At 50.2% G+C, this 70,553-nt stretch overlaps 1 protein-coding gene across 2 annotated transcripts; it reads left to right on the top strand.

The window, feature by feature from the left end:
- Positions 1-14,438: 14,438 nt before the first annotated feature.
- TBX3 (T-box transcription factor 3) lies at positions 14,439-28,899 on the top strand. Of its 2 annotated transcripts, XM_016157505.2 has the most exons (9): positions 14,439-15,309; positions 15,712-16,150; positions 17,781-18,048; positions 18,996-19,055; positions 19,323-19,469; positions 21,440-21,516; positions 22,613-22,770; positions 24,256-24,932; positions 26,740-28,899. In XM_016157505.2, exons 2-9 carry the CDS (start codon positions 15,762-15,764, stop codon positions 27,202-27,204), a joined length of 2,241 nt encoding a protein of 746 aa, XP_016012991.2. In that variant the 5' UTR covers positions 14,439-15,309; positions 15,712-15,761; the 3' UTR covers positions 27,205-28,899. The 2 variants fall into 2 exon arrangements, with proteins under 2 accessions (XP_016012991.2, XP_016012992.2); XM_016157506.2 differs by lacking the exon at positions 18,996-19,055 and having other exon boundaries at positions 14,441-16,150.
- Positions 28,900-70,553: the final 41,654 nt, after the last annotated feature.

Genomic DNA, 70,553 nt, shown 5'->3' with positions numbered 1-70,553 from the left:
AGGCAGGCGCAGAGCAGGCGCCCCATCATTGCTCGGGTGCTGCAGGTCGGCCTTAATTCTAAGTCTCCCTCGTGTGGGGACACAGGTCACCAGTTGCCAAACCTTTTTCAAGCTGTCTATTATCTCAGAGGCTTCTCCTAACGGCGGCCAGGAGCCCAGATCCAAGGTGACCCAAGGGTAAAGGGTTTGGCATCTAGGATCAAGCAGGAGACCTCAGTGCCCAAGCCACTGCCCATTCCTTCCCCCCCCCCCATCGCCCCCCCCCCCCGTCTCCCTAAGTCAGGGATTCTCGCCATCGCTGTCCCCAAAACACCCAGCCCCAGATCCTGCCAGGCTGAGATTGGGCTTAGACAGAGACCTCCGGGCAGAAACCTTGGAGAAAGACCGACGCAGGAGGGAGAGCGGGAGAAGCGCCGGCGGGTAGGAAACCCGAGCAAAGTTCAGGGAGCCAGAGACAACTGGAGACGGGGCGATGGCCAGGACCCAAAAGGGAAAAGAGAAACAAAAATGGAAAGAGACGAGGAAAGCCAGAGGCCGCGGGAGCGCGCGAGCCCGCTCGTGCGCAGGGAGCTGGCGCGCGACCGCGCGGGAGGTGCCCAAGCTGCACTCCCCGCCACGCCCCACCCGGCCCCAGGGGAGCGCCTCGGCGCCCAATCCGGCGTGCACAAAACCCGCGCCCCAGGGGCCTTTGCCAGTCCACTAGGGCTTGGTTCATTTCTTGACTAATTAACTGGAAGCTACGTCGCCCCTTCTTTCAGGGCCCAATTAATTCGCCGCGGGCGGTGGAGCGGGGGCCTTGTGGCCCAGGCGCCTGCCTGGAGCCCCTTTGTGGAGGGCTGTCTGGACCACATTGATTCTACACACACACACACACACACACACACACACACTCCCCTTCCTGCCTTTGTACGCCCCCCTCCCGCCAAAGTCTTGAAAACTCTGTACTTCTAGAGTTTATGAAGGTTCGATCGGCCCTCACCCCTGACCGCCACCAATTGCATGAACTTCCAGAAGGAAGGCACCCATGGACCAAGGCAGTTTCCACATCTGTCTGGGAAAGGGTTAAATGCAATTTCTGCCCCGTAAATGAAACAGATCGCTACTGTGTAGCGTGCGGGGGCGCGCGCGCGCGCACGCGGGACCTACTGCCTTGTTGTTAAAAGCCAGACAATGAGTTATACAACCCCTGCGTTGAATCCCAGCCCCTCCAGAGGCTAACTCGCTGTGGGAGCTCGGGGGAGTCTGTGGACTTCTCTGCAGGACTCCGTTTCCTCATCTGGAACCTGGAGATCCCTGAAGAAGGCGCCTGGCTCCTCGGGTTGTTCTAGTTGCTGAGCTGATGTGTGGGAAAGCTCTTAGAACACTATCATCCTAGTGAGTATTCCACACATGTTCTCTTCAATAAATAACATGTCCTGACAAACCCACTTCTCAAATGAAAACGTGCAGCGCAATGATCTGGGTTGTTTGATCCAAGGCTGAGACGCCCCAGAAGGAAGTCCGCTAGTGAGCGCGCGAGCGCTGGGTGGCCCGGGTGCGCGCGTAGAGCGCTCTCTCGGCCTGGGTACCCAGCGGCTCCCGCGGGGTGGCACTGGAGGCTTCTTGGGCCACCTACCTCCTTCCTCCGTCCAGTTCAGTAAGGACAGCGGTGAGCGGGAAACCCTAAAGCCCGAAAGCTTTCGAGTGGAACCCAGCGCGCGGTAAGGACGGCGATGTCCCAGCGGCCGTCAAGCACCGCATCGATTGGGTTGACCTCACGGTGGGTCAGCTTGTCTCCCTCATGGATCAACTGAATGCAGTCTAGGACAGAAATACAGACAGGAGGAAATCACGGCTGCCTTTGTAAGGCTGGCGGCAAGTGGCCCCGCTACTGCTCGCCGCTGTGCGAGGACGCGCGAGTAACCCACGCAGGTCCTACTCCCACGCAGCGCGTCGGGACGACCGGCTCTCATCCCACTCCCCTTTGTTCGATCACTGATTCCTTCATTAGTTCTGTTCTTTTTTTTTTTTTTTTTAACAAACAAACGAAAATACAAGAATTAGTTTATTCAATCATCAAACGTTCGATGACCACCCTGCTGTGTCGGGCTGCGCTGGGCATTGGGGTACTAATGAGGGGAGGGGTCTGTACAGAAACTTAAAACTCTGGTAAGGATTGTAGAGGCCTCTTCGCTGTCACTTGTGAGCAGTGCGACTTGGGCGAGAACTCCCTGGCTACCTGTCCCAGTCTCCAGTCTGTGAAGAGAGGCCGCGTTGCCCGGGTCCCAGGCAAGGTGTGCGCGCTAAATGAAAGAAGCGGATGGGAGAGTCTGTAGTTAGACCTTCACCCCAGCCCCAGGTTCCGGTCTGAGGAAGTCCTTTGCGCAACGTTGGTGAAGTGCAGACTTCGGCTCCCGCCTCCTCCCGCCCCGGCACCCCTTCGGCCCATCACTCGCTGGCCGGGTCAATAGGGCCATCGGGAGTCCCAGACGCCTCGCCTCCCCGACCTCTTCCCAGTGCCCAGAAGAGCTGGGGCTGGACTGAGCTCGGCCTTCCTGCCCTGAGACCTCGACCTTAAGCGCTCTCCCACCCCACCCTCGCGGGACCTCGATGTTCCTCGTCTTTAAAATGGGAGCTATATCCGTTTAAAAAGGAACCGCAGCGAAGGACGCTCCGCTCCGCATCAAGCCCATGAGGACCTGTCTCCCGTTTGCCTAGCGCCGCCAGCACACAGCAGAGTACCTGGGCAGAGAAGCCCCTCTATCGATATTTTTGGAATGACCTTGTGAACTTTTCTAGGCATGATACCAAACTTCTTTCCTCACTGCCATCTTTTCACTGTCTCCTTTTACACAGACTCTGTTTTTTTCTTTTTGTGGGGGGGGGGGAGGCAGCTCATAAGTTTAATGCCTTTTTTTTTTTTAATGTATTTTGGAAACAGTCATTTGTTTCCAAAATGCATGGAGAATCCAATCCCCTTTAAGTCTCCTTTTCTCTTCCTTTCTTTGTTGACTTTCCTTCTTGTACTGAAAGATTATTTATGGAGCACCCACCAATGACCAAGCCCTGCGTCAGAGTTGGAAATAGGAGTCCCATCTCCCCGAAGCTTACAAATTAGAGCTGTAATATTAAACTAAATGCCTGTGCAGATCCCCGTAGCCTATTAACTTCTTCGGTCATGGTTGATATTTTTTTCCCTTCTAGCTTTCTCAGTAACTTCAGACAAGGGCGCAAAGTCTAATGCAGCCTGGTAGGTACATAGTAAGTGCTCAATAAGTATTGGATGAATTTTTATTCTTCCCAATACTGTTACCCACAGTTCCTCCTTTGGCTGGGGGACAGCCGGTGGGCGAGAGGTCTTAAGTGCCTTCACAGAGACACTTCCAATGAGGACTCAGGTAGTTCTGGCAATGAGCAGTACCTAGACCCCAGGGCACCCTAGCTGCCCAGGAGATCGGAGTGCACCCCAACCCTGGGATTCCCAATTCCAGGTACAATTCAACGTGGGAAGGCCAGTCGCTCTGATCTGACTGAGAATCCCTGGGCGTGGGATATTGCAGGAGGAGCCGGGATCTGCCGACCTTGTTTCCTTTTCTGTCTCTGCATCTACCTGGATGTCGTCCTTCCAAACCACTCCACACCCCCCACACTCCTCTCTCTCTCTCACGAGCTAGGGCAGGTGGCACCTAAGAAAATGAGGAGCCCCTTCGCCCCTAGGACCCTCTTCCCCCACATCCAGCCTCTCTGGGTCCAACTTCCTGATTTGGGGGACTGTGGGTGAATCTCTCTCCCTCCCCAGCCTCCAGGAAGAGCTTGGGCCTCCTGGTGCATCCGGAACTGCCCCTGCGGAAGCTCCAAACCGAGGTCCCCACTCGGCGCGCTGGCGGAGGTTCGCTCAGGCCCTGCGGGGCGCACGGAGGAAGACTGCCCGCCTGCCACGTCTCCCCCAGCGCCATCCAGCGGCGAGACGCCAAGGCCACCCTCCGTAGGGGTTCCTCGCGAGCCTCCCCAGCAGCGAGATGCGGAGGTTCCTAAGTGAGAAACGGCTCCTTCTTCCTTCCACTCCCCGAATTTAGGGCACCTCTATTTCCCAAGCCCTTCTACAAATTCCCCGCATTGCTAAAAGCTAATTCGGGTTCACCCAGCATTCAACTCTCGCCCTTTTATTTATGACCAACATATGCGCTGGACAGGGAATTTTTTTTTTTTAAGGAGATAAAAAGAAGAAAAGAAAAAACTAGGAGGGGAAAAATAGTGTTTGCGCCACCACTGCCTGGAAATTTTCCTGCGGCGGCGCCGGGTTTCGTCCGGGGCTGAGTGACGCTTGCTCTCTCTTCCATGCGGGCATGTTAGGTCCTGTCTCACTCCTGATTCTACACCTATGACCTTATCCTAGCTGCAGTCAGGCGCCTTGACTCCCTGCCGCTGCATGCAACCCAGACTAGAACACCTCCTCCCCTGAGATTCCGGGTGGGTGTTGACCCCTGTGATGGGTCTCCCCAGTGGCCACTTGCGCGCACCGAAGCCTATACGCGGAAGGAGAAGAACACCATTTTTCATACACCCGGAATGTTATCGTTAATTTTTTTTAAAGTGCCTGCGTACACACATATTACATATATTATTGAGCAAATCTGAAAACACCAAACAACAGTTTTTGGGAGGGGGGGGCCAAGTGAGCCATATTCTCCAATTCCCTGGTAATTTGTAACAGACAGACTTTATTGCTGCAACAGAAAGTGACTAACCGTGTAGCTGCGAAGAAAATTTAGCTGTCTCGTCTCTATTGATCAAATGCGGAATCTGCCCGTGGGGTGTGATTGCAATGCATTTTTAAATGAGATTTCATTTCATATTTTGGGCTCCGTGGAATGTCCATATGTACACACTCACACCCACACAAAACATTTTAGAAACATCTATGCATATTCTATTATGTTTAAATATTACAATGGAATACAGCCTTCAAGTTGGACTCATACACCACTCAGCAAGCTCTCTAAACATCAGAGAGAACTAAATTGAAGTTCTAGACACGGTGGTGGCCCTGCTCTCAGAGGCTCGTCGCTCCTCCAGAATCAGCTTGGGGCAATCATCTGATATCCCAACTTAAGAAAATTTCCTTTGTCCTTACTTCACCCTCGCCCAGTCTCTAACACTAAAATACTTCAGCATAATTCAACTCAAATATCCCTGTTGTATAGAAATCTGTCCCATTCCTCTCCCCTCCCCCCAAAATGAATTTATAACCCACACTCAAAAGGCCTCTCATTGACTTCGACAATTCTGGAGTTCTAAACAGAGAAACGCGATGGGGGAGGCTGTCCTGGTTATTCGCGGTATTAATACGCGGATGTACGAGTGAGTGCAACATCACATTTTAACGTGTGGAATAGAAAAATCCTAACTCGGCCGCACCCTTCCTCCCTGCTCTCCTTTTTTCAAAAGTGGGTGGGGGGGGGAGCAAGGGGGTTGACATGAAGTTGCTTGGAAGAGGGAGGGAAGCAAGGCATTATTTACACCTGCAAACTTTGGATGGCTGTATTCGGCCCCAATTGACTTAATTGTAAATCTTTTCCGCATGGCCCAAACTTCTGGACCCCGTGTCTGGGTTTAATAACGCGCCCGGGCACCCCAGCAGGGCCAGGCTGAAAAGAGAGAATCCACCGCCCCACCCCCACTCAGCTCAAAGGTAATTAGAGCGCCCTCTCACACACACACACACACACACACACACACACACACACACACACGCATGCACGCACGCACAACTTCTCTAACTCGAGGTACCAGAAGACCAGACTTAGACATGTGGGGGACTCATATTTTACCGCATGAAGACAAGAGGAGCCATTTCAAAAGCAAATGTACGCTCCAAGTCAGAAGCGGGAGGGAGCGCCCCCTCCCCACCCCTGGCCCCCTGCGCGTTGGGTTTGTAGGGGGGCGAGTGGGAAAGAGAGGCGTCTACACTCCGAGCCAGAGACAGCCTCAAATTTCCTCGGCTGGCAGTGTAGGGCTGACCTGTTTATAGAACTTGCTGCTAAGAAAACATGTAAAAACACACCCCAGCGGTGGGAGAGGAGAACGCGCCCTCCACCCCACCCTCTCTCTGCACGAGAAAATTCTCTCCCGGCTCAGCCCGATTCCCTCTGAGCCTTGTTTTTCTCCCAGGAGGCTGAGTCCTCGAAATCGTGTTTTCCATCCCTGAGAGGCAGGGAGTGCTGCCTGTCTCTTTTTTATTTTAGCAACCCCCACCCACCCACCCAACACAGACCTCACCCGTTCTTAAAGTCTTTATTGTCCACCCCGGACTTGTCCTTTGCAAGTGGAGTGGAGGGGGGCGGTAGGAGTCAATGCTACAGAGAGCCCATCGGCCGTTGCGCGTGGGGAGGGTCGGCGAGGGGTTCCCAGCTCACTCCCTTGTCATCTTAGTTTTCGTTCCCTAAGGGAGCCGGCCGGCCGGCGCGCTTGCCTCATTCCCACCGGGGAGCCCGCCTCGCTCCGCCCCGGGAGCTCCAGAGGGAAGGCAGGTAACCAGCGCAGGGAGCCACTGCCCCGCGGCTCGCGGGTTCCAGGGCCCGGAGGCACCTTGTCGCCACCGAGAGGGCCGGGGCGGGCCGGCCTGTCCGAGCCCCTTTGGCTCGCCCGCGGGGCCGGTGCGGCGTTGTGGGCGAGATCGGCGCCCGGGTCCCCGTCCACCCCCCACCCGGGCTGCGGAGTGTAATCCGAGGCAGCGAGCGTCTTCTCCGGTTCCGCGCTGGGCGAGGCCCGGAGCCGCACCGAGGCACGTCCAGCTTCCGTATTTGGAATCGGGGTAAGGGGGTGGGGGCGGGAGGCGGCGGGAGGTGAAGCCCCAGCGGGGCCGAAACCATCCCCAAAGGGCTTTTTGGGACGCCCTGGGCCGTCAGTGTCTCCCTCCCCTTCCGGGAGCACCAAGTTTTTTCCCTTTTCCAGGAGAAGGGAGAAAAAGTAAGCGCAAGTTCCTAGACCGGGAAGGCCGCTCCTCTCTGCCCGCCCGAGGATTTTTAGGATTTGGCTTAAGAGATAAAATGAACTGAGGCCCGAACGCCAGCGAACGCAACTCTTAGGAAAAGCATTTTTTTATAATTGATCTCTCTTTCTCTGCCTCCCTCTCTCTTCCTCTAAAACACAAATAAAATTTTAAAAAGAAAGCCAAGGGAAACTTGTCCAGCGCTCATGTATTCGGACCCCAAGCTTGGAGAGTCTTACAGGCTTCTGGGATGGCTAAGGCCACAACTTTTGTCCCAGCCTTTAACAGAGGTGGGGGGACAGAGAGCGGGCCCTCCAGCTCGCCGGGATAAACCCCTGGAGAGTCTACAAGATTCAGGGAGCATTCGTTGTGTGTTATATAGAGGCAGAGATGGTTGGGTTGGGAGCAAGGCTGAAAGTCACGATTGTTGAGGCCTCAGGTGTCTTTTACTGACTGAGGTGGAGGCGGAGGCTATGGAGGCTGTCGGGTAATTAAGACTGACAAAGGTGTAGCTTCCTCCTCCCCTCATCTGAATGGCCCTGGTACAGCATCTGTGGTCACAGAGGGCAGAGGGGGAGGAAGAAGAGCATCTGCCCGGTTCCAAATTGTGAGAGGAGAATGTGCTTTGGCGCGGGGCTGCGGCTCAGTGACAGGCCAGGCCTGGAGTCAGGATCCCGACTCCAGGACCCACGTATCCAGGCCTTGTCAGGTTTTCGCGTCTCCTACCTGCCAGGCACGCCAGAGATGCAGGTGAAATCACCCCGCCACCACCACCTTATGTCCTAGAACCACAAAAGGTTATTTCCCCCCCCCCATAGGCTTATACGAGGGAGAAGAAATTTTATCAGGTTTTAACACAACAGCAGAACCTGGAGACGTATATGATCGCGCTTCTCCATTGCTGGACACCCCATGCCCACAGAGGTCAGGCAAGTCCCTCCAAAGCCGCTGCTCCCTCGGCAACAGCTACAGCTCTTGGGGGCATCTCCGAATGGGAAAGAATCACTAGGTGTGTTATCTTCTTCCCTCTCTGTCTTTGCCCTGCTGGTCTGGGGACACAATGAAAACATTACCTGGAGGAACACAGGCAGGCTGGCTGGCTGTCAAGGAGTAGCGCTGGCTACAGGAAGAACGTGGGGAGGAGCAGAAACTCACACACACAGCTCCTGTGCCCAGCGCCCCTCTCATTCATCTCCTGCTTTCCCTCTCCGCCTTCGCCCTCTCTCATGGAAACCCAGTACGGGAAATAGTAATGGATATCGTGCTCAAATTGAGAAAACATGTCTGTGGCTACGAGGGGACAGTTAGTTCAGCAGATTTGGAGGAGCCGATCTTTCTTTGCCCTGTCAACCTTCTTGACAGTAGCAGCCATTTAATTTGTCATGCCCTCTCCTTTACCGAGCTCCCAGTTCCCTCTGTCCTGGCTGCTCTCACAGGGTGAGACCCTACTGTCCCCATGTCTCCGGCACCGGACGACAAGACCAGTGATAATGAAAGAAAAGCAAAAGCTGAAAACCACAGAAGGATCGTGTCCTGCTTAACTGAGACGCTCAGTCTGCAGGTGGAGATTGGAGAGTGTATCAGTATATTTTCCCTCCATCCTTTTGAAAGTATTGTGTCCCCTGTGGAGAGCGGATCGTGAGCTGTCAAGGTCCTTACAGTCTGCGAGGACAACCAAGGATTACCTCGCCTCCCCTAACTCCTTCTGAAAACAAGATAGTACAAATGTAGCCGCAGGAAGACATACAAGCTGAAGGCCATGATAAGATGTGGCTTCAGAGAAGCAGAAGAAACAGTGTTGCCATGCCTAAAGGAAACTGCTCATGCCAACTGTTGTATGGTGTTGTATAAAAGCAAATTGCAAAAATAAAACTGCTCCATTGCCCCATCATCAGTGGACAGTGGACCTCCTGGTCCCAGCTTTCTGTCCTCTTTCTTTTCTTCATCTCCCACCGTTCCCACTCAGGTATATTCTCCAGAGCTGTGATGGACGTGGTGAGATTTACCACTTGCTGGACGCGGCAGTCCCCTAAGCCACCGTCCCAGAAAACAGATTCCTGGCACAAACTGCAGAGCAGCCATTTACACCCTTACCTTTCTCAACTGAAAATCTGGAAAGAGGATGTTGAATAAAGAAAGGTACTGGGTGGTCAAAAGTGCCTGAGGCTCAAGTCAGCTCTGGCCTGAGTCTTGCTGATTTGGGGTCAGATAAGATGAGAGAAAAAGAATTCCCGATTTCCCAGCCTCTTCCTCGTGAATTCATTACTGCTGGACTAAGAAATGTCCATGGCCGTTGTCTTTTCTTTTTTTCTTTCTTTTTGTTTTTAAGTAACTGGGTAAAACACACAAAGAGAGCATTGAAAATGTAGATTGGTTTGAAATTAGGAAACCACAATTAGTTCCTTTTCCTGAGAGAGAGTGAAAAAGGGGGAGGGGGGAAACCCCTTCACAGATGTATAAAAAGCACGCTAGCCAGACGCCCACACACTCCATCCTGCCCTCTCCCTTCTCCTTCCCCTTCCAACTTATCTAAATCACTAGCCGTGTACATTTTGCAGAGCGATCAGCGTTGACGAAAGGTAGGTGCTAACAAGAGTAATGCGGAAGGTGAAATCTTTTCATTTTGCCTCTGCCAAAAACATATTTACATTAATAGGAGGTATGATAAGCATGGATTAAGTGTATAACGAATGATGCTCTGGAAACGGCATAAACCAACTGGCGCCAAAGTGAGCCTCTGTACTAAAAATACTGCTTCCCCGAGCTAGACAACTTTGACAATCTTCTCTCTCTCACATGCTTCAGACTCTCGCACTGAATTGCCCTGATCAATAATTTAGAGGGCTGTCAGAGGACAGGGAAATGTGCCTTACAGGAAAGCCCTGTGTTTCTGGGGCAAGACAGAGGGTAGGAGCTGGGGCTTTGGGGTCCAACATGCTGCCCCTCACTCAGATCTTGCCTTGGAAAGGAGGGAGGGAGAGAGGGAGGGAGGGAGGAAAAGAGAGAGAGAGAGAGAGAGCGTGTGCAGCATTGGAACAGGGGTGAGAGCCAGCTCTGGTGAAAAGGGTGACTTTGGGGATACCAAAAGGAGAAGGTGACACTTCTAATGTAGACAAATGGGCCCCTGTCTCCCCAGGACACCTTATCTTCCTAGACAAGGGTGTAAGGGGAAAGTGTTTGCTCAAACCCCAGTTAAAGACATCTCTAGCCTGTTATGGTAACTGGAAAAAATGAGAGAGTGGGAAATACAGAGGCCATTCAGAAATACAGGAGGGCAGAAGAGATTCAGAGAGGGTCAAGAACCAGAGGAAATAGAAAAGATGAAGAGGGAGAAAAGGCTGGGAGACAGAGAGAGAGAGAGAGAGAGAGAGAGAGAGGTGGGCACCCTGTTTGGTCCAACCAAGAGGCCCGTGCCTGCCTCTGGATGGAAGAAAAATGGGAAATTGACCCTCCCTCAAAGAAACTGACCCTGCAGCCTTCCGATCTGAGAGGAACTAAGCTCTTAAACAAGGGGGTGGTGGTGGTGGTGGTGGTGGCAGTGAATGCTAAACTCCAAGACATAAATCCGAGCCTTCCAATTTTGCTCGGAATTCGGAATTCCTCCATTTGCATTCAGAACTGCACGTGAGAGTCGGGGTTTGGGTAGCACAGGAGTGCCCTTGTGGGGAGGGGGGTGCTAGCTGCGATTTGCTGTAGGAACCTCGGCCAGCAAGCTAGGTACTCCCAAGGGAGCTGCTTCCCTGGGATCCTTGATAAGAAAGTCACGTCTCCAGATGTGGAAAATTGAGCAGACACCTAGTCAGTTTCACAGCTTGTCAATATCAAAAGAGCCGGAATCCTGCGCTGGGAGGCATTGGACAGAAACAGTGGCCATCTCTGCACTGGGGGGGGGGGGGCGGTCCTGGGGAGGGGGTGAAAGGGGTACCAGAAAAGCTCCTCCCCAGGAAAAGTTTAGGTATTGACAGACACACACACCCCCTAGAAAACTTCTTAATTAGGCCTCAGACCCTAGAGAAACAAGGATGTCCTTCTGTCAACAGAGTTCCCAATGTAGCGACACCTCGGACTGAAAAAAGCTCCGTGGCAAACAGGGGCGAAAGTTTAAGAGGGAATAAGCGTGTAATAGTCCCTCACCAGACCTCACACATGCTAGAGGGAATATTTACAGCAAACTTGCCAAAGTAAACGACCCCGCCTACCCACCATCCTCCCCCCCTCCCCTTTTTGTAAACTTAAGATAAACACCCTCGGTCACAAAAGGGTCGGTTTGTCCTCTATATAGTTTGAAGCAAGCGGTGCCGGTAGAGAAAAGTGGGATCGGGCAGATAATTCCTGGGCGCTTCGCGAGCAAGACCAGCTTCTCTGCCCCATCCGTGGCCAGAGCTGAGGGTAGTTGATCTGGTTTCCTGTGTGTACGTAGGACATTTATTCTGCGACTTCTCTGCCTCTTTCCCACTCATACTACTCCTTCGCATTAAACACTGCAGGCATCAACAGATAGGGAAAGGTTATTATTATTAAAAACCCGGCCTACGAATAAGCGAACAGTCTTTTTTTTTGCAAAAGGCGGAAGAATATTTGGGGGACACCGGAAGTTCCGTGAGTCCTCTTGGATCCAAATTTGTCCCCCTTCTCCCATCCTTAAAAAGCCACTTCTCAGACTCTGCAGAGGGGCAGGCTCATTCACTGTTTCCCGTAGGTCTTTTGTTGAGCTATGAGGCCGGGAGAGAGCTAGAAGATCGAGGGATTCTGCAAAGAAAAAAAAAAAAAAAAAAAAAAGGACCGCGTAGGGCCCGAGGCTGGAGCCTAAAACCCAGGCCCGGGGGCGCCACCCTTGTGGGCCCCCCCCCCCACGGCGGCCAGGCCTGGCACAAGTCCTTGGAACACGCTAGCCAATGTTTAACCCGAATGCGGTGGCCACCAGAACGCTTTTGTTTGTTTGCAAATTAATCACCCAGCGCAAGGCCGGCGCCAGAGTGGGTTTATCACCCACCGGGAGGGGGGCGCGGCGGTCCCGCAGAGACAAAGCGGAGTTCACACCTTCTCGCTTTTGATCCCAAGTCGCCGAGGCCTCCCAGCATAATACGAGCCTCCTGGGGCCGAGTCTGGGAGGTCAGTCATAATTGGCGGAAGTTTGCAGACCATTAGCAAGATGCCGACATTTTTCGATTCAGAATCCCGCAAACTTTCCTCTGCTCCCTACCCTTCCTCGCCTGCTACAGTGGGAGTGGGGGGTCAGGAATGGCGACCGGGGTGACCCCTGGGTTAAGTTAGAGTTATGGGCACAAACAGGCCATCGAGGGAGGGGCAGCAATGACGATCAGTCCACGGCCGGGCCAAAGGCAAGCCGAGATGGTTACAAGAGAAATCAGCAAGCTCCCCCGCCCCCCTCCCCACGTCCAAAACAGAAGTGAGGCCAGAATGCGGGCCGTGGACCAAGCGAAATGTCTCCCTCCTGTGCGTCTGGACGCTTGAGGCACCCAGCGAGTGAGGAGGGGGTCGGTCACATCGTGGTCGCAGAACCACTCTCCTTCTATGCCGAGTGGCAGGGCAGCGATTGGCCCCCGCGTGGAGGCAAAACCCATCGCGGGGTTTTGGGACTGGCTCGTGAAATCTCAGAGAAGCTGCCCCAGGCCCTGGCGGCGGGCGATACGGTGGAGGGAGTGGATTTTCACCTCCCGAGACTTGTGAAACCCAGCAGTGATCTCAGTGGTCAGTGCTAGGAGGTGGAAGGCCTGTGCGCAAGGGACGCGGAGGACGCTTTGCGAGCCAGCGCCCCGGGCCTGGCCGCTTCTTTCTTTTCTCTAACTCTTTCTCTCTTCTTAAACACCGGCAGAGAGAGAGGCCGAGGGGTCGCCAGAGAAAGACAGGCCGAAAGGAAAAGCAAGGGGGCGAGATGGGGAGCCAGACTGAGTTCGCAGAAGCACTCCATTCTCTCTGTGACTTCAGGGAATTCTCGGCGCTGGCGCCAAGCGCTCTTAACCATGTGCGTCAAAAATGCGAGGCTGGAGAAGCCTGTCGCCTCAAAAGTTCCGCCGCTATCTCGGCGCGGTCGCCCCACAAAGGAATCGCATTTTCGCTAGGGGATTAGGGGGGTACACAAGGCAAAATGGAAGAGAGGCGCGCGCATTTCTTAACCCCCTAGGCCCCGAAGTCAGCCCTTTCTGAGTTCCCTTTTCACCCGAGGAAGCTCTCAACTCAGGGAGGGTAAAGGAACCGCGTTCCCAAGATACCCTTCCATCTAAGCAGGGATGGCTCAAATTCATGACCGCCCCCAAGCGATAAATGTGGTTTAGGGAGCCCTCCGACAGGGGGTAGGGACCTGCGATCACAGTTATCAATTTGGCTGCCTTCCTCCCCTGCACGCCCACACTGTACCTGAACTGGAACCAGTCTCTTCGCCTCGGGAGCGGGGGCGTTTCACGGTTTTACACCCCGCCTCCCCCCTCCCCCCACCCCGTGACTACTGGCGGGGATGGAGAAAGAATTGAGGCACGGAGAGATAAGTGAGAAGCCCGGAGAAGATACGAGGCCGGCGCACCTCCCCCTCCCAGCTCGCCCACCCCTGACCCTCGGCCCCGGCTCAGGGCTGGCCTCCGAGGTGCGGGCAGGGGCTTGGCGGTGACAGGCCCAGAACCTAGTCCCACGCGCCGCTCTCATTTTGTCCAGAGCACCAGTCTCCCCTCCACACTTACACACTCATTCGGGTGGAATACGGGGACCCGGAATCCAGATGGAAGATCGGATCTAAAAGGTCTGCTGAATGCATTTCACACAATCCCCAGTCCGCCTCCCGGAGCGAGCGCAGACAGGACCCGCCGCGCAGGCTGTGTACGTGTTTGCATGTACGTGTTTTTCCGCGGGTGGCTCGGTCCCAGTGTGCCAGCGCGTGTTCGCGTACAGATGTGCTGGGGGTGTTTGGGTCTCCGCACCCAGGCTCGGGCGGGGTACGGTGAAGAGGAAGCCCCGCACGCGTGTGCTGAGATCTGGCCGCATCGTCCGTGTGTGCTCGTGAGCCCGCGAGCCCAGATGCAGGGGAGACCCGCACCGAGAGACACCCGAGCTCGGGAGCGGTGGAACCGCAGCCGGGCGGAGCTTGGCTCCACGTGGGGCTGGAGAGCGTGCAAGCCTGGAGTCTAGGCGCTCGCCTCCCGGTGGCTGCCGCTGGCTTTTGTTGCGCCCAGCGGCCGAATGGCAGCTCGCAGGAGGCTCAGCAGTCCGCCTGGCTCGCCGGGGGCTGGTTAGTAAGAGGGCGAGCGGGAGAGAGAAACGGCCGCGGCGGCGGGGAGGCGAGCCGAGCGCGCGAGAGGCGAGCGCCCCTGCCCGGCGCCGGGCGCCCGGCGCGCGCTCCGCCTTCCCGGCCCCGCTCGCCAGCTCCCTCCTCCCTCCCCTTCCTCCCTGGCCCTGCCTCCTCCCTCGATCCCGGGCTTGGATGACTGAGGCATTTCAGACGTGGGCTGAGCAAGAGCGAGTGAGCGAGTTCTGGGGCTGCGGCGATCTCTCGATAAGCCACCTAGAGGCGACTCAGTGCGCGCGCTCCCCAGTGGCGCCCGCCCTCCTGATCATGTTGACATATTCACAGGACAGGCAGTAGTATCGGTGCGGCGCTGCGACGTTACAGTTTCCGACACCTTCTTTTTATAACTCGACTCTATCCCCCAGCACTCGACCTGTGAAAACCACGCCTATGCAGCAACACAATTGGTCCGAAAGCGTCAAAGAGCCAATCAAGAGGCCTCCGGCTCCCTGCAGCCCACAGCAGAGCCCGACCTTCTAGAGCCGCCGAGCAGACGCCCGGGGAATTCTAGAGGCGGAGGAGGGTGGCGAGGAGCTCTCGCCGGCTGGCTCGCGCCCTCCCTCTGCTCGCGCTCCCTCTCCCGCTCCGTCTCTCTCGTCCCCTCTCCCTCCGTTTCCTTCCTCCCCCCCCCACCCTCCACCTCCTCACCCTCCATCCTCCCTGCCCGGCGCGTCTGGACGCAGATTTAGGAAGCGAATTCGCTCACGTTTTGGGACACGGAAGACGGGCGCGGGAGAAGAGCGGAGCACGGCCAGATTCGGATCGAAACCCAGACACCCTCCCGAGGCTCGGAGCGGAGGGAGGCGGCGGCGGCGGCGGCGGACGGAAGCCAGTGTGCAGCTCAAGTTTTGATAGCGCTGGGTAGAAGAGAGCTTAAATCAGAGGTTGTTGGTTTTTTTTTTTTTTTAAAGGAGACTTTTTTTTTTTTTTTTTTCCGCTCTCGCCGGCGGTTAAAGCCAGGTCCAGCGCAACTGCAGGCGCCACCAGCGAGAAAGAGGGAGAGAGGAGAGGTAGGGAGGCGGAGGAAGGAGAAGGAGAAAAGGTAAAAACTCTCCTAGGAGAACCGTTCGCATTCGCAACAAAGAACCGGGGGCTGGGGCGCGGTTCCCGGGACCCAGCGGCGGAGTGTCTGTTTGGAGCCGAGCGGCAGGGCTCGGGCGCGAGTCGAGAGCCTGTTCGCTCGCCGTCGCCTCTGAAAGCGACTTGCAGCAGCGGCTTTTTAAAAACGCAAGGCGCAAGGACAGTCACCCCAGCGACTATGTCTCCCGATTGCTCGCCTTGCCCTCTTTAAAAGCAGCGTTCTCCTCCCCGAAAGACACTTACCCCCTCCCTTTGCGGTGCTTGAGTTGTGATTTTTTTTTCTGCCTTTTTTCTTTTTCTTTCTTTCTTTTTTTTTTCCTTTTAACTATGTGCTGCTGTTAAAAACAAAAACAAAACTAAACAGCAGCTGCGGACTTGTCCCGGGCTGGAGCCCAGCGCGCCCGCCTGGAGTGGATGAGCTTCTCCATGAGAGATCCGGTCATTCCTGGGACAAGCATGGCCTACCATCCGTTCCTACCTCACCGGGCGCCGGACTTCGCCATGAGCGCGGTGCTGGGTCACCAGCCGCCCTTCTTCCCCGCGCTGACTCTGCCTCCCAACGGGGCCGCGGCTCTCTCGCTGCCGGGTGCTCTGGCCAAGCCGATCATGGATCAACTGGTGGGGGCGGCAGAGACTGGCATCCCTTTCTCGTCCCTCGGGCCCCAGGCGCATCTGAGGCCTCTGAAGACCATGGAGCCCGAAGAAGAGGTGGAGGATGACCCCAAGGTGCACCTCGAGGCCAAAGAACTTTGGGATCAGTTTCACAAGCGGGGTACCGAGATGGTCATTACTAAGTCGGGAAGGTAAGCGAGCAGTGGGGTCCCTCCCCCAAACTATCGAGGGGTTTTCCCTCCCTTTCTGCCTCTCCTCCCAGGACAGTCGGTTTGTCAGTAAATTTGGCTTAGAGGAAAACTTTAGTCTCCCCGGCCTGTCCTTCTGGCAGGAAATTTCAGCTTACCTGGGTGTTTGCAGGCGGCAGTTTTTCCTGCCTAAGTCTGCATCCTGCGTTTCCTACCGATAGAATTTTTTCGGTGAATCCCAGGCAGCTCCGCAGTGAGGAAGAAAACTAACCCATTGCAGGAGATTCACCGTTTGGACCTTTCTGAAACATCCTTATGGCTTTGTTGATGTTTCGTTTTTTGTCTGTTTCTTTTTTGTGCTCAGAGAGAAAAACTTAAAGCCCCTTTCTTTTGTGTGGTCAGGAGAGGCCTGACACCAGTTCCCAGGGCTCTTTCCTGCCCTTCAGCCTAGCGTCTGGGTCTGGAGGGGGCCTGAGCCTGCGGCTGCCAGAGAAACAGAAGGGCACCGGGGTTTGTTTGTCCACACTGCTTCACGTGTCTGCAATTCCAGGGAGAGTTCAGCAGGCGATTTTGGGAAAATTAAGATTGTGTTTGCAGACCCAAGGAGCCAGCGGGGAGACCTAGACCCATGCTTCTGTGTCTGTGTGTGAATATTATCAACTACGTTTTACGTAACGTGTAGAGATCTTTGCCTGGCTGAAAACTGCCTGTCACTTAAAAAAATATATCAATATATATATTTTATGGCATTGAAATCTATCAAGGCATGAAGTTGAAAGAATAAAAACAAAGTGCCTTTCTGGATGTCTTCAGCTTTCTGTGTCTTTCCTAGCGAAATGAGGCCAAAGTTGAACAGAAAAATTCTCAAACCCAGGAGACATTTAGCCAGCTTCACAGCGAAGTGCCTCTCTTTTAAGCCCAGAGTATAGAATGCCAACACTTCTGGGAAATAAACAGCAATTTGGTGGCACAATCTTGCAGTTTTGAACTGGCCAGAGCAGCCCTGGGAATGTGGTTAGCAACTCCTAGGCAGATTGGTTATCAGGCCCCGGAGGCCGCCCCAATCCACAAAATTCGTTTTAAGAACTCACTGAAGTCCAGTTTCGTTTCGCCGGCCGCGGGATCGCAGTTCTGAAGCAGCGGTATAACTTGATGTTTGTTTCCTTGATAAGCTGAACATTTTCTCTTCGACGGCTGGTGGAAAATTCTAGCCTTAACTGATCTCACTTCTAAAATCCTGCCCCCCCCCCACCCCAAGCTGTTTAGAACTAGATACCCACAAGAAAAGGCATGGATGAGAATTTATAAGAAAGGGCAATCTCTAAAATCACACAAGAGAGAAGACTATATAAAGAAATCGTGAGACACTGTAGAGAGAACACAGTGCCACAATTCACTTGTTTTGAATCTTGGGACATTTAAGGATAGAGAAATTGAGCCTATTTAATACTCTGTTGTAGAAGAAAATAATTTTGGACCCAGCTGCTCTACTCTGAAACATATAAGCTCATCCATCATAATAGAACATTTTACATTTAATTTAAATATTGTAGGATAGAGAATCAAACCCCAGATTCTAAAGACTTCTTTCTTTCTTTCTTTCTTTTTTCTTTTCCCTTCTCTCTTATTGCAGGCGCATGTTTCCCCCATTTAAAGTAAGGTGTTCTGGGCTGGATAAAAAAGCCAAATATATTTTGTTGATGGACATTATCGCTGCCGATGACTGTCGATATAAATTTCACAATTCTCGGTGGATGGTGGCGGGTAAGGCTGACCCTGAAATGCCAAAGAGAATGTATATTCACCCAGACAGTCCTGCTACCGGGGAACAGTGGATGTCCAAAGTTGTCACTTTCCACAAACTGAAACTCACCAACAACATTTCGGACAAACACGGATTTGTAAGTTTCATCGCTCCCTTCAGTAAAATGTTGTGTTTCTTCACTCTAGCAAAGGCAATGCTTTCCCTCATGCCATGTAAAATCGTGAGTTTCTCTGCTCAGACTTCTCCCCACGGTGAACCGCATAGGGAACTTGTTGGATCTACTACAGAGTCCGAGAGGAGTCAGGGGTGTTTTAATTTGGAGAATGAAGGCCTGGTGTTCTAAAAGAGACGAGATCAAAAAACCTTACCGGTTTCTTTTCCAGGGCAATGCCCGGTCTTGGGAATACCCTGACCTGACGATGAAGTTAAAAACCAATTGTTAAGATAAGAAAAAAATCAGTTTTAAAGTTATGCGTTCATGAAGGGTTTGTTTTCAGATAGCCTATTTCTATTTTGAAACCGGCCATGTTAACTTGTGGGAGAGTTTTCAGGTTCGAAGCCTTGACTCCATCCGTTAAAGGGTGTGAATCCATTTTCAGAAAGATTGCTTTCTTTTACTAAAAAAGAATCGGGCTTAGGCGAAAGTCAGGTTTACTAATAATGAGACAGATCTCTGGTTTAAAAATCGTGTGTGTGTGGGGAGCGTGTGTGTGTGTGTGTGTGTGTGTGTGTATTCAGTGGGAGCATACTTAGAAACTTTCAGAAGGCTTGGATTGCTTGTAAAAGTCAAGCAAAAGACCTTTTGCCCCCGGCCCCTACCCCTCCCCAACATTTCAATAAAATAAACAGTGATAAGCGAGGAATAAGCAGAAAGATTAGGCCCAGGAAGCCGAGAATGGCGCGGAAATATCTTCAGCGGGCAGGAATTACATTTGAAGCCCTTGATTTGATTAAGGCGTAAATATTCCCCTCTAGAGTTCAGCCTTTCAGGGCTTTAAGTGGAGTGGGCGCGTCAATTAGTGGGCGCTTAAAGGACTGAATCATTTTGTAAATTAAAATGCATGTTTTTCTCTATCTTTTAAGACTTTGGCCTTCCCAAGTGATCACGCAACGTGGCAGGGGAATTATAGTTTTGGTACTCAGGTAGGCTAGGGTTCAAGGTTCAAACGAACCTTAGATGGTGAGGGTGGTGGGGGACCCTTTGGACACCGATGAGCAATTTGGATTCTCCAGAAGATAACATCTGTGGGGTGAAACCTACCCAAAGAAGCGCCCCCAGGAGGTGGGCTAGGTACAACCTTGGTGCCCTCCGGTGGGGTAGCTGTCAGCCTGGCAGGGGTCCTAAGATCCTCTTTGTCCCGCTAAGTCCTTTTTTTTTTTGATGTGTGTCTCTCCTCCCTGTCGCTGCAGACTATACTGAACTCCATGCATAAATACCAGCCCCGGTTTCACATTGTCAGAGCCAATGACATCCTGAAACTTCCTTATAGTACATTTCGGACATACTTGTTCCCCGAAACTGAATTCATTGCCGTGACAGCATACCAGAATGATAAGGTAACCGAAGATGCTTTTCTTTTCAATGGTGGGATGCTTCCTGCTCTTGAAGCTGCTTTGGGTGAGGATGAGGAAAATCACGAGAGCATGTGGGATGGAGGTCTCGAGTTTTCTTTTGTGATTGAACCGTCTGTGGCGTTTTTGGGGAGAAGGGGTGTTGGCACACCGTGGAGGCGGAAGAAGAAAGAAGAAACAAGAAAGGAAGAAGGTCGAACTAACGTTGCCAGTGAGAAGCTCCTAAAGCCGCTGTCGCTGATGCCACCCGCCCCACCCCCACCCCCACCCTGGGCTTGCGCCTCTTCGTCTCAGGGTTCATCCTCTTCCCCTTGAGGGGGGTGGGGGGAAGAATCAAGAAATCAGGTTCGAAAAGATGCGCTCCAATTTTAGGGCAAAAGCCACTGGGGATGCTGGGAGGAGAATCCCAGTCGAGACCAGGGTTTCTCCTCTAGCCGAAAATCCTGAGTAGCTGGTCTGGTTTTTATTACCTTTTATGTTGCTATGTTTTTTATGGTGTGTGTGTGTGTGTGTGTGTGTGTGTGTGTGTGTGTGTGGTTGGAAAAACCTACTCTGATCACGGGGTCACGCTAATTGAGTTGTCTGAGGCTTTTGAGAGGAGGTGACCAAAGTCACCACTTCATCTGAAGTTTTTTTTTTTTTTTCCTCTCCCTTGGGCCTGAGGCCGGGGATTAGGAGTGTCCCCAAATGGAACAGGCAGGCAGCACCTGGTATGTAAAGTTATGGTGGCCTGAAGGTCATGGGCGCATAGCACAGAGAATACAAAATGACTTGCTGCTATTCACCAGTCGCCAGCTCAGCTGTTAGCAGGCCGTTATGGGGGTGGGGCATCTGAGGACCCCTTCTGAACCCTGGACCTCAGTGAGAGTCCGGGTAGCCGGGTAGCCGGCCAACACCCTGCATTTTGGATTCACTATCACTATAGGTGGGTCCTCTGTGGCCAGCTGATGGGGGTGGGTGATTTAGATATGTCTCCTTAGTCACATCTCCCTGCAAGTCTTGCACACAGGAACTTATTTCGAGAATCCCGCCAAGGGGCCTTTTTCTAGCTCTAGGGAACTCTGTATATATTATTTTTTCCCCTCAAAGAGAAGGGATTTGAAAAATTACATATTATGGCATTTTCCCCCTAGTGTGTAGAATGCATCTGCCTCTAGACCCAGAATCCCGTGAATCTTGAGTTGTTGGTGTAATAATAAATCGTAGCATTTTTGATCAGACAAAGAGGCCATGGGCCTTCTCCACCTAATGGCAGTGGCAGGGGATATAAATGAAAACAAATGTTTCCAGTGGTCATTTAGTCCTTTTAAATCTGTAATTGTCAATATTGTAATTCCTCAACCCGCCCCCCCCCACCCCGTCACCGTCAAAAAAAAAATCAGACTCACTCTAGCTAGCACAAGGGGAGCAAAACCCCATAAATCATTTTGTTAAAATTCACAGAAAAGGTTGAAGTGTATGGGGTGTGCGTGTGTGTGTGTGTGTGTGTGTGTGTGTGTGTGTGTGTGTGTTTGGGGGCAGGAAATATGTCACAACATATTTACGATTAATTGTACTGTCTAAAAAAGTCGAAATGAAAGCATACTTTTAAGATCTACAGGTTGTCCCTTTTGACAATTCTGACAACTTTGCCAAGCTGTTGGCTTGGGGAGAACGAGGCTTTTCCCAGGCCAGGGTCATTTCAGCTCAGACGACCTCGTTGGCCTGCCATGGGCGAGGCAAGTTAATGGTAGAGTTTCCTTGGATTCTTTTCTTCTTTTTTTTTTTATTTAATCTCGGACCCTCCAAAATTCTGCTATTGTCTCCTCTTCTTTTCTCTTTAACCTGGCATAGCTGAATGATGTCTCCTATTGGCAGTCAGATTTGTAATAAACTATGGAGTTGGGGGAAACACCCCCGGAACATTCTAGAAAAGGAGGCCAATGGGTCTTTCTTGCTTGTGTCTCCTCCTCTAGATAACTCAGTTAAAAATAGACAACAACCCTTTTGCAAAAGGTTTCCGGGACACTGGAAATGGCAGGAGAGAAAAAAGGTGAGCTGAGACCGTTACTTATTTCTCAGATAATTTAGAAAAATCACTCCCGCAGGTCCCAAATCTCAACCGTTAGAAGTGGGATGCTGGCACTTAATACCGAGATGGAGAGGGGAGGGTGGGCAATCATTCACTCCTTACCTGTTACTTTGAAGGAAATTAACTAGGCCACACCATAGTTCTCTGGAAGAAAAGCATCAGGAGTAATCGTTTACATATAGATGCCCATTAATTCCTAATTAATTGCAGTCCGTCCTGGGCAGGTCCCAGGAAAAGACTAAGCCATTCACAGAATGCTTTGGAATTCTTGCGATCTCCTCCTGCACATACCACTAGAAAGAAGTGAGGCCCCTGGAGAAATTCGTGGCTCCCTCCTTCTCGGGCACATGTATCATTTTGCATTAAGCAGACAGCTGGGTAGTATGACAGAGGCGCTCCCCTCCCCCACCCTCTGTCAAGGAATGTCCAAAATCTAGAAAATCAACGCAAATTTTCCACCTATCTCAGGGGGTGGGGGAGAGTGGTTGGACATTAAAAAATAATTTTTAACATCCGAATAGATTATTATTATTTTTTTTTACTCCAATTAATACGTGTTGGTGAACCGATTACAGAGAAGTGCACGGTGGAAGAATCACTTCTCTCTAATCTCAGCCGTCAGATGGGGAGTTCGTAAGCTGTTTATGTTCGCCGAGTTGGGTCCCCATTCTCCTCCCTCTTGTCAGGCTGGCTGCTCAGCTGTCTCTAGCCAGCTCCCTGTTGTTTTTTGCTTTTAAACAAGATTTCACAGCTCAAGTCCATGCCCTTTCGTTAATGAAACTCTGATCTTAACCAAACGCAACCTAAGCCGCCTTCCTGCCTCCCCTGGTGCCACACTCTTAGAGGGTCAAGAACAATGTGTGGGTCTGTGTGGCAGCCCCGCCCCCCCCCCTCCACACCATCTCCCTGGGCAAGAAGGTGGCAGAGCTAGGGCTGTCCATGGGCAGCAAGCAGGGCGAGGGGTGAGGTGTGTGTGCCTCTTTGGAGAGCTGAGACGTACAAAGTGGGGGAAGCGTGTGTTGCATTCTGTAATGCTGGCCGTGGGCTTCTGCCGCAGGAAACAGCTCACCCTGCAGTCCATGAGGGTGTTTGATGACAGACACAAAAAGGAGAATGGCACCTCCGATGAGTCCTCGAGCGAACAGGCAGCCTTCAGCTGCTTCGCTCAGTCCTCGTCCCCAGCTGTCTCCACTGTTGGGACATCCAACCTGAAAGGTAAGCCTGGTCACCTTCAATGTCTGGACTCCAGGACTTGGAGGCCTGGGAGAGTTGGGGGCCCGGGTCACCCACCAGGAGACTTGCCCTACAAAAGCTGCAGACTCTTTTAGAAGTCCTGTAAACAGAAGCCAACATTCAAAAAGACTGATCAGGTCTGTCCCTTTTCCTAAGCTAGTATAAGGAGAGCTCAGAACCCCTTCCCCCTCAGACCTTAGTTTGGGTGGGGGTATGGTAGTGTTTGGCTGTTTGCAATAGCTCCTCTTGGTGAGGGCAGCTTAGAAAGTGTGCCTGGAGCACTCTCTCTTGCCCTCTCTCTCTCTCTCTCCCCCCCCCCCATGCATGCACACGCACACATTGTCCCCAATCAAGTGACTACTGATTTTTTTGCCATCTTTGACCTCAAAGGTAAAACGTGTTGGGCTGGGGGAGGCTAGGGATTCTCTGGCACTTGGAACATGGAAGGTGGCCGAGACACATCCAGTTAGAGACCAGCAGCCTGTGAAAGGAAAGGGGGCTCTGGGGATGTGACTTGGGAGGGGAGGAGGGAGGCCTGGGAGGGCACAAGATGGTTCCAATCCCCAGTTGGTTTCCTGTGTTAAAAAAGCAAAGAACTATTTATTCAGAAAGACACACACACACACACACTCTCGCAACAGGAAGAAACCTGTTTTTTTACATTTAATAGAAATGAAAATCCTTTATGTCTTCAATCCATCTAAGCTTTAAACACAAAATAAGATCCCCTTTTCTTTCTTTCTTTCTTTTTTTTTTTTTTTTCTGGTAGGACAGCTACAGAGGGTGTGGTGAGAGCAAAAAGAATCTGTGATTGTTCTGGGGACAGGGAGGTGGCTGCTCATCACCCATCTGCCCCTGCAGGGACCAGGCCAAACAGGCTGGGTGCAGTGCGCATGTTGGGGTCGGGAGTGTGCATTTCTGCCACTTTCAATTCAGATATCAGGGCCCTTTCCCTACAAATCCTCATGAAAGGATACATGAATTTGTGGAAGGTGTAGCCCTGCATCATTCACTGAATAAAAGACCCGGATGGTAACTAGGTGGCCCCGCAGCGCGTTTTAGTAAGTTAGTTTGTGTGTTTTAAAAGAGCAAATTTGCAATTGAACGGGCAAAGGTGAACAAAGGCACAGTCTGGCGGAGTAGGATCTCAATCCACGCTTGTAAAAAATAGCTAAATTCATTACCTATTCGGGGGATGTCTGTGGAAGGAGGGTTTCCATCTATCTAAATACTTAAAATTCATTATTGGCTCGTTGGCTCTTTCTACTGAAGTTGTGAGGTAGCCTGAACTCCCATTGTGCAGATGATAAAACTGAGGCCCCGAGAAGTTAAGGGACTTACTGGGTGTTACCCAGCTAGTAAGTGGCGAGCGGATTTTCAAACTGGGGAACCGTCCCTCCACTGGTGCAGATTGGCGCTTCCTCCTCACTTTGGAACCCCCACCCCCCGCCCCCTCTCCTGTGGTAGATCTGTGTCCCAGCGAAGGTGAGAGCGACGCGGAGGCCGAGAGCAAAGAGGAGCACGGCCCGGAGGGCTGCGACGCGGCCAAGATCTCCACCACCACGTCGGAGGAGCCGAGCCGCGACAAGGGCAGCCCCGCGCTCAAGGCGCACGGCTTTGCGGCCGAGCCCGGCGGCCGGCCCCGGGACAGCGGGCGGATGGATAAGGCGTCGCCCGACTCGCGTCACAGCCCGGCCACCATCTCGTCCAGCACCCGCGGCCTGGGCGCGGAGGAGCGCCGGAGCCCGGGCCGGGAGGGCGCGGCCACGTCCAAGGCCGAGGAGGCGCGCGCGCTGCCGGGCAAGGAGTCCTTCGCGCCGCTCACCGTGCAGACCGACGTGGCCGCCGCGCACCTGGGCCAGGGCCCCCTGCCCGGCCTCGGCTTCGCCCCTGGCCTGGCCGGCCAGCAGTTCTTCAATGGGCACCCTCTCTTCCTGCACCCGGGCCAGTTCGCCATGGGGGGCGCCTTCTCCAGCATGGCCGCCGGCATGGGGCCCCTGCTGGCCACCGTGTCCGGAGCCTCCACCGGCGTCTCAGGCCTGGATTCCACGGCCATGGCCTCGGCCGCAGCGGCGCAGGGACTGTCTGGGGCGTCCGCGGCCACTCTGCCTTTCCATCTCCAGCAGCACGTCCTGGCCTCCCAGGTATTTATCACCTTTCCTCCTGCCTCCCCTCTCCAGCCCCTTCCTCCAGTCGCCACTCTATTTGATAACCAGACCCTCACGCCATCCCCCAGCCTAGTAGCTTCAAATGATAATACTACTACTAAGCATTGCTAGGTGTAAGGCTTATCTGATTCATTCATCATAACCCATACACTCCCCAATATCTTAATTTTTTTTTTTCTGAGCTAAAGGCTGTTTATAGCGGAGTAGGTAGGTAGTAGTAATAACTATACACAGCTCTATGTTGTGTCAAGCATTCTTCTAAGTACCTGATCTATTCTGACTTCAGTGGTATAGATGAGGCCCAGAGATGTTGAGTAACTTATCCAAGGGCACACAGCTGGTAGATGGGGAAACTAAGACTCTACCCCAGGACCTCGGACTGCAGGGTCTGTAATTTTCTCTTTAGAGCTGAAATGTCTGCTAAATGTCTTATCGCCAGCCACAATTAAACAAGAAGGAGACTGAGGTATCCCCTGATGGGAACTGAGTCTTGCATCTTCCGGGCCTTTCCTCCCAATTCAAAGCTTTCCCCTGCCCCCACTCCACCTCAAGCAGGCTGGCCTGTTCCCTCAAGGGTTAACGGTTTGTGCGCACACACGGGAAATGTCAGAGGGCAGGCAGCCTGGCAGCCTCTGCAGGGTTCTGAGCTGTGAAGGGGCATGGGGCTGTCGGGGAGAAGTCTCAGGCCACTTGGAAATGCTCTGAACCAGGACAAACGTTTTGTGGGGTTTTTTATGCACCCTGTCCTTTGCCTTTTGTTTTCTGTGGGCACATTCATCTCCTTTCCCTGAGCCCAGGGGCAGGCTTGGCCTCTCCCTCTGGGGGGAGGAGGGACCTCAGAAATGGGTTGGTGTCTGGCCTTTCTCGATTTCTGCCATCTCCTCTAATAGTCCCTCCTGGAGACCCTGTCACAGGTGGGCAGGTGGTAGGCGGGCAAGGGGCTTACCTGTGCAAACTAGTACTTAATGGTACCTCGAGGCGCAAGGGACAGATAACTGGCCCGGGTCAGGGGCCCTGGGTTTTAAATTCTGCTCCTGCCACTTGCTAGCTGAATGGCTTCTTGTGCCCCTGAGGCCTATCTCAGTTTCTCTACCTGTAACACCAGCATATCAGGCTAGGTGACTTCTTTGTTTATAGCAAACCCCTTACCCCTACCCCCCCCCCTTTCCCAATTTCCTTTTGCTTAAGATCTTCCCTGGATTTTTTTCATTTGCCAAACTCGTAGGAGGGATAGGAAGGCTTGGTGGTGGTGGGGGGGGGGCAGGGACTAAGAATGAAAAATAATCATGTCTAATCATGTATGTCCTCTGGTTTTCACTCAGCTACCATTGTGGGGTAGACGGACCCCTGTAGCCCCATTTAACAGATGTAACAACTGAGCCCGATGGGAGAATGTCTAAGAGTCCTATTGGCCGGACGCCCTGTGTACCATATTGAAGGCATTAGCTCATTTAATATCCACAAAGTTCCCCAATAGTATATGAATTATTTAATATTTCCTTTTTTTTTTTTTTAAATTTAATCTAAGAAAGCTGAGGCACAGGGAGTGAAGTGGCTAGGCCTAGGGTGACACAGCTAAGATTTAGACCTAGAGAAATAAGTCTAAGTGTCCTCCTCCCCTCCTCCCAAAGCTGTCCCCTCCCCAGGAGAGAGAACAATGACGTGCCCAAGGTCTCAAGGTGGCAGAGGGAACGGAAATAGATAAGGTCGGCTTTCCCCCGCCCTTCGGCCCTTCAGCCCCGTCCTGGCTGACTCACAGCATGCGTTTCTTTTCCCTCCCCAGGGCCTGGCCATGTCACCTTTCGGAAGCCTCTTCCCTTACCCTTACACGTACATGGCCGCGGCGGCGGCTGCCTCCTCTGCAGCGGCCTCGAGCTCCGTGCACCGCCACCCCTTCCTCAACCTGAACACCATGCGCCCGCGGCTGCGCTACAGCCCCTACTCCATCCCCCTGCCGGTCCCCGACAGCAGCAGCCTGCTCACCACCGCCCTGCCGTCCATGGCGGCGGCCGCGGGGCCCCTGGACGCCAAAGCCGCCGCCCTGGCCGCCGCCAGCCCGGCCTCGGTGGCGGTGGACTCGGGCTCGGAACTGAACAGCCGGTCCTCCACCCTCTCCTCCAGCTCCGTGTCCCTGTCTCCCAAACTCTGCCCGGAGAAAGAGGCGGCCACCAGCGAACTGCAGAGCATCCAGCGGTTGGTCAGCGGTTTGGAAGCCAAGCCCGACAGGTCCCGCAGCGCCTCCCCCTAAAAACCCGTCCCCAGAAAAAACGTCTCTTCATTCCAGTCCAGTCACGTCTGCAGTGCACTTTGTTGGATGTAAAATATAAGCCCCGGGCGTGTAGTGGGGTGAGCCCTGCTTCGTGCAGTCCTGTCTGGGAAGGGGTGCCGGACTCCCACAAGAGAATGTGCCAGAAACAGGCCCTGTCTCCTTGGCGTGCTTTCTATATCCGGGATCTGGCTCACATTCTGGGGGCTCAGAAACGTCTGTTGCGCTGAGCTGGGGCGGGTGGGAGTTAAAACAGGTCTGTCCAGAGCACACACACCTCCAGCGAGGCTGGCCTGGGAGCCTGCGAAGAAAAAGGTAGCCAGACCCGCTGGGAGGGGGAGGTGTGGAAAGGCTTCTCCACCCCGCCCCCGCCCCCAGTGCGGATTTATATATTTTTTTTCCTTCACCGTGTCAAGTGGAAACAATAACAAATAAAAATTTAAAAAAGAAAAAAAAAACGGGGCAAATGAATACATTAACATGATTCTGTTTGTGAAGATTAAAAACTTTATAGTGACTTGCGTATCAGTTCTAAATAAATTACTGAGCAGCAAATTTTTTTCGTTGTGGGGAGGGGGGGAGTTGCTGCCAGCCTTGTTTAGTCTCTATTAAGGAAATCTGTGTCTTTTTAATATTCTTGTGATGTTTTAAGGGCCGCTATAGGTCTCTTCCTGCATGTTCCACAGTGATATATTTGTGGTTTTTCATTTTGAATGCTTGCTTTTAGAGAGAGAAGAACATGACCTCACACCTTTTCCCCAGGTCTCATCGGTGTACTCCAAGCGGGAGGATTTAAAGGGAAGGGGTGGGGAAGCCACACACACCAAAAAATGAGTTTATTTTATCTAAGCTCTGTAGCCGGATTCATCTCTGGTGGTTCTGTCTCTTTTCTGTATATGCAATAACAAGGTTTAAAAAAATAATAATAAAGAAGAAGCGAGACTATTAGCAAAGTATTTATGTAATTATTTGATAACTCTTGTAAATAAGTGGAATATGAATGCTCGGGAAATTAAACTTTAATTTATTGACACTGTATATAGCTCTATGTAAATAGGATTGCAGCTATCAGGTTGTGTGTTCTGGTTTTTCCTGTAGTCAGTTTTATTTCAAGGTCACGGGATCGCTTTTAAAATTAGAAGGGAAAAAAAAAAACACACTTTCTGCACCAACACTAACACACTTTTCAAGAGTTGTCTGCAAAAAAAAAAAATATTTTTTCTTTTTTAATGTCCAAGAGTAAGGAAAATGCTAATGCCTATTTTACCCAAAATTGGGGAGGTGGGGCCACTTCTCAGCTCCATCTTAAATTCCTCAAACTATATATAACACCCTAAGAGTGGTTCTGAGGTTTCTTGGGGGGAGGGGTGGAAGGGTAGGGAGTACAGAGGTTGTGGTTGGATTTTCTAATTTTTCTTTCGTATTTGTATTTGCTAGTCTCTGATTTCTTCAAAACGAGGTGGAATTGACTACTGTCTTCAATATCGATAGTGTTTTGAATTGGTGCCTATAGAGATATATACTCACAGTTCAAAGTCAGGTGCTGAGAGATGGTTTAAGACAAAAGCTCATGAAGGTATATTTTGTGTTATAATTGTTGATGAGTTCTTTGGTTTTCTGTATTCCCCCCCCCTTTAAAACATCATTGAAATTTCAATAAATTTTTATTGAAATATCTTTGGGCCTCGGCGTCGTGCTTTCTTTTGGCGAACTTTGCTGTGAGTGGAGTCGTTCCTTGCTTCCTCTGTCCCCTTCCCTTCCCCTTTAAGTAATTAAAGCCGCCCCCGCTGAACCAAAATGAGATGTCACTCAAGTTACAAAGCTAAAAACAAAAGTCCCTTACTCGGCAAAGGGAACCAGCCGCTTCAATCTGAAATTACTTTTCCTTTAAATTAGGGAGCAAAACGAGAGACGGAAGGGGGCTGATTAGAACGGGATAGAATAGCAATTTCAGATACTTCAGTTTTAATGGAAAAAGAATGCTCCCCTCCCTAAGTCGGTGTTTCCCACACGAATCCAACCCAAAACTACATTGGAGGATTGCGAACGTTTTTCGGTTTCGCCTCGCTCTCCATTTCCACCTCAATCTGAGCAAGCCAAGGCAAAAATACCCTTGCACCAGTGTGCAAAAAAAAAAAAAAAGCAGAATCTCCTCCGGGCCAGCCCATCTGGCAAGACAGCAGCCCCAGGTTTGTAGGGGAAGTAGATGAGATTGGACATCCGTCCCCCTGGCAGTCCCCTAGGAGGCCCCACCCCGAAGTTGTGGGTGCCAAGTGAGGCCAGCACCCCGCAAAGTTGGCCGTGTCCTGCTTACGAGGGAAAGGTGGCCTCAGGGTGCATTGGTAACACCGTCCAAGGGGAAAGTCACCCAGGAGGCTGACACCCTTCTCCAGTTCTCCCTTCCAGCCAGCCTCCAGGCTGTTTGGGGAGTTGCCTTTTGAAGTTCAATTTATCTTTGAAACATTCAATAAAAAATAGTGAGGCAGGGACAATCTTTTGGTCTCCTAGCCTCCCCCACACCCCAGCTTCCCCATGGAGGGGTGGGTGGGTGTGTGTGTGTGTGTGTGTGTGTGTGTGTGTGTTGTGTGTTGAGGAGGGCATGGGAAGGTTTTTGAAGCTTTTCTTGCCCTGGAGGCCATGACGTGAGGACCCAGCGGAGCCTGCCTGGCGGCTGCCCTCCCCCTCCCTGGAGCCCGCCAGCCCGGCCCCAAGTCCCTGTCACCTTCCAGCCTCTTGAATGGCCGGCGAGGAAGACTCCCTCCCTTCCCTTATCTTGTACTTGGAAGGGGCTCGAAGTTGAGATCTTTTTTTTTTTGGGGGGGGGGCGGTGGGGTAGAGGCAAAGCCCCTTCCATCTCCAGCCAGGCAGTGGGGATCCCCACAGCCTCACCTGCGCTGTCTCCTGGGGTGGGAGGGAAAACAATCAGGATGCATGCGTGTGCTTGTGCGTGTGTGTGTGTGTGTGCGTGTGAGTGTGTGTGTGTGTGTGTGTGTGTGTGTGTGTGAATTGGGGAGAGCTGACAGGGCCTGGGGACCTTTAGGGCGTCAGCTCCCTGGAGGTCCTGGAGATTTCGAGGGCGCGCGTGGGTTCTCGGCTCCGCGACTGCACGCAGTGCTGCGCCCCTGGAAGGTGCCAGTCGGCGGGCTGCGCCCAGGGCGCTCTCTGGAGTTGGAGGAGCAAGCAGCCTCGGCCTCAAAGAGAGAAGGAATGCTTTTCTTTCTCGGTCGAGATTTGCAGATTTGCTCACCTCCTCTGCAACGCCCCCCTCTCTTCCCCCTCCGGTTCTCGGACAGTGCTCAGACGTGTGTCCAGCCTCTCCACAGCCTGCTCTTTTTTTTTTTTTTTTAATCTCCTGTGTATCTTATTTGTATATAGTGATGTTAATGAGTAACTCTTGTGGCGCTGATGGACGGGGGGTGAATGGCTCACAATCTCTCTGGATTTCGTTGCCTATTACTCACCTGGCGCCGGTCGCAATCTCGCCGCGGGCTTTATGGTGGCGGCTGCCGCCGCGGAGGCCACTCAGGGCCGGCGCCTTCGCCTTTTTTCCGGGCTTCGAGTGCCACCTATCTGTCTGGCCCACGACTGCGCCTCGGTGGCCGCCGCTTGCTCGGCACCCCAGCGCCAACCGGGTCCCGGAACCTGAGCGCGTCCCCTTTGCCCCTTCTCATCCTCGCTACCCGTCCCCCCACCCGCCCCCCGCAGCCTGCGCACCCTTCCTCCACCCCGCCCCCACCCCATCTTCGGAAGAAGCGGCCGTCCTCTCTTTCCTGAATATCACTTTCACTCCTGTTGGGGCCTCAGATGAGAAAAACAGTCCTTCCCGCCTCTGGGTTTCCTAAGAGCCAAAGGGAAATTCAAGGAGGAGACCCTCTCTTCTAATTTTCCCGCCAAGTACCGCGCCGCTTGGTCTAGAATCTCCAGCAGTTCCCCCCACCCTGCGGGCGCGGGGGGGTGGGGTGGGGTGGGGGGGTTGACCTGAGTTCAGGCCGGGTAGAAAGGATCGCCCCCCTCCCCAAAATGCACAAACAAAATTCTACCCTGGATGCAACTTCCCTTCGCCTCGACGCTCCCTCTTTCTCACTCTCTAGCTCTGGATTTATTAATTATTATTATTATTATTTTCGCTTTTTCCCGCTGGCCGCGTCTACAGGGACAAAGGCCACTGCTCGCGGGAGCAGCAGTCCGTTAAGGGGTCCGCTACAGCAGTCTGCAGGACCAAGTGACCTGGTGATTTGTAGATTTAAGGTGACAATTGCGGGTGCCTGCCTGAGCTCCCCGGCCCCCGCCGCGCGGGAAGGTCGGGCTCCCAGCCGGGCTGCGCCCTGGCGTCTGAGACAGGCGGCGGGGGAGGGGCGGGGTGGCCTTTTGCTGCGCTTTGAGCCGCGGGTGAAGGCGTCCGGGTTCCTGCTGACCTCCCGGCGCTAATTGCAGGGGCCGAAGGGCGCGCTCCGGCAGAGGCAGGGGTCACGACCCTGAGTCCCCCCCACTCCCGGGTCTCGGCCATGAGAAAGAGCGGGGTGTGTGCACGCTGGCGTGCGTCCGTGAGTGTGGGTAGAGCCTCCTTCTGGATCCGCGCTGTCCTGGAACCCACCCTTTCTTCTTTGTGGGGAAAGTTCCCGGCGCGTAGGCCCTTAAAAAAATTCCATCCAAAAAAAAAAAAGAAAGAAAGAAAGAAACCCTTGCTGTGACCTTTCCCCTAAGCCAGCAGACAGGCAGCCGCCTTCGGGCGCTGCAAGTGGCTTGAAACGCTTCGTGTCCGCGCGCTTTCTGCCTCGCTGGTTTCCAAATTTGACCTCAAGGCACCCAGCCAAGAGAGTGGCTGTTCGGGTGTAGACGCGAGCCTGTGAGCCACAACCTGGGTTCTTCTATTGATAGTTGTGGATGTTTGTCCCTCTGGGTAGCTTTCCCCGTGTCTCTGTTCAGGGGACAGGTACCACAGGTGTTAGGGGTAGACGTGTGTGTGCGCGTGTGTGTGTGTGTGTGTGCGCGCCCGCGTGCGCGCGTGCACTTGTGCGTGCTCCATCTGTAGACGTCTCTTCCAATTTGCATTTAGAAGTTCATGCGCAAGACAGTTCCGGATGTAGATGCATTTGGTTGTTTTATAATCAAGATGCGTATAATCAAGAAGTATATATGTTGCAGATGTTGGCGTTCAAAGTACACGTAACAACAATAATAAAAATAGCCGGCATGTAAGGGCCATGTGCACGTGCCAGTGGCGCGGTTAAGCGCCCCACAAAAGCGATCTTTAATCCTCACGATTAACCCTTTAAGGTGTATGCGACTTCCATCCCTGATTAACGAAGGAGGAGACTGAGGCACAGGACAGTTAAGTCCCTTATGCAAGATCACCCGAGAAACTGGAGCCAGAATTCCAACCAAAGTGGGTTCCGGAATCCACTTTAATCACGATTCCTAATTCAGGTGTGGGTGCAGGTACCTGTAGTGCCCGTGTCCCGGATGTAGAGAAATCTAGGGGCGTGTTCCGGATTTTGGTGTGTCTGTCTCTCACGCGCTTTTCCTATGAGAACATTTTAATTTCTTCAGGCATCTGCCGTGCAGTGTGAAAGAACGGCTTTTATTCCGGGGTCCCATTCCCCGGCCCTCTCTCCCTAGGGTCCCGACGGACCCTCAGGCTCCGGGGGAGGGGGGCCTTTGTTCTCAGACTGATGAGGCGAGAGGTGGGCTGGGGACAAAAGCCCCCAGCTCCCGAGTTCTCCTCCAGACCGGTGTCGCTGTCGCGAGGGAGAGGGGATTTCAATAGCTCCAGCGTGAGCCAGGCCGGGCCGAGCGACCGGATTAACTGCAGAGTTTCCCTCCACCGGCGCTGTGGGCGTCTTGGGCTCGCTCTCTGCTGGCCTCGGAGGCTCCCGCTGCGTCCCTAGCATTGGCTGGGCTCCATCTGCCCAGGCGCGAAGGCCGGAGACTATACAGGTGGGGACTCTTCCTGGCCCAAGGACCCATTCTCTCTTTTCGGGTTCCACCCTGTCCAGCTTCCGGGAACCGAAGCAAAGTTAGATTTTCCTGTCCTCTTACTCTCAGGTCTTTGGCCCCAGCCGGGAGCCCAGGGCTTGGTTGGTGGGGAGACAGATTCTACCCAGAAGTGGGAGAAAGGATGCAGAGGGCGCAGCCCCACGTAGCGAAAGAGGTTCCTGTTTACGCTACAGGGCGCCCAGGCTCGCGGGCATGCGCAGCCGCAGGCCCCGTGCCCCTACAGAGTCCCGGCCCGGGCCTGCCTGCAGGCTGCACAGAGCTCCGGCAGGAGCAGGGGACCCCTCTTCTCTGAGCCCAGGACGCATGGTGCTGTCTGCACCGCGCTGGGATGAAGTCAGGCGGCCTTTGAGTCTTGGGTCTTGCAGCTCAAATGCAGTCCCTGGAATTGGGGACTGTGTGTTTTTTTTGGGGGGGGGGAGCTTAGTGAGGGGTCACTGGTACCTTCCGAGCCGACGGGCTCTCCACCTCCCCCCACCCCCACCCCCCCATCCCCTTCTCAGTCCAACGATCCCGGTCAGCCAGTTTATTTGAGCGTTTGAAATGCGATCCCCGTGCCACTTCGCTTTCCAGCTAATGACCCGAGCTCTGGTTTCGGGTTGGGGGAATTGTCCCCGGAGGAGAGGATGGCTTCCCCAGGCCCGCGCCAGCCAACCGCCGCCTAGGCGCTCCTCCCGCCGGCGCGGCGGAGCAGGACGGTGCGCCCTCTGCGCCTCCGAGGTCCCCAGAGCGTCAAGGACACCCCAGGCACGGAACCGACACTCGTGCGTGAACTTCCTTCCTGCCATTTTTGTGCGTTGCCGTCCAGTCTGGTCCCCAGCGACAGCATCTTTGACGTAACTTTTGTTTTTGTTTTTTTTTTCTGTTTGTGCCAGAACCAGGCGCCCCATACTTCTGCAGTAGCCCCAGCTGTCTGGAGTTGTTACTTTAGTATCTCTACTCTCCACCCCAATCCCCCCAAACTGAGCAAAGAGCCTGTGTCTGTGCCGATAGCGCGCCTGCGAGACAGCGCACCCAGCACCCCGGCCAGCACCCGGTCTTCCCCCTGGCGCCCACTGTTCCGGAGGCCAGCACCCGTTAGCTAATTGGGCATCGTTTGGGGGATGGGGGCTCTTAACCAGAATCAGAGCTCGTGACTTCAGTAAACCCCCGGAAATAATACCAAAAGTTTGTCTTTGTGTATATATGCAGTTTGGGGGGGAACACTACAGTTATCCTCAGATTCTCAGCGACGGTGTGAGCCCAGTCAAATTAAGACCCACTCACCACTCTGGGAACAAAAAAGAAATAGCCCTAAGGGTTTAGGGTGGCTGGAGACTCCAGTCTTGGCCAGGTCAAATTTAGCTTTAGAGACCAGTTCTCTGCGTCTCTCTCTCTCTCTCTCTCTCTCTCTCTCACCTTCTAGAAGGATACAATTTCCTTACTTATTTTAAATCTAAGCCTCCAGACTCCGGAGGCCTCAGGCACTGTCTAATTAGTTGACTAATTAATGTATTAACTTATTAACCAAATGATTATGAACAGTCATTATCACCCCCAATGAATTCTGTGTTAATTTCCTGTTGCTGGAGTCACCCTTACTCATCTATCACAGTCAATAAAAGGAAACCACTTTTCATAAAAACAATTACTTTTTACTACATTTCCCCCCAACTCAAAATCTCAGGCGAGGGGAACTGCGGGGTAATTCCCTTTGTGGAGAGACTATTGGGGTACAGGTTGGGGATTCTCCAGCCTCTGTGCCCCCTCAAAGCCACCTCTACGTACCTACATCACAGTGACATGGTGATATGGGCAGGTTTCGTCTTTGTTCGAATCTCCTGAAGGACTTAATTTTTTCATTAAAGCCACACCTGGTGGAATCGAGGGTCTGAATTCTGGAAGAAAGATGCTTATATGTTGGAGGGGGATAGTTTGTGGTCTCGGGGTCCCTTGAGCCTTTTCCTCCGGACAAAAATTAACACAGTGAAGGCTGGGACCTCTTTCAACACAGATAGTCTTCTTTATCTTTACTGCCTATCAGAACCTAGAATAAAAGTTCTGGGGGTTGGGGGAGGGGATAGGCACCCACCCAAAAACGTGTGTGTGGACCAGTCTAAACGTCCAGGGAACCCCCCCTACCTTGGAAGGCAGTGTGTATAGTGGATACATTTTTAAATGTTGCTTGTATTTCTCTCAAGTTCTCTCTTTTGTTTCTTTCACTTTTTATTCAGGCAAACACACCGGCAGCACGTGACAATCCACAAGCACATAAAGAAACAGCCTTAGACCGTGCGGAAGGTTCCAGGGGAGAGGGCATGGTCACCTTCTCCTTCCCTCTGAGAAGACAGGGTGCCAGGGGAGCCCCTCGCCCTTCAAGTCCTGCCTCCCCAAATCCCTCTTCCTCGTTCTTGGCTGTTCAGGGATGGATTTCTTCCTGGCGTCAAGGCGAGATTGATTTCAAACAAGATGATGTAAACTGAGGCTAACTACTTCCTTCCACAGCTCCTCCCCCATGGACGAATTCCCCACCATGCCCGACTTCACTCCAAACTTTGCCCGGAGGCTTGCTCGCAGGCATATCACCAAAACAGCGTGGGTGGTGAGGACAGTGTTTGGCGACAGCCTGTGTCTGCTTCATGGGGCTGAGGACATGCTGCTTTTTTTCCTTTGTTGATAAACAGGCCATTTCTGTGCCGGTTCTGCCTGACATAAAAGGCGTTATTTCTCATTTCATTTTCGTTTTTTATTGCCATGTAGTTTACACACAATACAGTATACAGATCTTAAGTGTTCAGTTGGTTTGTTTTGACAATTTACACCCTTGTAACCTCCGCCCCAAACAGGCTATAGAACATTTTCATTCCAGAAACTTCCTTTATGCTCCTTTCCCCTCCTCATTGATCCCCCAAGACAGCCTCTTCCTGATTTCTATCACCATAGATTCATTTTGCCTGATCTTCACTGTATATTTTTATACACAATATACAAATAACATTGACACTCGTTTTGTGCCCCGGCCCCCCCCACGTACACAAGGAGAGGCGTCATTTCTTGATACATCCTGATCTCTGAGTTGTTGCAAGAACTTGAGGTGAGAGAGCTCAGGCAAGAAGGAGGAACTACAGTCGATCCACACTCACTCTGAGTTCTTCCTGCGGGGGAAAGATTTTTTTCAAGCCACCTACTTGTTTTGCAAAGTTCAGGGAAGGGAGGATTCATAAATAAAAGAGAAGAAGCTTAACTAAAACCGGTTCCGGGCGCCTTTGCTTGGCTGTTCCTTTGTCGCCATCTGCTGGTGCCGTGGGAAAGTGCATGGGGGCTTTTCTAGGCCTTGGGGGAGCTGAGGGTCCCTCTTTCATACCTCCCTCCCTCATTCATTCAGCAGATCATCGTCGCTGACAAACGGTCTGTGTTCCCGTGAGATTTGCATTCCAGTGATGTAAGCTTCATGACCATCCCCTGAAAGTAAAGCACAGAGAGAATAAAGCGTCAGGGGAAAGAGCCAAGCCGAGCCGGCCACCTGTTTTCACGTGGCTTGGAAGGTAAGAAAGGTTTGCACATTATTATGGGGGTGGGGGAAAAAAAAATCCAAAGAGAAACACTTAAATGAAAATGACTTGATATTCACATTTTAGTGTTTGTGAATAAAACTTTATTCAAATCCAGCCACGTCCATTCCTCTGCATATCATTGAAGGCTTCTCTCTCTCCACGTGCCAGAGCGGGTTTTGACAAGAGACTAAATGGCCTGCAGAATCATAAATGCTTATATTTGGCCTTTTGCAGAAAAAGCTTGCTGACTCCACATCCAAAGGAAGGGGTGTCTTCTATGCCTATTTTTCAAAAATGGAAAACCGTGCTACAAATCTCAAGAGAGTCTGGGGTCCATTTCCTGTTTCATCGAGGGGGTACCAAACACACACACACACACACACACACACACACACACACACACAAACCAAAGGCCTGGTTACCAGAAGGCTGGGTTACGTGAGGCTAACAATAATAGTTTCCAAGTTGCTTCAATGTAGAAATGAGCAACAGCACGCAAAAATGTCTAGCACTTAGTAGGTCCTTCACAAAATAGCCAGTTTATTCACAGACGGTCACCTCCCCAGGACAGAAGCGCAGGACCTTGGAGACAAGGCACTGGTTACAAGCTGTAGGCAATTTCCGTTTAAAATGACTCCCTCGAAGTTGAAAAGTAACAGACTGTGGGTGTCAAGGGAAGGTGAATGGGGGTGGCTTGTGCAGACTCAAGGTAAAATCAGCTTTGTTTCAGATGCCGCATTCAATGCAGTCAAAGCAGAACGCATGGAGAGCTGAGGCTTGCCACGAATGACCTTTTTTTGTCATTTGCTTTTCTTTAGGCTGAATGGAGGAGACATAAAGTCATGTTTGTTCCTTTCTAATGCTTGTAGCAATTCAACACACAGAGGCTACAGCAATTTTCCTCTCTCCCTCTCTTTCTCTCTCTGTTCTTTCTCTCTACCTCCCTCCCCACCCCTCACACTTCCTTCCTATTCCGATAACCCCTTTGCCCTGAGGGGCAGGGGAGGAAACTGAGGCTCGGAGTATGTAAGTGATTTGCCCAAGGTTCGTCATTTAATCACAAAGCTCAAGACTCCCCGCTCTGTGTCCTTTTTATAACAAAGCCTCGCCTCGCTCTCAGTCAGGGCTTGACGGAGAGTGGCCTTATTTATCATTTTGAAGCCCCAGGATTTACAGAACCCCAATCTGAGCTGAAAATGGAGGCAATTACCCAGATAATTTAGGTAAACGTCCGGGTTGGGTTGTGAATGTTTTAACATCCATGTCTGAATTATTGTGAGTAATCGCTTCCACTCCTCCCTCTCGTTGTGGGGGTGAAGAGGCAATTCTCTCCTGACAGCCTCTGTTTGTTTTGTCCGGGTTGAACAAGGCCGGTAGCTAAGGAGAGAGGCCGAGAACAAAAACCCCAGGGAGAGAGGCGGCCGGGCAAACTCTAGAGGGCCAAGCCAATTTGTGTTTGAGGTCAATAACCTTTGTGTTTCCATCAAAACCGCGTGCAGGAGGCACACTCAACCCCGAGCAATTCTACTTCCAACATATGGAACATCAAAGTAGCAATGGCGTGCGTAGACACGCATGAAGAAGGTAAACGAGTGAAAGAGGATGTTTAAGGACGGAAAATAAGTCTTCTATCATTTCTGAGAAAAGGAGTGAATTTGGGAGTCGGACGCTTGTGTTCCTTCTCCCCTTCCCCCCACACAGCCATGCTTCCGATTTGCTTAGGAGCCTCGTGACCCTGGAAAGAGCTTAAGCTCCTGGAACCTTCTCTCCACTCCTCTTAAAACAGGGCTGATAACGATCCTTGCTTTATAGAGTTGTTGGGAGATAATATAGATCCCAACGTGGAGCTCGGGGAACTGGCATACGCCGAGTGTGAGGCTCGCCTGCTGTTATGATCATCGACGGGGTCTGAGGTCCCATCTGCTAAAATGAACGTGATCACATGCATTTCCAGAAACGAGGCAACTAGCTTCGGACCTCCCAGCCAGTTTCTTTCCTGGTCGGCTCACCACAGTGAAACAGGAAGGCTTGTCCACCCCCCTCCCCGACCCCCCCGCCCCATACACACACCCGAACGATGGGAAATCCATGCATTAAAGTTTTATAGACTGCGGTAGCCTAGTTCAAAAGAAACAGGCTCTGGAGAAAAAGCAAGCTGGTGTCCAATGACATGGAGTAGAACCAGGAGCCCCGAGTACATAAGCTTCTTGCCTCTGTTCTTATTTATTTATTGCCGCTGCTCGCTCCAGTGGGGGTGGGGGTGGGGTGGCAGACTTAGTCCCGGTTAGAGATAAGGAAATAGAGGCACGGGAGGGTCAAGACTTCACGTCAGGACCTGAAGCCATTTCAGGCCCAGAGAACTCGGCATTCAGGAAAAACGGGGCCAGCCCGGCAAGCAAAAAGGAACATAAAAATGTGGAGCGCGACAGTAAAAATCAAACAGGTGTGCTGCACCCCAACTGCGCATTGGTGGGCTCACCTGGGGAGCTTCGAAAGGCTTACAACATCTGGTGGAATCAGAGTTTGGGAGACAGGCTGTGGCCTCACTGTTTTTATTTATTTTTTTAAAAAAGCTCCTCAATTGACCTGGGAGACAATGAAATCATTCGAAGCTGTCGATAGGCTCCACACGGTCCTCTCGATCTCATTGGTAAGTCATGTTTAAGAGTGAAAAAAGAAAATGAATATTTTCTACTTTTTGAGTCAAAAGAGGCTTTGAAAAGAGCAGGAATGAAGACGTTGAACCCCTAGCCCTCAAATCTGGGTGATTGGGTTTCTTTCCTGGGGTCTAGCTGCAGTGGGCCCCTGACACCCTAAAATGTTAGATGTGAATTTTTCTAGGGAGATGCTCTGTAGCTTTCATTGGAGTCTCATACTAAGTGGATACTATGCCCTTCTCCCCAAAAGTCGCTGCTCCAAGATTGTCAAAATAAGTATATTCCAGGAAAGAGATGATGGCAGGCTCTAACTATATCTCATGTCACTAAGTCCACTGTTGTCCTGTCTAACACTGGGCCAACACTGCTCAAGGTCATGGCCTTATCTTCTTTGATTGTCCTGGCTTCCACTGACCCTGGTGGCCACGCCTCCTTGAAGCCTCTTTCTTTCCTCAGTTCCCACGACCCCATGGCCCTCTGGTCCTCCCCCTACATGTCTGGCCATCTTCCCATTCAGTTTACTCACAGGTTCTTCCTCTTCGCTCATCCCTTAGAGCATGCTTCCTCTTGATTTCCATCTTCAGTCCTCCTCTCTTTTCAGTAAACATGTTCTCCTTGTTCTCAGGACTCCCTAATCATTGACATATTGGCAGTTGCAAAACTGGTTCCTCTCTTGGCAAATCTTTCTTATGAGCTTTGGGCCCATGGACCTACTTGCTGTACCTACCTAGACATTTTAATCACAGCTTACAGACAGGATAGTCAACCCATCTATCAACCATCCATCTATCCATCCATCCACCCATCCATCCACCCACCCACCCATCTACCCAATTATTCATCCACCTACCCATTCATCTATCAACCTACCCACCAACCCGTCCACCCACCACCCACCCATCAATCCATCCATCCACCCATCCATCTATCCACCTTCTCACACATACACACACCCATCCACCCACCCACCTATGCACCTATCCACCCATCCACCCGCTCGCCTACCCACCCACCTAGCCATCCATCCATTCATCCATCTATCTACCCACCCACCCACCCATCCATCCACCCAAACTTCCTCCAGCCAGCTATCCATCCATCCACTCATTCATCTAGCCATCCACCCATCCACCTATTCACCAACTCATCCATCCATCCATCCATCCATCCATCCATCCATCCATCCATCTATCCACCCACCCACTAAACCCCTCCCCTGTGTCAGGCATTATGCTTAGTATTAGGAATACAGAGATGCCCCAAACAGTTACATCTCTGCTCTCATGGAATTTCGTCTATAAGAGAAGACAGTCCTTAAGCAAGAAAACACACAAATGAATATAAACTTACACAGTGTGAGAACTTCTCTGAAAGAAGGGAATGAAATGCCAGGTGAAAGAGTAACTTGGGCTGATTCACAGTCCCAATGGAGACACATATATCCATCAGGAATTCAAGAATAACTTGAGCATCTTAGGATGGTGTTAGAAAGTTTCCCCAGAAAATGTCATTAGAGCTGGGTTCACGAATGACAAATCGAGGTTAACCAGGTGATGAATGTTTAAAGGGTAAATCATAAGGCAGTCAGCAGATTCCCAGGAAAAAACTCAGCAGAAATCTATCCATCAATGCATCCTGGAGGAATACAGATTCAAAAAGGAATCTAAGAAAAGAGATGTTTGCCCAGCCCAAAATGAAGAGGGAGAATCAGGCTTCAGCCAAATAGATGACATGACCTTAGCTACAGAAAGATGGGATTAAATTCATTTATTTAGTCAGTAAGTCTTTACCGAGTATCTACTATATGCCTTGCACTGTTACTAATGGGTACACTGTGATGACAAGACCCTACACTCATTGGTGTTCATCGTCTATTCAGTTCCTGTTTAATGGAAAAAATGCTGACCCTCTGGTAGCTTTTGACCTCTTTTGAGCCATAACCCCATTGGATAGATTGCGAAGCTGAAGGACTCCTTTTCAGATGAAGGTTATTAAATGAATTACACAAAATGCATAGGATTTCGAAGGAATCCAATTATATCGAAATATATTTTATCATTATTATTATTATTTATGCCTATAGCACCTGGCCTTCCTAGGTGGTCTCTCATCCAAGTACTAACCAGGTCTGACCCTGTTAGACTTTCAAGATCAGACATTGGGCTTGTCCAAGGTCACATGGCTGTAGACCATTGACCTGTGGCTCCACCGGGGTGTGAACCCAGAACCTTCTGCATGTAAAGTAGGCCTACTCACTGCTACACCATGGAACCATGTCGGACATACACTTCTTAAGAACGCCTTTACTTGGACTTATAGGGTACTTCCAAGGTGAAGTGGTGACTTGAGCTATCACACCCAGGAGTTGTGGTCCTTTTAAACTCATCCACCCGATTCCATGCTCCGAGCGAGAGGTGACTGGACAACTTCATTGAGTCATTCCACATGCTAAAGAGATGCCACCTTTGTCATGGAAATTTTCAAAGGAAAAGGATGCTTTGCTTAGGACACTTGACAAACAAATTTTCTTGGCAGCTGTAGGGTTCCCCATGAATCCATAAATTGGACTTTTGATGGACACATCTGACTGCAGCGAGATCGTGGGTCAGTCCATCCCACATAGGCATGTTGCTCACTAAAAATGATCATTCCAGAGCCCCTCCCAAAACTCCTGCCAATTCTAGGGCCCCTCTCAAGGCTCTTGAGTCAGAATTTCTTCAGAAGGGTCTGAATTTTAAATGAGTGGCTCCCTAATTTTAATTGTAATTTTAAATTACTAGTGATTAAATTGATTTAGATGCTCTAAATCGGGCTTCTGTAGACTTTTTTCTGCAAAGATCCAGATAGAAAATACTTTAGGCTCTGCAATACTGCTGTTGCATGAACAGCCACAGGCATGACCACAGTGTTCCAACAAAATTTTATTTACAGATACTAAAATTTAAATTTTATATAATTTTTACATATCATGAAATGTTATTCTTCCTTTGACTTTTTCCAACTATTAAAAAAAAAGAAAGGTCATAAGAAAATGCTGTGCAGCTTTTGGTCCACAGGTTATACTTTGTCAATTCTTGCTCTAGAGGAATCTGCATTTTGAGGATAGAATTAGCTATTTTCTGATAACCTTCCACAAGCATGATCGCACGTCCGACAGCTTTACGTTGAGGTGATTTGGGAGGTATCTCAAGGATAATTGAGTTGTAGGTATTCCTAGGTATTTGGGGCCGACCTTATCCCCCCCTGTAAAATTTATACGCAGAAGCCCTAACACTCAGGAACTCAGAATGTGACTAAGTTCTGAGACAGGGCCTTTAAAGAGGGGATTAAGTTAGAATGAGGTCATTAGAATGGAACTCAGTCCGATACGACTGGTGGCCTTGTAAGAAGAGGCAATTATGACACAGACAGAGAGAGAAAAGGCCATGTAAAGACATGGACTGAGGATGGCCAAGGAGAGAGGCCGCCAACCCCTTGGTCTTGGACTTCCGGCCTCCGCAGCTGCCGGGCGATAAACATCTGTGGTTTAAGCCACCGAGTCTGTGGTCCTTGTTACGGCAACCTTAAACATCTCACACCCTGGGTATCGGTCCACTTGGTATCCATGTCTTTCCTAATCTTCCCAGCGGCCCTGTGAGTTAGGTATACCAGTTTGTTTCTAGGTGGGAAGATGGAAAATTGGAAGGGCTAGATGGACTGTCCGAACTCCCACAGGTAAGAAGCAGATCGAAATTCCAGAGTCATCTTCGTGTGCCACCAACAAAGCCTATTTGTTTTTCGTGGAAAACGTGAAATGCGATGGAAAGCTGTGGGCGGAAGGACGCGGCTGGTGGAAGCAGGTGCTGCGCCTTAGGAGTTCAGAGTCGACCGTGCGCTGGGGACGGGGAGGGCGTGTCAGGCAAGTCCCTTCTGTGCCTCGGACCCTCTATTCTTGTCACCGTGACATGGGCGTGTTGGTCTAGTGGAATTCCCAAGGCCTTTGGCAACGGTATCTCCATAAGGTTCAAGGGCAGGTGTTGACTTCTTCTAGAAGAAGTTAGCACCAAATCTTGCCTCACCCATGGAGTTACCGAGTTGAACTGGCTGAAGGCCATGAGGCTTCTGAGAAAAAAAGGAAGGCTCACATGCATAGCCAAGGAGCCTCATAACTTCATCTGCTCTTTCCTCTCGACTTCAAAAAACACTCCCGTTCCGTTTCCTTTCCATGGCAGTGTTCATTTTACGAGCTCGGAAGGGACCACAGATGTCCCCTCCCTCAACAGGAATGTCAGGATCCGCTTTGTTGTTTGAATGCCGGGGTTGGCGTCTGCCGGTGGGGGCGTCTGTGGCAGAGGGTTTAATGAGTTTTCCATCTCCAGGGTGGTGGGTGCTCCTTTGACTCCACCCCCTCTCTCTCCCAGGCTCGGACCCGTGGTCTGGAGAACAATCCATCCTTTCTCGGACTGACATCAGTGAATGGGAGTGTGGAGGAAGTGCCCGGGAGCCGGGGAGGGGGCCAGATCCTGCGAACGCCGGGAAGGCCACAAAAGCTGGCAGCTCAATGCCAGGGCCCTCCAATAACCGCCTTGTGTTCAGTCTCTTGTCTAAGAGTCAGCGGAGAGGCTGGCTGGGCGGAAATGGGGTCAGAATGGAGCGCCATTGTCCACGCTGGGGACGCCCAAGTGGGCCCCCCCGGGAGCACCCCCCACACCCACGAAGCTCTTCACAGCCACTCCAGACAGAGCTCCCAGGCTTCAGGGTTAATGAAAGGCAAGTGGGAAGTGGGGGAAAGCTCACACGCCCCACCTTGCCACTCCCGAAGGGTGAGGGCGTCGGGTTTTGACTGAGAATCAAGAAGTGTCTAGGCTGTTCGCTCCTTAAAAAAAAAAAGAAAAAAAAAGGTCCACTTTGTTTTGAGAGGGTCCCCCCCCCCACCCCCTTGAAATCTCAGGACACGAGGCAGTTCAGCCAAGGAACAGACTCAGAAGTGCCAAACAGTTGGTATTGGGGACAAATTCCATTTCCTGAACAGAAAGGGTTCGGTGTGCTATTCGAGGCAGGAGCTTTAGCTAACCGCTGTCTGTGTTTTTCAGGGAGGCATGGCCGCCCCAGTAGACATTCTTGGTGGGGGCGAAGACTGATTTGGGGTGAGGTAGGAGCAAAAATCCTACTCTATGTATGTGGAGAGCATGGATGTGCACATGGTAAACGCATAAAGATACACAGTGTTTAATATCGCAATATCCGTGATGTTAACATTTCCTTTGGTAGTGCCATTAGGGAAAAAAAAAATGTCTAAAAAGGCTCTTTAAGGGGTGCACTAACAAAAAGCTTGAGAAACACTGGCCTGGGGTTTATAGATTCCGTCAGAGGGTCTGCATTCAAAACCCAGCTTTTAGCTTTCTAGCTGTGTGTCCTTGAGCCAGTTACTTAACGTCTCTGAGCTCAGTGTTTTCATAGCAAAGTAGAGACTATATGACAGCCATGCCTAAGGATTTAAAGCCTTAACACATCTAAAGTGGCTAGAACAGCATCTGGCTTCTAGCAAGCAGTTGGTCACTGTTTGTTGTTTTTATCATTAGGAATGCAGAGAATCCGCTTTGTCTGTCCCTTTTGTCTTCCAGAATTTGCATGTAAGATTATGCTCGCTAGATCCACTGACCTTGAATCCTAGGAGCTCAATTCTCAGATTATAATTCAGAGATACAATTGTTAGGCCATGGGTTAGTTCGGGTTTTAATATCAGGTGTGCTGAGGTCCAGGGACTCAGAGCAGAGGGACACAGTGGTCGTCCTCGAGAGGACCAGGCCACTATTCTGATGTGTTTCATTGTGCTTCACGCCTCCCTCCAAAAAACGAGGTTCTGGCGAGACCATCCTGGGGATAGACTACATGCTGAGTCTTCGGAAATTTCCCCAGGAAAACGCCACCGGTTTCTGTCAGCTGTAATCCCCGCTTTGCAGAGAAGGAGCCAGGCTTGGAGAAGGTACGCCACATCCCTGGGGTCACACGGCTCGTCACAGCAAAGGAGATTCGAACCCAGATCCTGCTGAATCCAAAGCTTTCCACACAATGTTGTCCCCCACGGACAGCCTCTAAGTTAAATAGAATAACAAAAAAAAAGATCACTCACTTTTATCGACGGCAGGGAGCTACTATGAGGCCCCAGAGAAGGCCCTTGACGGCCGCTTCAGACAGACCCCAAGTCTCCAGACCTTCTCTCGTGCCTGGGCACCGCGGGGTTCAGCCATCGTGGCACCTGAGACTCAGACAAGGCCATTTGCCCATCATCACGCAATAAGGAAGCGGCCAAGGCGGAGTTTGAATCCAGGCCTGAGACCTGAGCGCGAGCTTCTAACCACTTTTCTATGTCGGATTCCTTCATTCACCCATTCGCTCATCCATCATTCATTCATTCATTCATTCATTCACTCGCCAACTCACTCATTTATTCATTTACATATCCGCCTACTTGTTCACTGATTTACTCATCCCCTCGCTCGTTGCCTCATTCACTACTTCACTCCTTCATTCACACGCACGGGCAGTCATTCACATATTCGTCTGCTTCTTTATTCATTCTAAAAAATATTTAATAAGCTGTTCGTCGTCGCTTTACATGTGATATGTGGTCGCTTGGGGCTCGCGGCCATGAACAAGATCGAGGTCGCTGCTCAGATTCTAGAGGGGGCAGGGTGAGTGAAGATCTGGTAAAAAAAAAAAAATGCACTTGATAAATACGGGTGGTGATAAGTGCTCTGAAGAAGATAAACAGGCAGATGTGAGTGGCCGACTCCCTTTCCAAGAAACTTGCTGCCTTGGTCATTAAATTGTAATTAAGGTTCATTGTTTTTTTTTTTTTTTTTTTTTTTAATCTAAAACTGAAGGAAGATTTAATAAAACAATGCACCAAAAAGTGCTCAGGAACAAGCCTGGCACATTTCATTTCTCATAAAAATACTATTGTTTCATAAGTGAGTTTATTTCTTTACAATATTAAGAACGCTTTTTCAAGTTTGTACCCACGATTCTCCTCCCCCTCCTCCATCATTTTGATACTCGCGAAGTCCGCGTTTTCTGGTTCTCTCATCATTATATCTGTATGAAGAGGTGTTTCGTTTGCAATTTAATTCGCGATTCCTTTTTCTCTTGAAACCCTTGCAATGTCCACCTCAGCAGTTCCATCCCGCAGAGTGTAGATTTATTCCTGCATGATGAATTCTTAGAGCTGGGAGGGCAGAGGGCGAGATGAGCCTGTTTTTAAGGTTTATGATACCAGTCTGACCTTCGCAGTCAACCAGAAGGAGACTGTCCACAGAGATCTTTCTCTTTTCCTTCCCTTTTGCCTACTAAGGAGAGAAGAATGAAGACTTTCCTCAGGGAACCCCAGGTGGCCTGCTGGGGAGGACTTAATTAGGGCTAATGATCTCTTGTCTGTGAGGACAGCGAGACGCCCCTGGGTCGGACCCTCAGCCTCCCTCAGCCTCGCTCAGCCTCGGGAGGGAGACAAGACGGCTTGCTCAACACTGAAATGCAGCCACCTCTCTTTGTAAACAAGGGTGGGATGGCTACTCCATCCCCGCCCCCCACCCCCTTTCTCTACTGGGGACAGGAGCAGAGAGTCTTAGAAAAACAAAGATAGGAGACTTTGGAGCCAGCAGCTGCCTCTGGGTCCAGCCCTGCCGAAGATCTACTAATGCATTCATTCCCTACCTCCTCCTGCCTTCAGGAATTTAAAATAAACGTTTGTTTATTCATGCTTCTGAGTGTCTCCTGAGATCTCAAACCACCTCAGGGTCTGATGACCTGAGGACGGGCTCTACGAGATGTGTTCTTCAAACTCCACTAAGCGAAAGGTCGTAGAGAGGGAGGAATTGGTGAAGAAGTGACATTTAGGGGACGAAGGCCATTTGAAATATATATTTTGAAAAATCTGGAACATCGCCAAATATAATGAACTCCCCTGTACCCTGGAACTCATTTCAATAATGGCTGTAACTTTGGGCAAGGACATGTTAGCATTTTGGGGGTCACCCTCACTCCACATCTTAAAATGCACTCGCATTACTAATAAATATAATTTTGTATAGCTTATGTGAGTGGAGCTGTTGGCAAGTTAACTAACATACAGTTACATTTGGTTGACATTTAAGCATTCATTTATTTTGATTTGGCAAGTTTTTCTCCCCCGCCCCCTCTTGGGTCCTCTGAAGAAAGGTGTCTATTTATCAATATCTGGGTTGATAAAAATGAGCCATCTCATTAATTAAAAACTCCTTATGAGAGTGAGGCTTTAGGTCCAGAGGACCTGGAGGAGGAATTGTCAAAGATTCAGCCCAAACTTTCCCAACCGATCACTCTCTGTGTCATGGATTATGCTAAAGTTCCTGCCATCGCCACTTTATAAATGGGGGAGACAACTGTACCACGTCACGGTGCTCACGGATTTTACTGCTCTTCCTATAATTTTTGCTGTTTTTAACTAACTGGTCGGCGATATTCCTATTACCCACTTTCACAAAGAAACACAGGCCCAGGGAGTTAAGGTTAAGTCGTCTAAGGCCACACAGCACCTTCCAGAGACAGAATCCGGTTCGATCCCCCAGATGATGAACCCTCACGTGACCTCTGCAGTGAAAACCCCAGCCTCTGGGTTCAGAATTTTGTCTCCTGTCCTTACAGATGCACCTATCATCCATTCCACCTTCGGTGTTCCTGCTCGATAAACAAAGATAACGGTAATATCTACTTACCCCGTGGCGACAGGCTTACCTCAAGTAACATGTGAGAAAATCCTTTATAATCAGCAACCTCGCCCTTAGCTGTTAGTTATTCTTCTATCTCTATTGCTGTTTTTTTACCAAGGAAGGTCAGAAACGGATTTGGAGGGGAGTAAACCAGGGAAATGAGAATGTGTGAATACTAACAGCTCGCCATCAGGTCCCAGGCACTTGGCCCATCCTCTGGCGCATAGTAGGTGCTTAATACATATTTTTTTGTGTGTGTGGGGAAGGGGATGGAATCCTAAAAGACAGGGTGGGTCCCTAACCTGGGAACCCCAGGGGTTCAGTGGATGGGTTGTGGGGGAGGCCTATGAATTCTCATACATACGAGGCCACCTACCTTCTGGGTTCTGGGTACGTGCATTTTCCGGGGAGGAGTGTGGGGTGAAACCCTTCAACAGCATTTCCCTACAGAATTGGCCTCCTGACAAGCTTTTCCTCAAAGTGCAAAGTGATAAGAGCAGGAAAATGGGGTTCCAGAAACAAACATACGTACACATAGACGTGTAATTAGATAGCCGTATATATGTGTGTGTGTATCCGTCTTTATCTTTGCTCCTCAAACCCCATTCGGCTGATCTTACCCATTTATATATAAATATTATATAGACATCAATTTCATTTCCTGCAAAAACCATTATATAACAGCAACCAAAGACACATCGAATCATGAACCAACCCACCAAACATTTGGGGTTCGCTTCTCCACTCTTCCTGTCCTTGCGTTCGGAAATTTGAACCCTGACCTAGTATTGGAGAGTTTACTTATTATTTCTCATTGTTCTTACTCAATATATTATACGTCACACGTCACTGGGTAGATTTCACATCCATCATTTCTTCATGTGCTAATCCCTTCCCTTATAGAGGAACTCGCAGGTTGCCGTGAGAGGCAGCGTGAGAAATGAGCTTGGAACTGAGGTTGGCACATCCTAACTGCTCAGTAAGGGACATTTTACTTTCATTTCATTCTCACAACAAGTTTACGAGGTGGGTATTATTATTGCCCTCATTTGACGGATGAGAAAACTAAGGCAGAGAGAGAGAGGTAGGGCGACTTGACCTGGATCACACAGCTAGTAAGGAGTGAAGTCCAGGAATCGTTGGGTGGGTTAATAATTTCTGAACCGCCTGGATCTTCCGTCTGGACCACCCCCCACCTGGGGGCAGGTCTACTTACAGTCTAAAGAATTTAGCCTTTGATGTGCTAATACCGTTTGTTTGCATGAAGATCAGAAAAGGATACTGGGATTTATTTATGTAGTTCCTGGCTCCAAAAGGCCTCTTGAGATGAGAGAGATTAGTTGTTTAACTGTATTGTTGCGTTGGAGTATTGTCCCCCAAGGTCAAGACTTTCCTGCTTTTCTTGAAGATTTTACGACCTCAGACAACACATGGAAACTGTCAGTTTCTTCGTCTCTAAAATGGGCGTTCTCTCCCCAGAGGGGGCTGCGGTGGAGAAACATGGTTGCCATTTACCCGACTCTGGACGGGACCCCGTGCCCTCCCCCCCTCCATCCATCAGCCCCAGAAGTCCAAACCCATGCCCCTCTGTTCCTGTCTCCCTGTCTCCTTTCTCCCCGCACGCCTCGGGCACCCACAACGGCCCCCCTTGGCTCTGGGAGGGAATCCACTTGTCCTCATCTTCGTCTTTCCTTTTTATTTATTTACTTATTTACTCAGTCCTCGTCTTTAAATTGCAGATAATAACACTTCTGTGACCAGCCCTGATGTCTGTTGGTAGCCAGCGCGAAGGGACCCCTCCAATGCTGAGAGAACCGGCCCTAACTGCTAAGCTTTGCAGTTAGTTCTAGCAGCTGCCTTCAAAAACACCGCTGACCGCAGGACCATATTTAAGTCCAGTTTCCTTTCTGGGCTGGGAAGAACTTTCTCTTCTGCTGAGAAGGAAAAAGGGGAGCTGAGGAGCTGAGCGGGCCCCCAAAGAGTCAAACGCTAAAGGAGGCCACCAGATGGCTCCCCCCAAGAGGCCACCCCACCTCCCGCTTGAATCAAGTCCCAGCGCCTTTCCTTCCCTGAGAAATAACGTCCCGTTTGAGATCCCGGGGTCCCCTTAGCCCCTCACTGTCTCAGACTCATAGGACTGGGAGACTCTTGTCAGAATTTCCAGGTCCACTTTCTTTGTTTCTCTCGCTTGCTCCCTGGACATGCGTTTTGCTGGGTGCGATCTGATTTGGGTCGCTTTCCGAGACTCCCGTGTGCGCATGTGCAGAGAGGGCTCCAGCGATCGAATCTTGCCTATCACCAGCACTTCAAAGACAAAATCGAGATAGAATCCAAGAACCCAAACCTCAAAAGCCAGGTGAGCTGTGCTACTGAAAACAAGCCTCGACTTGTCCTTTGGGTGTTCCCAGCATACCAGGCGATAAGGAGTCACCTCTGAGAATCCCAAACGGCCTGCCTAGGAGGCGAGGTGGGTGGAAGGTAACAGCGATCACCTCTTCAAAGAGCAGGTACTGGGCATTTCCTGAACTCTCTAGTTCCTTTAGACTTTCACCGTAGCCTGCCAGGGCTGACAGGCCATCCACTCGCTGTGAATAGAGGACGATACCGAGATGCAGAGGGGTTAAGGCACATACCCAAGGTCACCTTGAGCGGTGGACTCAAAACGCACACCCAAAACTTGCCACATGTCTGACCGGTTCCAATTTCCTGTCTGTAGTCCCTTGTGCAATCCCCTGCCCCCAACCCCACCTCCAGATTTATATTTTAAATCTGCTCTTGGAAACTAGGATTTTTGGAAATAAATCTGTTCATTTTTTTTTTTTTTTTTTTTTGCTAGTTCTGAAGTAAACTGGTCCCAAGCTATTTGCGGATGACAAGGATTCAGGGACTGTGGCTTTTGCCAGGCCTCTTAGACGTTGGCACACATTTAGGCATTCTGGAGAGACTGAGAAGGTTTGAAAAAAATAAGGTGTCCCATGGTTCATGGACGTCGATGGTTCGCTTGCACTGGACAAAGACAAGTTCAGAGCCGACTTAGGGACAATATGGATGCACGCTTTTTCACGCCACCATGTCTGTGTCGGACAACAGGAATCTTTTAGCTTTTTCCTTAAATGAGAATGCAGTTGATTTTGCCATGACCCGAAGTTGAGTGAATGAGCTGTGGGTTCAGTGCCCGGCAGAGAAAAACCACAGAAGTATAGCTCCATATTTTTCTTGGAAATGGGTTCCAAGTAGCCATAAAGTTAAGATGTGTGGATGTCACTGAACTATTCAAAAGATTGATTTCTTCATCGGTGGCCCAAAGACTTTTCTAAAAAAAAAAAAAATAATAATCTTTAGAGGTTATTTTGGTTTTGCATTTTATTTATAATCTTTTTTGTTTTGTTTTGTTTTCCCCTATAATCGGACATTTTTCAAATTATAGTCTTTAACTACAAAAGTAATACGTGTCTTCTTGTTAAAAAAAAAAAAAAAGATTAAATCCACCCCCTAACCCCAAATGCCTTTAGTTCTCCCGCGTTCCAGGTCCTCAGGAATAATAGTTGTGCGTGTATGTTTAAAGAGCTTTTTAAAAACAAGGCGAAATATCTCGAACGTCAAATTTCGCAAATGTTCAAACACCTTCGAGGCCTCAGATGCCTTTTCGGGGGCATTCGAAGATATTGCTTACATCTCTACAATCCCCCGCCCCTCCCCAACTTTCACTTGTTTTTTTTTTTAAAACTCCTCACATTTATCAAGTGCCTACTACGTGCCCGGTACTGTGTACGTGCTTCTTCGTGTAGTTTATCCTACTCGAAAACCTACTATTATCTCCCATTAGCCAGAGGAAGAAACTGAGGCAGAGAGAGGTTAACATGTTTTCTCAAGACGACTTAGCTAGGAAGTGGCTGATCTAGAATCCAGTTTCAGGAATCTGCTTTGGGGAGCAACGCACTTCCTAACTGCCCCGGCCATGGCTTCTCGGCCTTAGCGCTACCGGCATTTCAAAACGAATAATTTGATGTGAGGGCCGCCCCGAGCTCTGCAGGGTGTTCGGCAGGGTTCCTGGCTTCTCCCCACTACAAGCCAGTCTGAACATCCTTTCACCCCCATTTAGGCCGATCAAAGATATGATCAGACATTGCAAAATGTCTCTGCGTGGGGGGAAAATAATCTTCCCTTGCAAAAAAAAAAAAAATGAGAATTACTCCTCTAGGTGAACCTCTCATTCCAAACCAGCCGCGTGTGATCTAAATGTCCTCTGCCAGGATGTCCCACTAATTGGCGGGGTCTCCATCTGGTTCCTGAGTTACTTTCTCACTCTTGTCAAGACTTTACTCTCCTTCTACCTTCTCAAGAAACTCTGAGTCCACCGAGGGGTCCCCTTCTCCCTATAATACGCCATGCGTTTTTGGTTTTATTCTTTCTACACTTAACTCCATCTCTCCGGGTTATGTCTACCTTAGCTAGACCCAGAGAGGCCTTAGAGGAAAGGGCTCTCAATTTGTCTTCCTGATGTGGCTTTGATCCCAAAGCTAAGTGCAGAGCCCGGCACAGAACCGGTGTAAATAACCAGTTTGGAAAGACACCCAGGAGTAGCCGGCGAAGACACCTGTCTGCTTGGGGGAGGGAGGGCTGGAGGAGACAGGTTTCTCTTCCACCTGGATGCATGTGTGTATTCTTTGAATTGAAAAGAAAAAGAAAGCAAGAATCAGCTACTTTTTTTTTTTTTTTTAGAACATAAAGAATCCATTGAGATGTTCAATGAGGCTGAATACACAGTATGCTCCCCAATGAATTTTTAAAAAATGTCTATGCAAAGACGTGAGGAAAAATATAGTGAAATGTCCTTAGGAGTTGTCCCAGGGTAGGGTTTACTTTCCTTTTTAGGCCTCTCGGGAGTTCTCAGAGGTGCCTGCCACCACTCGGGAATGGGAGAGAACCGGCCTGGTACCTGGGCTCTCTGCTGCTCCCTCGCTGTGTGACATTGGGCCGGCAAGGTCGCCTTCTGAGCTTTGGTTTGTTCATCTGCAGAATAGGATAAGGACAGCAGGAATCTCATCATAAGGACATAGAACAGATTAAGAGAGATAAGGATGTGAAACAAAGCGCCTTGATTAGGGCTCAGTCAGTGGCAGGGCTTGTTACCTTTTTCATCAAATATATATTCTTTCTCTCTTTCACACGAAAAGATGATCGAAGCCAATAATTTTTCTTTTTCTTTTTTTTTTAATCCCAAAGGAAGGATATCAGAACTTCTCCCTTTCCCTCATACACAGACAGTCCTTGCCTCCATGACTAGGACACTTAGGCCGCCTAAGTCCCCAGGGAGGCCCCTAAGAAGCCATGTGGCCAATGCAGAGATCAGTGTGGCTTCAAGCCAAGAGCCAACTCTGATCAACCCAGAGTCAATTGGAGGACAGCACTACCCAGAATCCCTCAGTTGTCCGAGATCTCTAATGAATTCATTTTTTTTTTTTGCCTTTGGGGTCCATTTGGTGATATTTTGTTTTCCCTAGTTTCTCAGCTCAGGCCAATAAGGAATTCATTTTCCATTCGTCAAGCCTCCTTGCTTAACCTTGGCAGAACCACCCTGCTGAGATTCACTAATTCACCCCCCCTTACAGGTGAGGACTCTGAGGATGAAGGTGGTAATCAGACCAGCTGGTGAGTGACCACAGCCAGTTGCGAATGGAGTTTGTACTTCATCTAAATACACCTGGGACACTTTCAGAACAATCAGACACGGCCTGGCCTGGTGTCACATGGCCCGTGGACCAGCAGGCGAGCCTCACCCAGGAGTCCATAAATGTGTGAATTCTCAACCTGCCCCTCCACTGCCTCAGAATTATGTCCGGAACTGCCTTCATTCACTATCTTCTGAGTCCCCTGCCGCCGCGGCTACTTCTGTGGTGTGGCTTTAGGCCAGGCTTCTGTCGTCTCTCGTCTGAATGACCCTCATAGCCTTTAATCTGCTCCCACGTCTTCCTTCTAGATCCATCCGACACCCTGTGCTCCGAACCCGTCTGCAGTGGCTCCCTGTTGCCTTTGCATTGACATCTTATTGTTGCCTTCGGGCACCCCCTGCTCCGGCCCCCGCTTTCCGTGGCCATCGCATCTCACCGCTCCCCTTCAGCCCACGCTCCGCGGTCCAGCCTGAGCCCAGGCCCTGGCACGCACCCCTGGGACTCCGTATGTTCTGTCCTGTCTGCCTGGGACGTGCTCCATTTTCTCTGTCCCTAGAATAATCCGACTTGTCCTTTGGTTCTCATTTGGCTGCTGCTTCTTCAAGGAAGCATTCCAGCCCCCTGAGCTCGCCCCATCGCGGGTATCGTCATGTGACATTGCGTTGCCTGCCTGTTGACCTGTCCCCCCCCCCCCCCCGCTAGTTTTTAAGCTCAGAGGACAGAAACCGTGTCTTCCTCATCCACGTAGCTTTGACACTTAGCTCTACGCCTGGGACACAGTGGATTCTCCGTGGCGGTTGATTGAATTGGCTGACGGGTAAGGACTTTAAGTTCTGTGTCTTAACAGCCGGGCGCTGGGTGTCGGAGCAGCGCCACCTGTGAAACGCTCTTCTCGAGCCATTTAGATAGCTGGGGTTAGGAACCATCTGTGGGATGCCTCAGGCCTTTTATTTTGTAACGTGTGTTTTGTTTCTGTGTTTGGCGAAACACAGCGGAGTGGGATACACATAGTTTAACCAATACACAGAAAGTGGGTGCCAGGGTTATCACCCTCGCGAGGCTCCTCCAGTCCTCCGCGAGTAATCAATCGATGTAATCGATCGATCGCTACCCTGCAAAGTTTCGCCTCCCTGAAGCTGCCTTATTTGGGATATCGAATTTAAACTGTTTATTGAGAAACAAAAGACCCGGAAAGAACCTTTGACTCTTTCCTGCCCAAGAGAGTCAGACAGGAAAACCTGCTTCAGGAAGGAGATGTCAGGGTGTCGCCTTAGCCTGATTTGAATTAAGAATGGCAAACAGGGCTTCGGCAGACGCCTATTAGCCAGGCACCCCCTGTGTCTCACTGTTTCTGAGCTGCCATGCAATAATTTGCCTGCCGCGCACGCGTGTGCATGTGCATGCATGTGTGTGTGTGTGCGTGCGTGCGTGTATGTGTGTTGTCTTCCTCAGCAACCTGTCAATCAACCGCCCGTTCTCACTTCTCAAATCTAAGGCCCCATCCCCCTCTTTTTTCCCTTTGTCCGAATCGTCACACACGCCCAATGTCGCCTTGCTGTCTTTGGAATTTTCGTGCTTCCGTGGCTTCCCCATGAACCTGTATTAAAAATTTGATTTCCTCCTGTTACTCTGGCTCTGTTAATTTATTAGCCAGGTTAGAACTTAGGAGGTGGGAGGAAAACTGTTTTTTGGTTTTTTTTTTTAGCCCCTACATCAGCCTCAGTAAGCAATAGAGTTCAGCATTGGCTCTCTTGTCCTCGGGTCTGGCTTCTTCCCCTCGGGACGCCGTCGGTGAGATCCGTCTGTGTCACGGGCGGTTGTGAGTCGCTTGTTTTCACCGCTGCGTATGCCGTTCATTGTGCGGGTCCGCCTCCATGTCCCGGTGCCACTGTGGGTGGGCTCGGGGCCGTTTCTAGTTTGGAGCCATCACGCAAATAATGTGGTGACTATGTTCTTGACTTACGTCTCCAGGTGCGTGTGCACCCACGTGTCTCTAAGGAATAACGCCTCCCCCCCAAAGTGGAACTGCTGGGGTGTCGGGAGCATAAATATTCAACACGCTGTCCCCTGAAAAGGTCATAGAGCCTTCGTTCTTGGTCTCCTGGATAAGAATTGGAGGTTTTCTTCCATACCCTATCTCGATCTCTCAAAAAAGTCACATTATAAAGGAAAAAAAAAAGAGAGAGAAAGGAATCTCCTAGTCCATAATCTCCAGTTGCCCGAGGCTCTTTCCAAGGACCTGCCGCAGTAGGCTTGCCCGGACACAGGACAGCGGGAATGGAGTGGTCCCCAGTCTTTGATGCCTATCTGAGCGAGCCTGGGATGACATTGAGGCTTCTCTGGTGACTCAGCCAGGAAGAATCCTCCTAACTGAGCTCGGGTGGCGCCAGGCCCCCACCCCCAACCCGGGCAGCTCCAGAAAGGGAGAGAGAGGCTCTCCCAGGCAGGGGTGGGGGCGGGAGCAGGCCTCATGGTTGCCTTTGAGTTCTTACTTTTTTTTCCCCACAATAAAGAACTCACTGAGTCTCTGAGTTGTATTGTATCATTGTCCCCAAATGGACATACCTTATGGTCATTTTTCATTGTGGAGATGATGTTTTTGACCTTAGGAAGAAAAAAAATCATTAATTTTGAAAAGGATAAAAAGGAAAATAAAAAAAAATCATCATTTAGAAATAAGTATGTGTGTGTATGTGTGTGTTTGTGCATATATGTGTGTGTATATATATACACACATGTATGCACTTTTGGTGAAATTTGCATGTGGATGGTATATTAGATAATAGATAACTGTCCTGCGATTAGGTAAGAGACTGTCCTTGCTCTTAGGAGATTCATGCTGGAGAACTAAGGTGTAAAGTGTGCTAATGTCTGCAATTTACTTTCAAATGGTTCCGTGGCAGTCACAATGATAACAGGTGTGTGGGTAGATGCAGGTGTGGCTATAAATATAAGCAAAGGCATAGTTGTAGATATAAAGGCAAAAGGTCAGCAATACCGAGTCTGGCTAAAGAACACCATATATGAGAGCTCCACCTGCAACTTCTTTGTCAAATGTGAATTTGCTTCCAGCTTTATTCAGATGCAATCGACATGTAATATTGTGAAAGCGTAAGGCGTACAATGTGCAATGTGATGATTTGATGCACATATGTATTGCACGATGATTGCCACAGTAAGGTTAGTTAACACGCCCATCATCTCACATAATTACATTGTGTGTGGCGAGAGCATTTAAGATTTACTTTCTTAGCAGCTTTCTACCATACCACATGGTACTGTGAACTATAGTCGCCATGCTGTGTATTTGATCTCCAGAATTTTTCAGCTCAAAACTGGAAGTTTGTACCATTTGACCTGCATCTCCCCATTTTTCTGACACCCCAGCTCCTGGAAGTCACCAGTCTCCTCTCTGTTTCTAGTAGTTTGGCTTTGTTTTTTTAGGGTCCATGCATAAGTGGGATCATATGGTATTTGTTTCCTCTGTCTGATGTATTTCACTTAGCATGATGCCCTCAAGGTCCAGTCACCTTGTTGTAAATGGCAGAATTTCCTTCTTTTTATTATGCCTGAATAATGTTCCATAATATTACACTGTATGTAAATGCCACGTTTTCTTTCTGCATCCATCTGTCTGTCCATGGACACAGGCTGTTTCATATCTTGTCTGTTGTCAATAATGCTGCAATGAACATGAGGGTGTTGTAAACATCTTTTGTGTGTGTGTGTGTGTGTGTGTGTGTGTGTGTGTGTGTTTGTAATAGCAATCCTAACAGATTTAGGTGGCATCTCCTTGTGGTTTTGATCTGCATTTCCCTGATAAGTGATGTCGAGCAACTTTTCATGGACTCGTTGATCATTTCTATGTCTTCTTCGGAAAGCTGCCTGTTCAGATCCTCTGCCCATTTTCTAATCAGATTGTTCACTTTTTGTATTGAGTTGTATAAGTTCTTTATATATGTTGGATATTAACCCCTTGTTAGATAATATGGTTTGCAAATGCTTTGTCCCATTCTATAGGTTGCCTCTTCATTTGGTTGAATTGTTTCTTTTAACATAAAAAGCTAAAAGTGACCTCTAAATCCCACCGTCCAAAGATAACCACTGTTTATATCTGATGAATTTTCTATACATAACTCTAGGACGTCACATATGTGTACACACACATACATGCCATTTTACGTGCATGGGAATGTATCATGCTTGCTCGCTGTTTTGTTCAACAACACATTGTTGCCCTCTCTTCGAGTCAGTGTTAAGGTCAAGACTATCTACATCAATGCTGAGCATCCTTAACATAAATACCCTTTAGTTTACTTAACCAGTTTCCCCTCAGTTGGGTTTCCCTATGGTTGGCCTTCAACTTCTTCCCTTTTTGCCAATATTAAAAGGACCACTGGTGAGCATCCTCATGCATAGACTTTGGCTTCAGTAGAAACAAGTACTGTTTTCCTTAAGTTTTAAAACTTCTTAATTGAATTCTCATGTGTGCTTAATTGTTTTTATTATTATTGATACATTTGTACTGAGTTTTATTGAGATATAATCAATATACAACATTGTATTCATTTCAGCTGTACAACAGAATGATTCGATGGATGTGTGTCTTGTGAAAACGTCACCACGATAAGTCTGGTTAACATCCATCACCTCGCACAGTTACCACTTTTTATTTGTGGCGAGAACTTTGAAGATCTCCTCTCTTAGCAACTGTCAAATATACAACACCGTGCTGTTAACTAGAGTCTGGCTTGTTTTTAATGACTATTTGTTGTTTCTGGATTTTTACTCTTTCCCTGAAGTGCTTTACTTGAGATGATTTTATTTAATTTTTACAACAGTGTCATGAGGTAGATATTGCCTTACACATATTTTAAAGACGAGGAGACTGAAGCTTAGCAAGGCGAATGACTTATCCAAAGTCACACGGCCAGCTTTATCTAATTCCAGACTTCTGGATCTTTTAAACAACTGGTTTTGCTTAAAACAAGATGCACCTGCCATTTCTCTTTATGATCAAACCAAGCAAAAGCGTGGCTGATGATAACACTGAGGATCCCACACCTAAAGGGGCGTGGCCAGAATTGGGGTTGGGGTGGTGGAGTCTACAGCTTCTGCTGGAGCTCTGCTGCCCCCTGGTGGCGAGTCTCCTTCATTGCTGAGATGGTCAGTCCCTTAGCAGGGGCCAGGTTGCTGTTGAATCCACACCCTTTAGACAACAAAAACACTAGCAACGTAACAGTCATTATCTAAATATTTCAAGATACTTAACTGAGAGTTACATCCGCCATCAACCTAAGCCTTGAAGTGCTGTGATTATCCCCATACCATAGGAAAGAAACTAGGGCTCAGAGAGGTTAACCCTCCAAGGTTATGTGGCTTACTTGGGATAAAACTCAAATTCAATTCTAGCTCTCACTGGTGCTTAAGTGAGCCCAATACATCCTCCCAGTCTGACACTAAGCAACACCCCCAAAACCATATAGTCAATTTAGTCTGATCGGGACGCAGTATGGCAGAGCTTTAGAATATGGGCTCCAGGGGTTTGGTTGTCCTAAATTCTAATCCTGCCTCCGCCACTTCCTAAGTCTATGACCTTGAGGAAGTCTCCTGAGTTCTCAGAAGCTTATGTGAGAACAGAGGTGAGACGGGTAATGTAAAGAAGGAGGTTAACCTCGGGGCTGGCATACAAGAAGGAGTCAATCAATTAGAGCTCCTTATCAAGGCAGCGTGAAGAGCCCTGGATCGCGAATCGGGGCCCTCGATCCAGGTCCTGGGTCTAATGTGGATAAGATGTGAGCAGGCCCCTTTGCTCTCTGGGGCTCTGTTTCCTCTTCCGTCAGAGACCCTCATTCAAAAGCTATCGAATGCATTTTGTATCATTATTGTCATCACTGCTGTATCTTCCATTCTGTAGAACTGGAAGGTCAGGTGCGCCTTGACTTTTCGTCTTCTCGCCTTTGCTCACACAATTTCTTCTACCTGGTCTGCTCTTTCTTCCGCATATCTATAGGAAGTCAGTCTTTGCAGCGAGTTATAAAGAGCAGAGGCATTTGAATCAGACAGAACTGGGTTCACCCTCCACCTCTTCTAACTCCTAGCTGCTTGGCTTGACTCACATCGCTTGCTTTTCTGGGCCCTGGTCTTCTCACCCAGACGTTGGGCATAATAATGATGCAACCAGACTAAATCGTGGTATGTGTTACATTCGCGATAACTGTTAGTGAATCCTTCAACCGCGTTTTATTTTGTGAGGCTGTTTCGTGGTGGTGGTTGGGGTCTTGGTCAGAGTTCAATGGAAGGGCCGCGTTGGAGGGAATATTCTGTTTGAATTTTCCCATCATAAACCTCAGTCTAGGTTCATCGGCATGTGTATCAGTGGCTCGGCGTAAGCCGCCATCTGTCCCCAGAGATGGAGGAATTCCCATAAAACTTTAGGCTTCCAAACAAACATCTTCCCACACTCAACATATCCCATTCCCACAATCTTGGCCCTCTCCAAGGACTGCAGCGGTGGGAGGCAGGATATAAAGGCGTCCTTTCGTGGAGGAACCATTTGCAAGATGCTCCTTGCTGGGTTCTTACTCGGGAAAAGGAGTCTCGATAAAGCGAAATGCCTAAGTCTGCTTCATTAGTTTTGGGAACGCTCTTTTAGGTGACGCGGCTGTGATGGCTGCTGGATAATTTTGATTCTTCTCCGGCCTCATCTTGGGTAAACACATGTGGATTCTGCAGCTAGATAGACCCGGGTAGGAATTCTGGCTTCTACAATTCCTTGCCACGTGATCTTGGTCAAGTCATCTCGCCTTTCCAAGTCCTACCTCCACATCTGCAACACAGAGCTACTTGCCTTGCGTAGCTATTGTTTAAAGATTCGATTAAATCCTATCTTTGCCCAGTGCTTGGATACCTTGTGTTCCAGGCTATTATAGCTTGGGGGGCAAACCATCTTAAAACTTAGTGCCTAAAAAGAGCAACAACATTTATTTGGCTCACAGATACCCAGTATGGCCGGGCTTGGTAAAGACAGATTGTGTCCCACTCCGCATCAGCTGGGGTGGCTCGAAGGCCGGGGACTGGAATGATCAGATGACTCTCTCCTGCACATGTCTGGTGGATAGTTCCTTCACTGAGTCAGTCCATCCACTAAAACACCTACACGTGGCCCCTCTGTGTGGTTTGCGCTTCCTTACAACGTGGCAGCTGGGTTTTAAGGGTGAGCGTCCTAAGGTAGAGACGGCCCAAGTGGAAGTCATCTCTTCTTTGCATCCTCATCTCAGAAGCCACTCAGCATCTCTTCTGCAGCATTCGATGCATCGAGTCAGTCGCAAGAGCCCACTCAGGCTCAAAGGGAGGGAAAATAGTTCCTCCTCTTGCTGGGGGAGTGCCAAGCTTCTGGGAGAGAATGTGGGACCAGAAATATTGCTTGTGGCCTTTCTGGGAAAAAAAAACCGATGGTCTCATCTAGTCAGTGCTAAAGAAAGAGTGAGACTTAAGGTCACTCCTTCTGGGCCTTACCTATAGATTTTCTAATCTGAAAAACAGGAATAAATAATACTTACTTTGTGGAGACATTGACAAAATTACCAAAGGGCATAAGAAAAGGTCTTGGGGTATAGTAGGTGATCAAAAAATGAGCCATTGTAATAGTTACTCGTATCGACTGAGCCGTTGCCAGGCCTCAGACGCTATGGACAGAGCACTTGGCTGTGTTTTGTTTCATTTTGTCCTCACTGTAACTAACGGAGGTTGTGGTATTATCCCTGTTTTACAGATGAAGGGACGGAGGCTCAGAGAGGACAAACAACCTGCCCGCGTGTCACACGGTGGGCGAGTCGGGGTTCCAGGATTCAAACTGAGGCCATGTGCCTCAGGCGCGAACGCTTTCCCACAAAAACGCCGTAGTGACTCTCAACGCTAGAAGGATTCTCAGTACAAGGGTCTCTAGCATGACCCGGGGCGGGGTGGGCGGGGAGGGTGGAGGATAGGAAACCCACAGAGCCAGGAGACAGAGGGCAAGGTGGGAACGGTGGTTGAAAGTTGTGCCAGGGAAGTGAAAGCTGTTCGTGCTGTGACACCCTGACCCTCCAAGCACCCCTCCTGCAGGTGCACACGCCGCGAAGTCCTAACGGTGAAGAACTGGACGAGGAACAGCGTCCTCCTTCAGAGGGTCAGGCGTTTCTTCTGCAGCAGAGGGCAGGCCTAGGTGCGAGTGAAGCGGACAGAAAAAGAGCTTTCTAACCATTGAATCTTCGAGAACTAAGAGTGGATTTCCTTGAGAGGTAACGAGCTCCCCGTCACTGGGGGCATTCAAGAACTTGTGAACGATGTAGAGTCATCACATTATTTTGTTGAGGTGAAGCCTGTTTCACAGGTTAGGTCACCTCACAAGGCATCCTCGTAGCTTCTCGCTCTTCCCCTTTAGAGCATTTAACACGTCAACTCAATTATTATTTGGACAGATGTGTATTTGATGCCCCCTTACATCGTTGTGCAAGGACAGACTATTTGAAATAAAGGGCACGTGATTTTGAATAAGTTAACGAGGTCACAAACAATGTGCCCTTTCCTGTAAGGTCTTGGCCATGCTTAGGGACCTGGGTTTCCTCATTGGCTCCCCTCGGCGGAGGCTGTTGGTGCTTCACTGGGGCCCTCCGGCACCCCCCGACCTGAGCTTGCTGGAGGATCCCTACTGCATGAACTTTCCACCTCACGGTTTTCTCTGACACGCTCAGCCCACTTTCAAGGCTCCAGGGCTGGGAAATCGAGTCCCCCGAGAGCAGCCCCCAGCCGGTGATGGACAAGGCTTGCAGCACGACCACCCCGACTTCCCCGTCTTGTGAGTGGTCAACGCCGATGTGTACCGTCCACTACGTCTACCTCTCAGCAGCCCCTGCCAGCATTCACCCTCAAACACCCAAAGTAGTGGGTTTCTTCCCTTTCTTCTTTCTCTTCCGTACCCCCTACACCTGCTTTCTGGGGTCACGTCCCAAATAAACCACAACATCCTCGTCTCAGGAGGTGCCCCCAGGAAAGCCCAGCCCAACACACCACTCTTCCTCAGAGTGATCTTTCTGCCGCATCGGCACCCGGGGAGTGGCCGCACCCCACAACCTGCACCCCTGAGCTTCGCGTTGACTCATCCCCAGTGCCCAGGTGCCACGGTGCCGGCAGCGCCTGGTCCAGCAGGGGGGCGGGTGCCGAGGCCTCTAAGTGCAGCAGAGAGAAAAGAGGCCTCGCTAGGCAGGTCTGCCAGCTGGCTAATTTGGGGCACGTCGCTCAGTTCCTCTGAGCCTCGGTTTCCCCACCCTCTCTTACGGGGGAGTTAGGGTGTTAAGATGAGGCCACCTACAGCTGCACGTTTATTGGACATTAAATATAGTAAATTCGGTGCTCCGGTCTTGACAGCCACATGCGGCTCCCGGCGGCAGCAATGGGCAGCCCCGTGTGGAACGTGCAGGGGTTTCTCCCGGAGGGCGCGCGTCGACAGCAATGACCTTCGACCTTTCGAGGGTCATAGGACACCGAGAGAATTTCAACACCTTCTCTTTAGAGACACTTTCTCCCTCTCCCCTTCCTCCCGCATAGATAGTTGTGTTTTGGTTCCAAGGTGTTTGTGAACGATTAGATGCTATTGAGACCCTCTGAAACAGTGCCTGCTGGAAGGTTACGGCACTTCGGAGAAACTGGTCTTGCCAAACCCTCACGGCCGTCCTCAGAGTGCAAGTCTGCTCTTATTTTCCTTTGACGGAGGAGGAAAGAGACTCGGAGAGCCTCAGTGACTCGCCCGAGATCACACAGCACCTAACGGGAGGAACGAGTTGGGATGCGAAGCCAAGTCTGTCCGATGCAGAAGCTCAGGCCCTTCACAGTCGGCCGTGACAGGGAAAGTCACGAGAGGACCTCTAGCTCTGGTCAGCAGACCCCCCCACCCCTGGGAGGGCCCTGCGTGCCTAACTCAGGAGCCCCACCAGGGCGCTCTCCAGCCTGTGGCCCCGGGGCCTCCAGTCTTCCCATCTGCTTTCCTTCTCATCCCTCCATCCTGGGAAGCAAGGCAGGAAGCACCCGATCGCGGGCCCCGCTGGCTCCCGCTCCCCACCGCTTAGCCCGGTTCTCCTGAGGCAAGTCCCCGCTTTGGCCTTGGCGGATTTGCCGTTTTCCTTGGTTCGCTTTGATGCCCGAAATACTCTTTAAAGGCTTTCTTCGTCTGAGCCTCGCTCTCCATTCTTACTTCTCCAGCTGAGAATATTATATTTTAGTAATTATAAATTTAGCGACTTATATATTTTACTAGATGACATTGCAGCAAATGAGATTTTACTTGTCCGGGGAACCAAAAACATTTAGAAAAACGTGTTCACGTGGACATTTTCGAACAAATACGAAAGGAGAGACGATGGTTTTATGAAACTCCGTGTGCCTGCCACGCATCACTTGTTAAGCGGTGGCCAACCTTGTGGTTACCTTTAACCCCACTGAGATAAAGCCCCATCCAGATGACTTCGAAACCACCCGCCAACGTGAGCAGATATTAATTAACTGCTACCACTACCAGTGAAGACTTTGGCTTCAGCAGCTGGCAAACAAGGGGAGGAGCTGGGGCTAGTCTCAGCCGCCATCCGTGAGACACCCAAACGAGTCACCTCCAGGGACAGCAAGTCGTGCCTTGACCTGAGGAGTTTTCCAGAGACAAACAACAGACACAACGGAGCTCGTGGGAAATGTGACCTCGTGCTTAGTCGAAACCGCCATCGAGGTCCCCGGTGACCTGTCGCATCCTCCCTTGCCCAAGGCTTCGGTGCTCGGGGCACGCTGAGCCTATCAAAGGACGGAGACATTGAGTTCGAGGGGCTCTGTGACCCACCCCCTGCCCTCTCCACCCTGTGATGGCGAAATTTGTTGCTTTGCTTCATGTTCCGACCGTGGGTGTAATTATTGCTGGGAGACCAGCAATTAGCCTTCCGCAGAGCTCCCAGGAAGTGCCCTCTAGCTGATGTCTGTGGCAGCAAGAGACGGTGTGTCGAGTTCCAGAGGAAGTGTCCAAATGTCAGCTCTTAGCCGAGGGGGTGGCAGGCAGCGGACGCCGGGGCCGCGGGACGGCCGGTATTGCTCCCTGGTCTGATCGGGATGGGGGCGTGGGGCCATCTCCGAACTTCACGAGGGCGAATAATATCTTCTCGAGTGCGCTGGATGCTGGGTCTGGCTGGAGAGTGTCCCCTTTCCAATTTTCTCTTAGTAAGTCCTGCATCGCTAATACGCATGTCGCCACCACGTAGAGAAACGAGGCGCCGTGCTTGAAGTCAGCCTCCCGGTGGTCCCCACTCACCGGCGCCAGCCCTCTCTGCCGTGGCCACGTGGAATAAAGTCCCAGCCTCCGCACGGGAACAGAAGTCCCCGTTGTCCAGCCGCCTCGTGGCCCAGCCCCACGCTGAGTGGCAATCTGGGAGCAAGGTCGGCTTGCGGCTGATCGCGCCGATCGGCGGCGTCTCCTGTGGCGAGAGGTGCGTTGGCATGTGTGCCAGAGACAACGGTGACTTCCCTGCCCACGGTCTCGGTCCAGACCAAGCCCCCCAAGCGCCAGCCGGCACACGCTTCCCGTGTCCGCAGCAGCCTTACTCACTCCGCTGCCCACGCCAGGCGGTCCCGAAATGCTGGCTGCCGCGGCAGTGTGTGGCTCCGTCCGCAAACCTCCGCGGACTCTGGGCCGCTCACCTGCCAGTGGACGGGAGCCACGAACGCTTAACCTGGCCTGAGCGGCCCCAGGCACGTCACGTTCTTGTCGCCATACACGGTGGCCGTCGTTTCTTAAATCCGAGTAGTATTATTTCAGGGAAAAAAAACCCTGCAACCAGCTGGAGGACTTGAGGTGTGAGATGGTCAGTATTTCCAGCCATTCTTGTTAGAATGTCAGGAATACATTGGCGAGCTCCTAAACGAGGGAGAATCATCATTGGATTTAGTTTCTGACCTGATGCGTGCGTGTACGCACACAATACACATAATGTATTTAGTTCCGACCTGATTCTCCATTGGTATGTATGTGTATGTATATATGTGAGGAATGTACACATATGTATCCATGTGTGTATATGAAGACAATATACATATATATACATATATGTATGTATGAAGAATAGGGCCAAGAACTAATATAGTCCATGCATGTATATGTGTATGCGTATGTATGTGTATGCACATATGTGTGCATGACACATGTATATCTGCGATCATATAATTGGGCTTTTTCATGGACACATAGCAATCTGTATTGACTGAAAGAAGAGATTAACACTGAGAAGTCAAGGTGTCCCGGGGGCCCCCAGAGCACGTGGGACGAGTCAGTGTTGCCTCCTGCTTGGTTCAGAGGGGCGGTGCAAATCCGCAGTGGGCTGCGCCAGGACCCGAAGGTTTGGGGTTCAAAACCTGGCCCCCTCCCCCCCCACTTACTAGCTGTGGGGCATTGGGACGCTCTGAGCCTCTGCTCCTTTTCCGTTTCTGTTTTTGTAAAATAAGAACACTATCCCTTTCCTCCTGGGACTTGTGTGCACGTCAGACGAGACGTATGTGAGGCGCGTGGTGCACCTTACAGCGCGCAGCGGGTGCGAGCCACATGCGCACGTTGTCCTCGGCGGGGTGGTGACCTTGGTTTCCTACCCAGGCTGCTGTGCGGGGAGCGAGGGGGCGTGTGTCTCGGGGCGGGGCGTGGAGACTTCCAGTGGCGGATGGGGAGGTTCGAGGTGGTCGTGACCTGCGAGACATGACAAAGGGCCACCCAGGGGCCACCGCGTCCCTTCTACCCTTCCTGGGACAAGGCGGTGGCGGATTTCCTAGCAAAGAGAGGGAAATAGGGGAGTGATTCAGGGAGAAAAGTAAAATCTTCCCGTTCTGCACGTGTCTGCTCTCCTCCTGCGCGATGCGACCCCAGCGGGCCGTCAGACTCGTCATTATATTAAATATCAGGGGACCTCAAGCCAGAAGTGCACTGCGGCATGCTGGGAGCTGCCAGGAAATGGTAGGTTCTCGGTGAATAATGATCCCTTCTCTTTTCTTTAGAAGTCAACAGGCCCCCACGGGTATCATCATCTCAGGCCTCCTGCGACCTCTTCGCGACCTCTCATTTCGACAAGGGCAATGAGCTCAGAGGGTGGGGGAACCCCTCACGGACTGTCAGCCGGGAGCCCCTTGTGGGACCAGAGCCCAGAGTCTTAATTCGTTCAGGGTCGACATCCACGCGGGGTCCTCGCAACTCGGCCCGACCCTGTGGAATTGCCCGGAAACAGTGTGAAGAAACCAGGGAGTACAGAAACGATTCTACATATGCGTGGCTTACAATGAGCAGGATGGGAATAACCTCCCTGTCCAACAAGAGGGGATGAGTTGAAATTTTGTAGTACATTTATAAGGAATACTATCCTGACTCTAAAAACAATGTTTTGGGGTCTGTATTACAAACCCAAAACGATAGCTATAATACTTTATACCGCAATAAGCAAAAAAAGGTAGTTGGAAGGTGGCATATTTAATCTAAAAAATGTATGTATGCATGCTTGTGTGTCTACAAAGCTGTCAATCCAAATATTAATCGTGTTTCTCTCTGGCTGTGAGATTACGAGGCCCCTTTTATCCCGACTGTATATCTGAATTTTTTATTTCTCCTCCAATAGGCTTGCATTTCTTGTGCAATTAAAATGGTAAAAGCAAATATAAAATGGACAGAAAAGGAAAACCAATATCAAAATGTTATTTTAATTACTTTTTTAAAATAATAAAAGCAAATATGCAATGGGTAGAAAAGGAAAACCTCTTAAAAATATATTGGGTTTAAAGAAGGCTGAGGTGGGGAGACATCGCCGGTTTCCAGTTATGGTGTTTAATGAGAAATTATACCACATCATTTGGGAAAGTGAAAGGAACCAGTTACTAATAATAACAGTGAACAACTTTTCAACTCTTTAATATGTCTGGCAATTTATAGAGACTAAAAATAATTCTCACTATGAAACTTTGAGAGATTGTAATAACATGGGTTGAGCATGTAACTCGGTCCAGGTTTCTTCTAAGCTCTTCATTGCGATGATTAATTTAATGCCTCCCCCCAACAAACTCGATGGGGGAGGTCCTACTACTGTCGCCGTCATTTATAGATGAGGACTCTTGAGCCCAGAGAGCGAAACAGACTTGTCCAAGGTCATAGCCATTTATCGTACTCGCAGGAATCAAAGGACAGCCTGGTTCTGTCTGTGTTCTCCAGCGTCTCTCTTATTCTACCTGTTGATGGATTTTCGGCTCCATTCTATGGCTGGGAACACAGGGCTTAGAGAGGGGCAGTTCCCTGCCCAATGACACACTAGCCGGTAAGTGATAGAGTTGAACTCGGCTCTCCTTGTGCCCCTGACTAACTCTCTCTATGATCTAGTCAACGGGATTGCTATCGACTAGAGGAAAAGAAGGCGTGGCACACGGAAAGGTCGAGGAAATGCAGATCGAAACCACGATGAGATGCCATCTCACGCCTGTCAGGATGACTACTATCAAACAAAAGAAAAGAGAAGAAAAGAAAAGAAAAGAAAGAAAATTAACAGGTGTTGGCAAGGGTGTGACGAAGTCAGAACACTCACACATCGCTGGTGGGAACAGAAATCAGTGTAGCCGCTGTGGAAAAGGATGTGGTGGTCCCTTAAAAAGCCAAACGTAGAATTAGGTATGATCCAGCAATTCCACTTCCGGGTCAATTCCACTCGGGCTGTGAAAAGCAATATTCACAATAGCCAAAAGGAGGAAGCAAGCAACGTGTTCATCGACAGATGAAAAATGAACAAAATGTGGTATATCAATACAATGGAATATTCTTTCTCCATAAAAAGGAAGGGAATTCTGACACGGGCTGTGGTATGGATGAAAATTGAGGACATGCTAAGTGATATAAGCCAGTCACAAAAGGACAGATATTGTATGATCGGACTTACATGAGGTTCTTAGAGGAGTCAAATTCCTAGAGATAGAAAGTAGAATGGTAATTACCAGCGGCTGTGGGGAGGGAGAATTGGTGTTTCGTGGGGACGGAATTTGAGTTTCACCAGATGAAAAAAGTTCTGCAGACGGATGATGGCGATGGTGACTCAGCCATGCGAATGTACTCGATGCTACTGAACTGTGCACCTGAAAATGGCGAAGATGCCGACTTTCATGTGATCCGTAGTTTACCACGATTTTTTTTTTTAATTTGTGGAAGCCATGGGGGCAATGAGAGATATGTTTCAGAGCATGTATGGACAAGCCCAAAGAGATCATAATACAAAAAAAAAAAAAAAAAGAAATCAGAGATCTGGGAGAAGCAGACAGAGACAGAGGCTGTCAGAGACATGGATATGTTAAGGAGACATTTCCCTCCCTCCAATTTTTTATTTTTAAACTATTTCATCATTTTATTTATTTATTATTTTTATTTTTCAATTACATTTGACATTCAAGATCGTATTCATTTCAGGTGTTATTTCACCCATTGAATAATGAATTTTTAAGGTTGGAGAAATTTCAAGCAGATACAACAAGTTATAAGCTTCCATCAGAAAGCTCTGGACTGGCCATGCCTGAGACATTTCTATAGTCCCCTTTGGCAGTCTGGGGGAAGCCCAGATACCGTGTCTGAATAATGTTTTTCAATGCATCGCACGCATAAGAAGAAAATCGATTGCATTAGAAATCTCATCACCAATGTTTCAATGTAGCGTCACAGTGAAAAGAAACTTTGTAAACAGAAACGTGTGTGAGAGAGAGAAGAAAGGAAATATGGATCGGGACCAGAACGTTCTACATGTTGTTATTTAGTCTTCACAATACTATTTCGTAGAAGAAGGAATTATCATTATCATCATCATCGTCGTCGTTGTGGTTACTATCATCGTCATTCGCTTTTCACACGCAAGAAAACTAAAGATCGGAGAGGTGAAGTGACTCATTCAAGGTCACACAGCCAGTAGGAGATGGATGGGATCTGACCCGGGACCTGCCGGGCTCCAAAGGCCTAGAGCGAGAAAAGAGGGAGAAACTAGAGGAGAAGCAGCGAGAGTAATGGCAGCTAAGGCGCACACAGGCACCGTGCTAAGCGCTCCCTCTGTTAACTCCTTTCGTTCTCCCGATTACACTACGGGAGACGAATAACGTGATCACCCCCCGCCCCCCGTTCTACAGATGAGGATGTTGAGGCAGCCCCAGAGAGGTTACGTTACTTGCTCACAGTTTGGCAGGGCGGATCCAGACCCAGGCACGACTGTGCCTCTCGATTAGCACGAACGATGACCCGGGACTGCGTTCTTACTCACCTGTTTCCTTAGACACTGTGTGCGCCTTCCCCAGTAGAACGAAAACTCTCCACGAGGCAGCGCTCTGTCTGGTTGGCTGCTGTATCCCAGCGCCTGCTGCATTGCCTGGCCTGTAAATTGGCATTCGATATAAACGATTTTCAATGACTGGATAAAGGCGTGACCGTTGGGAAATGGAATTCAAGAGAACAGGAGGCCCACGCGAGAATACGAGACATTTGGAGGACTTGCGCCAGACAGAGCCGTGAGTAAACATATGCGGTCTGATCGTTCCTACAACGTCATACGAGAGTTGCAAGGGACCTTAGGGAGCACTGTGTCCACCAGCTTCTTTATAAGCGGGGAACCCGAGGCTCAGGGTCGCCTCACAGGCGAGTGACACCGTGCAGGCCAGGTTTTCTGTCTCAGAAGCCGGTGGCTCGTATCT

Source organism: Rousettus aegyptiacus, unplaced genomic scaffold (assembly GCF_014176215.1).
Source record: "Rousettus aegyptiacus isolate mRouAeg1 unplaced genomic scaffold, mRouAeg1.p scaffold_m13_p_5, whole genome shotgun sequence".
Classification (NCBI taxonomy): Eukaryota; Metazoa; Chordata; class Mammalia; order Chiroptera; family Pteropodidae; genus Rousettus; species Rousettus aegyptiacus.
Note: the sequence above shows the minus strand (reverse complement) of the source record. Positions and strands in the feature narration are given on the sequence as shown.

Excerpts from the sequence above, each read along its gene's own strand:
- TBX3 (XM_016157505.2), top strand. The coding sequence starts at position 15,762 with ATGAGCTTCTCCATGAGAGATCCGGTCATTCCTGGGACAAGCATGGCC. Across the intron at positions 19,056-19,322 it reads ATTATAGTTTTGGTACTCAG|ACTATACTGAACTCCATGCA; the intron begins GTAGGCTAGGGT and ends CTGTCGCTGCAG. Across the intron at positions 21,517-22,612 it reads AATGGCAGGAGAGAAAAAAG|GAAACAGCTCACCCTGCAGT; the intron begins GTGAGCTGAGAC and ends CTTCTGCCGCAG.